Below are 72,089 nucleotides of genomic sequence, written 5' to 3'. Positions count from 1 at the left end.
CGCCGCGTGCGGGGCGTCGTGGGCGCTTTCGTCGGCCGGGCCGCCGTGGCCGACGACCATCACTTCGGTGGTGACAGTATCGCGGCCGTCGGTCCGAGGAAGCGGGTCGTTGTAGATCGTGACGTTGGTGGGGAAGGTGTCGAAGGAGGCCGTGTCGGAGTTGACAGGCATCGGGTCGGTGGAGCCAACCGACTCCAGATCCACAGCGGGCTCGCTGGAGACATGGAGCTGGCCGAGGAGGTTGGCGAGGTGGTCAGTGCCCGCATCGGAGGCGAGCTCGTCGGAGATGAGGGTTTCGTCGAGGAGATTGGCGAGGCTGCTCGCCGCGCAGACGCTGGTGACGCCTTGCAGCGCGTCGTGGCAAGCGCCATCGGGCGTGCCGGGCTGGCTACGCTCGCTGGAGAGGAAGAGGGTTCCCGTCCAGAACAGGTCTCTGGACGACAGTGCACCTGGCCCCATGGTGGGCGCCAAATGTCGGGTGGTAGGTGTGACATATGCCAACGGGTGGCTTATCATTGTGGGAGCCAGTAAGACGTCGCCGGTGCCTAGAAACGGGATGAGGCGAAGACATGCACGCCGGCGAATCTTACCCAGCTTCGGGGCTCTCCGTGGAGATAACACCCCTACTGCTGCTCTGCGGGGTCTCCGCATGATCACTAGATGGACAAGTAACTACACAACGCTCCTTGAGCTGTTCGGTGGGAGGAGGAAGAAGGGCACGGCTAGCCTGCTTCTTCTCCTTGTGTGGTCTCTAAAACTAGCTGGGGGTTCCAACCCTTTGCATGGGTGCCCTGAGGGGTTTATATAGGCCTACCCCCCGGGGGTACAATGGTAATCCGACTGGGCGCGGGGCCCAGCCGTCTGTGACTGTGCTCGCCGGCTTCTGCGCCGGCTGCCGGGGCCCGCCGACTGGTGGGTCCCGTCGGCTGCCGGCCCCTTGGTCGACAGGCAAGCCCCACTGTCCAGGATCTGGTCGGCGGCTGGTTACTGTTGCTCCATCTTGGTGACGTGGGCTTCGTCGTGGTAGGCGTGGCTATAGTGCCGCCGCCCAGCGGGCGATCGCTGTAACCTCACCGCGTCTTGTCTCCTTAATGGGGCGTCTCCTTCGGGGGAGGCGGCAAGCCGGCTGCGAGGAGCCGGCTCTGTCTTGGGCCGACTGGGGGAGGCGTAGCCGCCTTCGGGTGTCTCTCTGCCCGAAGGGGCCCACCGCCCGTGGGCCGCACTGGCAGCCCATCGTGGATGACATCAGGGTCAACATGGCAACAGTGCCGCGCCGGACGGGTCATGGCCACCCCGTACGGCGCCCTGTGCCAGGCGTGCTCCGGGATTCGGGGGCGGCAGGCTTTACTGTAGCTACGCCCCGTCTCATTGCGGCTAGGTGGATGCAAACTTTGAGGGTACGGTCTCGACCGCTTTATGGGAGCCGGCTTCTTGGAGTCGGCCTTCTTGCGGCCGGCTTCTCGAAGTCGGCCCTCCCATGGCTTTCTTCATGAGGGCTAAAGTCGGGCCGCCTCCGAAAGCCGGCCTGGGTGACAGCCAGCAAGGGGAAGGCGGCCCCATGTCTTGGATTCTTGAGAGCCGGACGGGCTCGTAATTTTTTCAGATGGGCCAGGGGAAGCCGGCTAGGCTACCCATGGCTATTTACTCCGACAGTGCCTTTCTCAATTGCAAGATTGAAGAAGAAGTTTATGTTGCACAACCGCCTGGCTTTGAAGATCCAAAACATCCTGACATGGTATACAAGCTCAACAAGGCACTGTATGGCCTCAAACAAGCCCCTCGGGCCTGGTATGACACACTCAAATACTTCCTAAAGAGCAAAGGCTTCATACGTGGTTCCCTAGATCCCACTCTTTTCACGAAGACATATGATGGTGAACTGTTTGTGTGCCAAATATATGTGGATGACATTATCTTCGGCTGCACCAATCAGAAGTACAGTGAAGAGTTTGGATATATGATGCAAGAGCAATATCAGATGTCCATGATGGGGGAGCTGAAGTTCTTCCTCGGTCTTCAAATACGACAACAACACAATGGCATCTTCATATCTCAAGAGAAGTATCTCAAAGATTGCATGAAGAAGTTCGGTATGCAAGACTGCAAAGGCTTCACAACACCAATGCCAGCCAAACATCATCTGGGTCCTGACGACAATGGTAAAGAGTTCGATCAAAAGGTATACCGCTCCATGATTGGTTCTTTACTTTATCTATGTGCATCTAGGCCAGATATTATGCTTAGTGTTTGCATGTGTGCTTGATTTCAAGCGGCACCAAAGGAATCGCATCACTTAGCTGTGAAGCGAATTATTTGATATTTGGCTCACACCCCAACTCTAGGATTATGGTATCCAAAGGGCTCAGAGTTTGATCTGGTTGGATTCTCAGATGTTGATTATGCTGGTGACAAAGTTGATCGCAAGTCTACATCAGGCACATGTCACTTTCTGGGACGATCACTTGTATGTTGGTCTTCAAAGAAGCAGAACTGTGTATCTCTCTCCACTGCTGAATCTGAATACATTGCTGCTGGATCTTGCTGCGCTTAGCTTCTGTGGATGAAGCAAACACTCAAGGACTATGGCATTCATCTGAAGCAAGTGCCACTTTACTGCGACAACGAAAGCGCCATCAAGATTGCTAACAACCCAGTTCAGCACTCGAAGACAAAGCACATTGAAATTCGTCATCACTTTCTCAGAGATCATGTTGTGAAGGAAGACATTGATATCATACACGTCAACACTGAAGAGCAATTGGCAGATATCTTCACCAAGCCCTTGGATGAGAAGAGGTTTTGCAAGTTACGGTGTGAGCTAAATATCCTGGAATCCTCAAATGTCCTGTGATCAGGCACACATCCTAACCCTTATGCATATTGATGACTTAGATGTGCAACACACACAGTAAAGTATATCTTTAATCAATGAAGACATACATTCTAAGTGTGAATACATTAATGTGGAATTTGACTTCGGAGGGCCACGATAATTGTGCGCCGTGTCTGGGTCTAATACTTCCTATACGGCGGGTAACGCCACCACCAAACATTCTATTTTGAAGTATTTCACTCATGGCGTTACCTTGCAATGTCTTCCCATTTGGTTTGGCTTCGATCTCAACATATTTTCATGATTATCTTCACTATGTTGATTATAGATATATATATATACTAGTGTTCTGTCCTCTACAGCATTCACTTATAGCTATGTCTTCGTGTTGAATCTTTTGAACTAAGTGAATGTGATCGGACCCTAACCTCTCTATGCTTTCTATCTCAAACTCTATCTCTCCAAGTCATATGCATTCTATTGAAACTATCGAATGTCTTCTCTGCGTCCTTGTCAGCAGAAGATACAGAGACAACCATTAAGTCCGTTTTCAATGCTCATTCCTCCACATGAAATCCGGAGAAGTAGGAACGACCACCCGACAATCCAGGCGTGCGTGGGACGTGGAACAAACCCCAAAATTCCGCATAATGGCCACGTGTTCCTCAGATGCGAATCGCCAGGGGCACCTGTGTAATAGCACAGTGCCGCCCCTGTGCCTATAAATACACACTCACAGCGGTCATTATCTCTTCTTCCACCCTCGCACGAACCCTAGCGCCACCGCTAGCTCTCGACGACGCCAGCGATGAAGCGCTTCGCTGCCGCAACCTCTCCGACGCCGTCTTCACGCCGACCGCGGACATCGTCCTCTCCGCCGTCGCCGTAGGTGTCCTCCGTCGCCAAGTTAGGGCACGGAAGAGTGAACTGCTCGGCCTCATCTCCCACTCCGTCTAGCAGTTCTCAGTGTGGTAAATAAAACTCCCTTTTTACAGCACCGTTGATCCTATTGATCTGTCACTTTCTACCACAAGCAGTTTCTATTTACACAAGCTAGATCTCTCTCATACTGCATCTCATAACATGCCTAGTATATTCACTTGTGCTTCACAAAGTAGTTAGATTCCTCACTTGTACTGATCTGTGGATTCGTACAAATCTGGAACCAACTTCTTATCTATGAGTGAATGTCTTCGCACGATGAGGTCAATGTCTTCTAAACAGATTTATCTTCAAAATCTTCTGAGAATGCATATGACCTCTTCCCCTTCCCTCGCACCTTAATGTTGTCACAGGTACATGTCCGTGGGAGAATCCTTTGGTTCTCATAGTCTGCATTCATTTGCAGAATTCTTACAGCATCACATAAATTCTCCCGAAGCCAGTTCCTATTGGTCCAGCAAACGAAAACCTTTGAAGCCTTTGAACGTCTTGAAGCCTTTCAAGTTAAAGTTTATGGCTTCAAAGAAAGCAGCAAGGAAGGGTGGCAGAAAGCGTCGTGGTGAGACCTCCAGAGATCTGCCAGATGAACTCTCAGAAATGTACAAGACAGATCCTGAAGAGGATTACAGTCAGCGCAAGACCCGAATCCAATGGATTCGAAGATATTGGGCAGAAAAATGGTTCAAATACAGATTTGTGACCCAGGAGTATGCTGAGAAAAACGCCATTAAGAGACCGTGGGGTGACATCCTATTCAAGAATCTTCTACCCAGGTCCAGAGATGAAGCCATTGCTCAAGGCTTCTATCCATGCATGGTTCGTGGACCATAGCCTGCTGATGCACACTCGTCGTCACTGCTATGGTGTCGTGATGACAATCTGTTCAAGCGCAACTTCCAGTTTGCTCAGAACTCAGCAAAGCAGAACAAGAAGACTTTTGGGTTAGACTTCAACCCTGGTCCCTCATCTCCAAGGGCAGATGGCACACGACATGCAGAACCAAATGTCATCGGTCCTTTCGCCAACCTTGAAGGCCTCATCACCTACATCTTGGTTCAAGGGACTGTAGTGAATGAGCCTGCAGCTGACACTGAGTCTGATGACGCGCCTGCAGTGCTGAAGCCAAAGGAGTTGAAGAAGCCAAAAGCTTCAAAGCCGGCCCCTTCACCAAAAATCTCAAGGGCGAAGCCATTGGCAACTGCACCTCCTGAAGACAGTGTGCAGTCTGAAGACTTATCACGCGTCTCCAAGCCCCAGAAGGCCAAGATGCCTCTGTCTCACATTGGCAAAGAGCTAATAGCTGCTGCCATTTTGCGCAACGACGACATTGATCTGTCAAGTGATGAAGATCTTGCAGATGACGCTCTTGAGCAACTCATCAAGAGCAAAGAAGAAGCAGAAATCTTCAATGATCTGCCTCTCTTTGATGTCACCATCATCCACAACTTCATTGACGAGTGGTTTGACACGCCAAACATCAGCTTTGAAGATCTGCAGCTACCCATTGGCATCAATGTTGCCTTCCAAGGCGCCATTGCTTCAGAACTTGCTATTGCCCAGCGCATTGTTGAACTGAAGCAGAAGATTGACTATGAAAAGGCTCAGTTCAAGAAGCATATGGCCAAGCTCAGCGTGCAAGAAGTGAAGAACTTCAAGACAATGATGCACAAGCTCAAGGAAGCCTTTGTGAAGAAGCGTGCAGAAGCTCAGGGTTCGCATGAGCGCATGAAGACTCTGGCTGACAGATGTGTGCAAGCCTATAATGAGGCTGAGAAGCGCAAGGCACTTGGGCGTCCTGGCATCGACCCCAGGATGGCCGCAAAGAAGAAGAAGAAACCTGCTATGGCTGAACCTGATGCACCAAGGCAAGAAGCAGTTCCGATTGTCTTCCCAACTAGACTGACTGGCTCAAAGCCAAAAAGCTGGTCAACAGCTTCAGAGCTCAAGAAGACAAGAACTGCTGAGGCTGAAGCCAGGAAGAGGAAACACTCTGAATCCTCTCCTACTGCCCCCACCAAGAAAAAGAGAAAGACCAAGAAAGCTCGGGCTGCTCCCACAGAGCCCTTGATAGTTGAACCCATTTCTATGGTTCATCCTGACGCAGAACGTCAACTGACAGTTCATGAGCCTGCTTCCACAGAGGCTCCTGAAGCTGAAGACATTCCAGCAGCTGACCCATCGCTGCTGAAGACATTGGTCATCATGACAATGTAGAAGATGATGCAGTCCTTCCTCAGTTTGACAACAGCGAACTCATCAGCATTGGTCGTCCACTAACGCCAATTGCACAGGATGCTTCATGGGGGGATCGCCCACAAGAGGAAGAAGACTATGAGGCCCAGCCCACTCCAACTCCACAGGCGTCGTCTGCGTTACGCAGGCTTCGCAAAGGTCCAAGGCCTCAAGTCTCTGCTGAAGACATTCCGGCTACATCAGCCGCAGAAGAAGAAGTACCACAAGATCCCACTCCCCTGTTCCACCAAGAAGCAGTTCTCCAGGAGAACGTGCCTGTGACCGACCCTCCAGCTAGTCAAGTGGAGGATGAAAATCTTGAGGCTGCCACAACCAACAATGAAGCTAATGTGGAGCCCTCCCCAGCAAAAGTTTCAGAAGACAGCGAAGCCACTGATCCCGCCACTTCTGTTCCTGAGTCTGCTGCCGGTCCCCAATTCAACTATCATCTTGAGCACAGGCCTCAGGTCCAGAAGACAATTCCAAGACTGCCAAGGTTTCCAGGTCCTGCATCAGCACCTGGCTCCTTCAACATTAATGGCTTCAGGGCAGACAACACGTTCTTCAATAGCTCCAGGAACCCCTACTCAAGGGAAAGGATATCATCTGATCGGTTCTGGAGCTATCCTCAGCGAAGCTATTACTCTTGCATTCTTTACAACCAGGTCGCATCTTCCCACAGAAGCGCCTTAACGTTGAAGCTATAGCTGGTCTGCCCTGTCTAGAAGAAGCGTTGGATTGCCTCAAGCAAGTGGGTCTGCTGCAGTTTGTTACCGATGAAGAGCATTGGAATGAAGAGTTGCTGCTACAATTCTATGCCATACTTCACATCAAAGGGTACAGCAGAGATCCGAAGACTTGGGTCCTGGAGTGGATGACTGGCAACGTTCATCACGAAGCCAATGCATTTGACATCATTGAGCTCACTGGCTTGCCCACTCCTGGCGATCTCTTTGAGCAAGGATGTCAGCTGCATGCTGAAGCTATTGAGAGCATGTTTCAGCGGCCAGAACCTGATATGAGTCAAATGCTCAGCATGATGAAGCCATTGCCCCAAGATGCTGCTTATCCCACAGAGTTCTTCGTTGAAGACCTTGAGTACCTGCCCAGAACCATCTATCACATCATCAGGCAAACTCTCTGGCCTATCAAAGGGCACTCTCCAAATGCCAAGCTTCAGGGTGCAATGAAGACTTTGGTCTTCTATATACTTCATGGCAAATGCTTCAATGCACACGACTTCTTCATACGCCAACTTGCTGCATCAGGCATTGATCTGTTTGGTTTGAAGTTCTACGCCCCTTGGGTCATGCGGCTGATCAAGCTACACTCCGCCATCTCGTATTAGCCCTCAGCCCGCAACCATCGGATCTTCTTGCCTGACGTGGACATGTCTACTGAAGCCATATATTTTGAGCCTGCCAAGCAACCTCTAAGTCTTCAGAATGCAGACCATCAGAGTTTTACTCAGAACGTTGAAGGCGTTGAAGCAGTTTCTCGGGTGTATCCTTTGGGTGGCACTACACGTGCACCACACCCTGCTTCGACTGAAGCCACTGACAGTGCCACTGCTCCAAGACCCAAGAAGCGCACTCGTGTTCTCAACGACCGAGAGCTTCTTGTGGCTCTACATCAGAAACACGATAGGCATCATCACTGGCTGAAGCGTCAGATGAAAAGCCTCTTGGTGGATGTTAATCGCACTCGAAATCTTGCCACCAAGAATGCTTTCGTTGCCCATGAAACCTGTCGCCGCACATGGAAAGGGCTCACGATGATGTGTTCTAAAGCTGATCTTCAAGAGGATGGCTTCTCTGAGAGATTCAAGTTTGACTCCACACCTCCTCGAAGGGCTGTGCTGCTAGGAACTCCATCCCTTGAAGACTCTGAGTTCTCTTCCTCTACTGCCACAGTGACTGCCAGAATTATTGAGGAAGAAGACGATGCTACTTCACCGCCACCTCCTTCAGCACCTCCAAACACTTCTACACCGCCAAACAACACCAACAACCCTGCTACTTCACCTACTCCTCATGGGAACGAGTAGAGACTCTATGTCTTCAAACCTTTTTGGTCATTACCGACAAAAGGGGGAGAAGCATATGATATTGATAGTCTTCAAGCGGGTCCATATGGGCGGGTGCTTTATATTTTGCTTCGTGCTTACAACTCTCGTTTTTGCTACATTTGGTTCTTATGAGTTGTAACACTTAAACTAGATGGTCGTCTGCTACTTATTTGCCACCTTGTTTTGCGAAGATAAATTCCGCGACGATAAATTCCGCACTTAGCTCATTCTGCAGACGTCCATTTTCCATTATGCATGTCATTATCTTCATATACTTTCACGTGCATAGTGGATTGTCATCATAAGTTGAAGTGGATCTCCACAAGTACAACCTGCCATGTGCATTTGCATTCCAAAAGCAAATTAACTTATATGCACATCTTCAGGGGGAGCCCTTGCAACTTATGAAGACAATTCCTTATCCTTTACAATTTCACATATTATATTCCCCGTTGAAAACTTCAACTAGTTTGTCATCAATCACCAAAAAGGGGGAGATTGTAAGTGCATCTAGTGCCACCCCTAGTTGGTTTTGGAGTATTGACGACAAACCTAGTTGAGGGACTAATGTGTTTGTGAGAATTGCAGGGTAACACAGGTAGAAGTCCCTCATTGATTCGGTTTTACTACCAGAGATGACCCCTAAAACTGTATGAAGACATTGAAGTCAAAGGTGGTATATGAAGATATTCACATTGAAGACTATGACAAGAGAAGACACTATATGAAGCCTATGGAGCTCGAAGACTTAGATCTTTCGTAGTTCTTTTTCTTTTGTGTTGATTCATAGGAACCACCGTACTGTTAAGTGGGGTCCAAGAGAACTAGTCAGAATGACTGAAGTGACGCCTAAACCAAAAACCTATGTCTTCGAGTGAAGACTATGAGAGCGAATCTTGTCCAGAGTCGGACAAGTCAGCTTTGCTTGTAGCCCAAGTAAAGTTGCCGTGTGAGTTTGAAATCTGACCGTTGGAACACATGTCAGTTCCTTAGTGACCCAGGGTCATTTCGGACAAATCAGGTCGGGTTCCCAAGTGGCTATAAATAGCCCACCCCCTACAACCATAAACGGTTGGCTGCTCAGATTGAAAGAACGGCTTTTGTCATTTGAGAGCAACCCACCTCGAAGCCTTTGAGAGAGAATTCCTTGCGACGATAAAGCCCTAACCACCAGAGCCAGAGAGAATTGGCATCACTTAAGTCTTCTTGTCTGTGTGATCTGAAGACTTATTACACTTGAGGACTGTGCATCCTCCAGCCGGTTAGGCGTCGCGTTCTGAGCTTCCAAGAGACATTGTGGATTGCCAGTGAACGAAGTCTGTGAAGGTTTGGGAGTCTACCTTGAAGACTTACCAGAGTGATTGGGCGAGGTCTATGTGACCTTAGCTCAAGGAGAATACGGTGAGGACTGGGTGTCCTGAGCTGCGTGTTCAGGACTGGGTGTCCGGGACTTTGTGTCCTAAGGTTTAAATACCTAGCCGCTCCAACCAGACGTACAGTTGTCATAGCAACTGGAACTGGTTCAACAAATCATTGTCTTCAACGAGTCACTGGTTTCATATTCACTTCACTTTACTTACTGTTACTCCTTGTGAAGTCATTGTATGTTTGCTCTATCATTTGTCTTCACTAAGTGACTGCGTGTTCTGTTTGGCTTCACAATATCTTCCTACCTGATCCTTACTACCTAGCTGCTATTAGTCTTTGTGCTTTCACTTCATTGAATACTTGACTATGGTTTGCCTAGTGTAGTCTACCTTCCGCTGCATGGTAATAGGTTTAATTTTATCGTTTGTCTTCAAAACTTCTATGTTCTGAAGACTTTCATAAAAATCGCCTATTCACCCCCCCTCTAGTCGATATAACGCACTTTCATAGACCGATTTTGGTAATAAGCTAACCAGAGAGTTGGTCAGGTAAACTCGGTGGGACTGATCGCTCATTTCGGTGAGACCGAAATGTTGCAAAAGGGAACCAGAGAGTTTACATTGCAGTTTCACTGGGACCGATCGCAAGTTTCGGTGAGACCGAAAGTATTGCAATAGGCAACAGAGAGTTTATATCCCATCTCGGTGAGACCGAGATCCCTATCGGTGAGACCGATTTGCCTACGGTTTGTGGCAGTGGCTATGACATTTGAATCTCGGTGGCGCCGGATAGGAAGAATCGGTGGGGCCGAGTTTGACTTTTGGTTTAGGTCATACGTGGATGTGAGAAAGTAGTTGAGGGTTTTGGAGCATATCACTAAGCATTTTGAGCAAGAACCTCATTAAGCAACACCTCATCCCTCCTTGATAGTATTGACTTTTCCTATAGACTCAATGTGATCTTGGATCACTAAAATGGAAAATGTAGAGTCTTGAGATTTGAGCTTGAGCCAATCCTTTGTCCTTAGCATCTTGAAGGGGTTTCACATCCTCTAGGCCATGCCACATCACTGTTGAACTTATCTGAAACATACTAGTTAAAAATGTTAGTCCAACAAGAGATATGTTGACATTAATTACCAAAACCACCTAGGGAGCACTTGTGCTTTCAATCTCCCCCTTTTTGGTAATTGATGAAAACATACATCAAAGCTTTAGATCAAGATATTAAGAGTAGTAAGTAAAGCTTTGGAAAGACATGTAACTTGCATGGGCTCCCCCTACATGTATGCAATCATGTGATTATGGAATATAGGAGCATGTGAATGCATAAACATGACAGAGTAATCAATGTGTTACATGTATCTTGGCTATATGCATCAGAGAAAACGATGAAAATATGAGAAATGTACCTTCATGCTCATGAGTCCTTCTTGCAAACAGTATGTACATCAGCAAGAAATTCTCATTCACATGACTGTGATGCATATACTTACCTTGTGGTCTTGAGTTGGCTTAGGATGGGATGAACCTGCATAAACAAGGTTAGATAACATAGATACACCTACTGGCCAGAGCAACCAAGAGAAAGCACAAGAGTACCAAGACTGGGATGACTTGTAAAGTGAGTACTAAGTACCACATTGGATAAAGACATGTCCCCAAAGGTAAAGATGTGCAATAAATTCAAGGATTTCCTTCCCTTAGATGTCTTGCTCCCCCTGAATCTAACATGGGATATTGGGAGAAGATAGGGAACAGAAAATCAGAGCAAAAACAGAGCTCAAAGGACATGAACAAAGCTAATGCAATTGAGAAAATATGAACATGTATTTCCCCTCTTGAAGACATGTGACTTCTCTCCTCTTGAACACCAAGCATCTGGGGTCTCTTTCTTCCCTAGAGTATTCTCTCCCCCTATAGATATGATTAAGCTTTGATGTGATGATCTCTCTCTCCCCCTTTGACATCAATTTCCAAGAAGGATTCTTCTGGATTTTTTGTCATGATGGGTTTGGTCCTTGAGTTACAGAACAAAGCAACAATTTGAGTAGGATGCTGGTCGGGGACAAGATTCATTGAGTGAAGCTGGATAAAAAGGAATTCAGAAACAAGTGGCAGGATGTTTTTCCTGTAGTGAAATCGGTAGCACCGAGTTTGATGTTTCGGTGGCACCGAAAGGGTTCGGTTGGACCAAAGTAAATAGCCCGGTGTGACCGAGTTCATCGCAGAGAAAACACTTTTCACCTCAGCTCACTAGACAAGTAAGATCTCACAAGGATTTGCAAGGAATTTAATGCTGAAGATGCAGAACAGAAAATAAAAGAGAAGAAACTAAAAAGAATCTAGATGAAGTTGAATAGGGAAACAAATATGCATGAGACAAATGCAGGAGCACAGAAAATAACACAAGAGAACTTCATCTAGAATTGGGCGGTGACAAAGTCACCTATGTTAGAGTATATTGACTCAGGAGTCAAGTGAGATCACTTGATCTTTGGTCATACTCATCGTTTAAGCTCAAAATGGGGTTACCATTTTTCGTCAAAGCATCTTGATGTATTCACATCTTGTTGAGTTGCTTTATCCCATGATTTGGAGTAAAGCTTCTCTAAGATGGAATAACATACCTTGGGTGGTGGTGTTGATCATGATCATGTAGTTGAACTTGTATGGGTTGCTCAAGGTTGATGTAGTTCATCAAGAGTTAGGAGCACCACTTGGAGTTTGAGTTCGTCTACCTACATGGGTTAGTTTTTGCAAGGAAGAGCACTTGTGTATCCAAAATGACAATCATGATAGAATTTGTCAAAGGATATGTTTGAATGGTTGCGTGCTTCCTTGTCTTCATCCACCATTGTGTAGCGACTTGGTGATATAGAAATTGCTCAAGATGTGAGTGAGTTGCAATCTCATAGATTTCAATTCATCCAAGTACCTACACGGGTTAGATAGCATGCAAGGTGCAAATATATCCAAGACATAAGATAGTCAACATAAGAGAAATATCAAGGATTAGTCATAAGCTCATGCCTTGCATGTATTAAATGGAGTTCCTACTCCAAGTTTGAAGCATCAATGATGTTCAATTCACCTCTTAACCTGCAAAACACTTTCTCATCAAGTGGTTTGGTAAATATATCCGCCAATTGCTTATCGGTGCGAACATGCTTAAGATTAATGTCCCCTTTGGCAACATGATCTTGAATGAAATGATGACGAACTTCAATATGCTTAGTTCGAGAATGTTGCACGGGATTGTGAGCAATATTAATAGCACTTTCATTGCCGTAAAGCAATGGAACATGTTTCACATTGATCCCATAATCTTTAAGAGTTTGGGTCATCCAAAGTAATTGAGTACAACATGATCCAGCGGCAATGTATTCCGCTTCGGTGGTGGATAAGGATACCGAGTTTTGTTTCTTGGCGGACCAAGAGACAATAGATCTACCAAGAAATTGACAAGTACCCGAAGTTGACTTTCTATCAACCTTGTCACCGGCATAGTCCGAACCAGAGTAGCCAACAAGATCAAAGGAAGCCCTCTTTGGATACCAAATGCCAAAATTTGGTGTATGGATTAAGTATCTCACTATCCTTTTCACGGCCTTAAGATGACATTCTTTAGGCGCAGCTTGATATCATGCACACATGCACACACTTAGCATAATATCGGGACGTGAAGCACATAGATATAACAATGAACCAATCATAGAGCGGTAAACCTTTTGATCAACCGGTTCACCATCTTTGGTTAAATCAAGATGTCCACTAGTAGGCATGGGTGTAGTCATACCTTTGCATTCTTGCATATTGAACTTCTTGAATAAGTCCTTGGTGTACTTTGTTTGAGATACAAAGGTGCCTTCCTTAGTTTGCTTGATTTCCAAACCGAGAAAGAATTTGAGTTCACTCATCATCGACATCTCAAACTTCTCCGACATTAGCTTTCCAAACTTTTCACTAAAATGAGGGTTAGTTGATCCAAATATAATATCATCGACATAAATTTGGCATACAAATAGTTCTCCATTATCCCTCTTAGTAAAAAGAGTAGAATCTATTTTTCCAATTTCAAAGCCTTTTTCAATAAGAAACTTGGTCAAGCATTTATACCATGCTCTAGGAGCTTGTTTAAGACCATAAAGAGCTTTGTGAAGTTTGTAAACATGATTAGGTTTCTTAGGATTGACAAATCCAGGAGGTTGCTTAACATAAACTTCCTCCTCTATTTCACCATTCAGAAAAGCACTTTTAATGTCCATTTGGTATAAGGTGATATCATGATGATTAGCATAGGCAAGTAAGATGCGAATGGACTCAAGTCTAGCAACGGGGGCATATGTCTCACCATAGTCCATACCTTCGACTTGAGTGTAGCCTTGGGCGACTAGGGGTGCTTTGTTGCGGACAACTTGACCATCTTCATCTTGCTTGTTGCGAAACACCCATTTGGTACCAATGATGTCGTGGTTGTTGTCGGGCTTTTCAACCAATGTCCACACTTGATTTCTCTCAAAGTTGTGTAGATCTTCATGCATAGCGTTTATCCAATCAGGATCTTCCAATGCTTCTTCAACCTTCATAGGTTCAATGCGAGAGATGAATGAGTAATGTTCACAAAAGTTAGCTAAACAAGTTTTGGAGCGAGTGATTCTCCCAGTTTGGATATCACTATAGATTTGTTCGAAGGTATGATCTTTAGCAATTCTTGCTCGAACTCGTGAAAGCTTTTGCTTGGATCTTGGTTGAACATCTCCTTCATCTTGTTCTTCTTCTTGGCCTTCTTCATTGTTGACATTGTCATTCTCTTGTCGTGGTTGAGAAGGAGGTTGTTGGCGTTCCTCTTGATGCACTTCCTTGTTTTCTTCATCTTGATGTGTCCCACTTGTGGATGCTTCTGTATCAACTCTTGGTTCACCTTGTCGTGATGTAGAAGCTTCCACTTGGACGGACGAGGTAGTCTCCTTCACATGCGTTGGACGAATCTTGCCAATAGACAAGTCTTGGATTGCTTCCGAAGGGTCTTTGTCTCCTACATCAATTGGCAATTGCTCTACTTGCGAGCCGTTAGATTCATCAAACTTCACATCTACCGTCTCTTCAACCTTTCGGGTGAAATTATTGTAGACACGGTATGTGTGAGAGTTTGAGCCATAACCAAGTAGAAAACCTTCATGAGACTTAGGAGCAAATTTAGAACAATGATGCTTATCAAGAATGTAGCACTTTGAGCTGAATACTCGAAAGTATCCTACCTGTGGTTTGTTACCGGTGAGGAGCTCGTATGCCTTCTTGCTGAGTAGCTTGTGAAGATACAACCGATTTGTTGCATGACAAGCTGTCTCAACCGCTTCCGCCCAAAAGTGTTTTGGCGTCTTGTACTCATCAAGCATCGTTCTTGCCATCTCAATAAGAGTCCGGTTCTTCCTCTCAACGACTCCATTTTGTTGAGGTGTGTACGTAGCCGAGAACTCATGTGAAATCCCTTCTTCGTCAAGAAATGTATCCACATTTGCGTTATTGAACTCCGTTCCATTGTCGCTTCGAACCTTCTTGATCTTCACGTCAAATTGATTTTGGGCCTTCCTAGCGAAGTTTTTGAAGATCTTTTGGACCTGCAATTTGTCATCAAGAAAGAACACCCATGTAAATCTTGAAAAATCATCAACTATGACTAGTCCAAATGAGTTACCACCGAGACTCTTGTAGGCATTTGGACCAAAGAGATCCATGTGAAGTAGCTCGAGTGGTCTTCTCGTGGTCATGATGTTCTTTGCGCGATGACTTCCTCCGACTTGTTTCCCTACCTGACAAGCACTACAAAGTCCATCCTTGTCAAATATAACATCTTTTACTCCAAGGATATGATCACCTTTAATAAGCTTGTCAAGGTTTCGCATACCAACATGACCTAATCGTCTATGCCATAACCAACCTTTAGAAGATTTAGCAATTAAGCAAGTTCTAGGTTGAGCCTTTTTAGTGAAATTAACAATGTAAAGATCACCTCTACGTATTCCGATAAAGACCATTTTACGATTGTCTCTACGAAACACTTGGCAATCTACTTCAGTGAATAAAACATTGAAACTGAAATCAGCAAGTCTAGATACTGAAAGTAAGTTGTACCCAAGAGATTCAACGAGCATGACATTTTGTATGGAGCTATCATGTGAGATGGCCACCTTACCGAGGCTAACCACCTTACCCTTTGAGTTATCACCAAAGGTGACATATTTTCGAGGGTCGTCGTTTTCAGCAAGCTCACGGAACATATCTTTATCTCCGGTCATATGATCAGTACATCCACTATCGAGAACCCATTCCTTTCCTCCGGCCATGTAGCCGCGAAGATTTGCCATAAGACCAAAGAGTCTCATCGCATCATCAAGGTCATAGTCACTATCATCCTCATCCTCATCAGAGTATCCATGTTCAACATCATCTTGTGATTGATCAATTCCTAGAGAGGGTAATTCATTAGATAAATGATCATTTCTATATTTATCTTTATGAATTCTAGTAGCTCTGGAAATGATATTGCTAATGATTCCAACATCTCCTTTGGCACTCGTAAGATTAGTGAGCTCAAATAAGCAGTCACCAAAATTGGGATCATTCGAATTCATCTTAATCAAGGCAATGGATTCATGGAGAATTTCATCTAGATCTTTCAAGGAATAATTTGGAAAGAGTTCCTCAAGAAATTTACATATGGTGTAGGCACACTTAAGAGTAGGCAAACATCCAATCAAGTTTCTAGGCAAGCCTCTTTCTAGGCAAGCCTCTAGAAATAAGATTAACAGTTCTAAGGTTGCGGATCATGTCAATAGATTCATCAAGGGTAGGATGCAAAGGATCAACATGAGGTGCACAAGGGCTAGCAATGTACTTGTTCAAACGATATTCATTGAAAATCTCAAGCATTTCATTTTTCCACTCATGAAAATATTCTCCATCAAGAATAGGCACTCTACGTCTAAGACTCCCCAAAGTAGACTCATCCATCTTCCTCCAATGGTGTTTAAACCAAGGCAATGGAGACCAAGGCTCTGATACCAATTGAAAGGATCGAGAAGAGGTGTCTAGAGGGGGGGGGGGTGATTAGACACTAGGTGCTAAAAGTTGCAGTTTTTAAATTCTTTAGGTTGAAGTGGATTTTTGGCACAAGTTTAACAAACACAATACATATCCAGCAAGCATGCAAAGAGTATATGAGCAGCGGAAAGTAAAGCATGCAACTTGCAAGAATGTAAAGAGAAGGGTTTGGAAGATTCAAACGCAATTGGAGACAAGGATGTTTTTGTCGTGGTTCCGATAGGTGGTGCTATCGTACATCCACGTTGATGGAGACTTCAACCCACGAAGGGTAAGGTTGCACGAGTCCACGGAGGGCTCCACCCACGAAGGGTCCACGAAGAAGCAACCTTGTCTATCCCACCATGGCGATCGCCCACGAAGGACTTGCCCCACTAGCGGTAGATCTTCACGAAGTAGTGATACGTCCATTTTGCATCATGCTTTTATATCAATATTTATTGCATTATGGGCTGTTATTACACATTATGTCACAATACTTATGCCTATTCTCTCTTATTTTACAAGGTTTACATAAAGAGGGAGAATGCCGGCAGCTGGGATTCTGGCTGGAAAAGGAGCAAATATTAGAGACCTATTCTGCACAGCTCCAAAGTCCTGAAACTTCACGGATGATGTTTTCCAAATATATAAAAAAACATTGAGCGCAAGGACTTCACCAGGGGGGCCACACCCTGCCCACGAGGGTGGGGGGCGCGCCCTACCCCCCTGGGCGCCCCCTACCTCGTGGGCCCCCTGGTGGCCCTCCGGTGACCATCTTCTGCTATATGGACTCTTTCGATGGGAAAATAATCATAAGCCATCTTTTCGGACGAAACTCCGCCGCCACGAGGCGGAACCTTGGCGGAGCCAATCTAGGGTTCTGGCGGGGCTGTTCTGCCGGGGAAACTTCCCTCCCGAAGGGGGAAATCATCGCCATCGTCATTACCAACGCTCCTCTCATCGGGAGAGGGCAATCTCCATCAACATCTTCATCAGCACCATCTCATCTCAAAACCCTAGTTCATCTCTTGTGTCCAATTCTTGTCTCCAAGTCCGGGATTGGTGCTAGTAGGTTGCTAGTAGTGTTAATTACTCCTTGTAGTTGATGCTAGTTGGTTTAATTAGTGGAAGATCATATGTTCAGATCCTATATGCACATTAATACCCCTCTGATTATGAACATGTTTATGCTTTGTGAGTAGTTACTTTTGTTCCCGAGGACATGGGAGAAGTCTTGCTATTAGTAGTCATGTGAATTTGGTATTCGTTCGATATTTTGATGAGATGTATGTTGTCTCTCCTCTAGTGGTGTTATGTGAACGTCGACTACATGACACTTCCATTGTTTGGGCCTAGAGGAAGGCATTGGGAAGTAATAAGTAGATGATGGGTTGCTAGAGTGACAGAAGCTTAAACCCTAGTTTATGCGTTGCTTCGTAAGGGGCTGATTTGGATCCATATGTTTCATGCTATGGTTAGGTTTACCTTAATACTTTTGTTGTATTTGCGGATGCTTGCAATAGAGGTTAATCATAAGTGGGATGTTTGTCCAAGTAAGGGCAGCACCCAAGCACCGGTCCACCCACATACCAAATTATCAAAGTACCGAACGCGAATCATATGAGCGTGATGAAAACTAGCTTGACGATGTTCCCATGTGTCCTCAGGAGCGCTTTACATCATATTAGAGTTTGTCCAGGCTTGTCCTTTGCTACAAAAGGATTGGGCCACCTTGCTGCACTTTATTTACTTTTGTTACTTGTTGCTCGTTACAAATTATCCTATCACAAAACTATCTGTTACCACTTATTTCAGTACTTGCAGAGAATACCTTGCTGGAAACCGCTTATCATTTCCTTCTGCTCCTCATTGGGTTCGACACTCTTACTTATCGAAAGGACTACGATAGATCCCCTATACTTGTGGGTCTTCAAGACTCTTTTCTGGTGCCATTGCCGGGGAGTGAAGCGCCTTTGGTAGGTGGAATTTGGTAAGGAAACAAATTTATATAGTGTGCTGAAATTTACTGTCACTTGTTACTATGGAAAGTAATCCTCTGAGGGGCTTGTTCGGGGTATCTTCACCCCGACCAGTAGAGCAAAGAGTTGCTCCTCAACCTACTGAACCTACTAAAAATGAAAATGCTTGCTTTCAAATTCCTTTGGGTATGGTAGAAAAACTGCTAGCTAATCCTTTTTTAGGAGATGGAACAAAACATCCCGATGAGCATCTAATATATGTGGATGAAGTTTGTGGATTATTTAAGCTTGCAGGTGTACCTGGAGATGTTTTTAGGAATAAGGTCTTCCCTTTATCTTTGAGGGGAGATGCATCAACATGGTATAGGCTATGTGATGATATGGAGTCTTGGAATTACAAACGATTGAAATTGGAATTTCATCAAAAGTTTTATCCTATGCATCTTGTTCATCGTGATCGCAATTATATATATAATTTTTGGCATCGCAAAGGAGAAAGCATCGCTCAAGCTTGGGGGAGGCTTAAATCAATGTTATATTCATGCCCCAATCATGAGCTCTCAAGAGAAATGATTATTCAAAATTTTTATGCTCGGTTTTCTGATAACAATCGCACCATGCTTGATACTTCTTGTGCTGGCTCTTTTATGATGAAGACTATTGAATTCAAATGAGATTTATTGGAAAGAATTAAACGCAACTCCAAAGATTGGGACCTGGACAATGGTAAGGAGTCAGGTATGACACTTAGTTTTGATTGTGTTAAATCTTTTATGGATACCGATATTTTCCGTAAATTTAGCACTAAATATGGACTCGACTCTGAGATAGTAGCTTATTTCTGTGAATCTTTTGCTTCTTATGTTGATATCCCCAAGGAGAAGTGGTTTAAATATCATCCTCCCATAGAAGTAAAAGTAGCTGCACCTATTAAAGTTGAAGAAAAGACTATTACTTATAATGATCCTATTGTTCTTACTTCTTATGTTGAGAAACCACCTTTCCCTGTTAGGATCAAGGATCATGCTAAAGCTTCAACTGTGGTTCGTAAAAGCAATATTAAAACATATACATCTCCTAAGCAAGTTAAAGTTGAACCTAATATTGCTATTGTTAAAGATCTCTTGTCTGATAATATAAATGGGCATGTTATTTATTTCTGTGATGAAACTGCTAGAATTGCTAAACCCCGTGATACAGATAAACCTAGACCTGTGGTAGGTATGCCTGTTATTTCTGTTAAAATAGGAGATCATTGTTATCATGGCTTATGTGATATGGGTGCTAGTGCTAGTGCAATACCTATTGACTTATACAACGAAATTATGCATGACATTGCACCTGTTGAGTTAGAAGATATTGATGTCACAATTAAACTTGCTAATAGAGATACTATTTCACCAATGGGAATTGCTAGAGATGTTGAAGTATTGTGTGGGAAAACTAAATATCCTGCTGATTTTCTTGTTCTTGGTTCCCCACAAGATAACTTCTGTCCCATTATATTTGGTAGACCCTTCTTAAATACTGTTAATGCTACCATAGATTGCAAAAGAGATGTTGTTACTGTCGGTTTAGATGATATGACTCATGAATTTAATTTTTCTAAATTTAGTAGACAACACCGTGAAGAAGAATTACCTAGTAAAGATGAAATTATTGGTCTTGCTTCTATTGCCGTACCTCCTAGTGACCCTTCAGAACAATATTTGCTAGACCATGAAAATGATATGTTTATGAATGAAAGAAGGGAATTAGATGAAGTATTCTTTAAACAGGAACCTATTCTGAAACACAATTTACCTATTGAAATCCTAGGAGATCCTCCTCCACCCAAGGGTGATCCCGAGTTTGAGCTTAAACCGTTACCTGATACTCTTAAATATGCTTATCTTGATGAGAAAAAGATATATCCTGTTATTATTAGTGCTAACCTTTCAGAACATGAAGAAGAGAGATTATTGAAAACTCTGAAGAAGCACCGTGCTGCTATTGGGTATACTCTTGATGATCTTAAGGGCATTAGTCCCACTCTATGTCAGCATAAAATTAATTTGGAAGAAGATGCTAAACCAGTTCATGATCATCAACGCCGACTGAATCCTAAAATGAAAGAAGTGGTAAGAAAGGAGATACTAAAGCTCCTTGAGGCAGGTATAATTTACCCCATTGCTGATAGTTAGTTGGTATGCCCTGTCCATTGTGTTCCTAAGAAGGGAGGTATTACTGTTGTTCCTAATGACAAAGATGAATTGATTCATCAAAGAATTATTACTGGTCATAGGATGGTAATTGATTTCCGCAAATTAAATAAGGCTACTAAAAAGGATCATTACCCCTTACCTTTTATTGATTAAATGCTAGAAAGATTATCCAAACATACACATTTTTGCTTTCTAGATGGTTTTTCTGGTTTCTCTCAAATACCTGTGTTTACCAAAGATCAATCAAAGACTACTTTTACATGCCCTTTTGGTACTTTTGCTTATAGACGTATGCTTTTGGTTTATGTAATGCACCTGCTACCTTTCAAAGATGCATGATGGCTATATTCTCTAACTTTTGTGAAAAGATTTGTGAGGTTTTCATGGATGACTTTTCCGTCTATGGATCTTCTTTTGATGATTGCTTAAGCAACCTTGATCGAGTTTTGCAGAGATGTGAAGAAACTAATCTTGTCTTGAATTGGGAAAAGTGCCACTTTATGGTTAATGAAGGTATTGTCTTGGGGCATAAAGTTTCTGAAAGAGGTATTGAAGTTGATAAAGCCAAGGTTGATGCTATTGAAAAGATGCCATGTCCCAAGGACATCAAAGGTATAAGAAGTTTCCTTGGTCATGCCGGTTTTTATAGGAGATTCATTAAGGACTTCTCAAAAATCTCTCGGCCTCTGACTAATTTATTACAAAAAGATATACCATTTGTCTTTGATGATGATTGTGTAGAAGCATTTGAAATACTTAAGAAAGCATTGATCTCTGCACCTATTGTTCAGCCACCTAATTGGAATTTACCCTTTGAAATTATGTGCGATGCTAGTGATTATGCTGTAGGTGTTGTTCTAGGACAAAGAGTTGATAAGAAACTAAATGTTATTCAATATGCTAGTAAAACTCTAGACAATGCTCAAAGAAATTATGCTACTACTGAAAAAGAATTCTTAGCAGTTGTATTTGCTTGTGATAAGTTTAGACCTTATACTGTTGATTCTAAAATAACTATTCACACTGATCATGCTGCTATTAAATATCTTATGGAAAAGAAAGATGCTAAACCTAGACTTATTAGATGGGTTCTCTTGCTACAAGAATTTGATTTACATATTGTTGATAGAAAAGGAGTTGAGAACCCTGTTGCAGACAACTTGTCTAGGCTAGAAAATGTGCTTGATGACCCACTACCTATTGATGATAGCTTTCCCGATGAGCAATTAAATGTCATAAATACTTCTCATACTGCTCCATGGTATGCTGACTATGCTAATTATATTGTTGCTAAGTTTATACCACCTAGTTTCACATACCAGCAAAAGAAAAAGTTCTTTTATGATTTGAGGCATTACTTTTGGGATGACCCACATCTTTATAAAGAAGGAGTTGATGGTGTTATTAGACGTTGTGTACCTGAGCATGAACAAGAATATATCCTACGCAAGTGTCACTCCGAAGCTTATGGAGGACACCATGCTGGAGATAGGACTGCACATAAGGTACTGCAATCTGGTTTTTATTGGCCTACTCTCTTCAAGGATGCCCATAAGTTTGTCTTATCTTGTGATGAATGTCAAAGAATTGGTAATATTAGTAGACGTCAAGAAATGCCTATGAATTATTCACTTGTTATTGAACCATTTGATGTTTGGGGCTTTGACTATATGGGACCTTTTCCTTCCTCTAATGGTTATACACATATTTTAGTTGCTGTTGATTACGTTACTAAGTGGGTAGAAGCTATTCCAACTAGTAGTGCTGATCATAACACTTCTATTAAAATGCTTAAAGAAGTTATTTTTCCAAGGTTTGGAGTCCCTAGATATTTAATGACTGATGGTGGCTCACATTTTATTCATCGCTCTTTCCGTAAAATGCTTGCTAAATATGATGTTAATCATAGAATTGCATCTCCTTATCACCCTCAGTCTAGTGGTCAAGTAGAATTGAGTAATAGAGAACTCAAATTAATTTTGCAAAAGACTGTTAATAGGTCCAGAAAGAATTGGTCCAAGAAACTTGATGATGCATTATGGGCCTATAGAACTGCATATAAAAATCCTATGGGTATGTCTCCGTATAAAATGGTCTATGGAAAAGCATGTCACTTACCTCTCGAACTAGAACACAAGGCTTATTGGGCTATTAAAGAGCTCAACTATGATTTTAAACTTGCCGGTGAAAAGAGATTATTTGATATTAGCTCACTTGATGAATGGAGAACCCAAGCCTACGAAAATGCCAGGTTGTTTAAAGAAAAAGTTAAAAGATGGCATGACAAAAGGATACAAAAGCGTGAGTTTAACGTAGGTGATTATGTACTGCTATACAACTCTCGTTTAAGATTTTTTGCAGGAAAACTTCTCTCTAAATGGGAGTGTCCTTACGTTATCGAGGAGGTCTACCGTTCCGGTGCCATAAAAATCAACAACTTCGAAGGCACAAATCCGAAGGTGGTGAACGGTCAAAGAATCAAAAACTATATCTCGGGTAATCCTATAAATGTTGAAACCAATGTTATTGAAACCGTAACCCCGGAGGAGTACATAAAGGACACTTTCCGGAACGTTTCAGACTCCGAAAAGGAATAGGTATGTGGTACGGTAAGTAAACCGACTCCAAAACAGTTTTTAAGGCAATATTTCTCTGTACTGGAATATTTAGAAAAATAGAAAAATAAGCAGTAGTCCGGAAAGGACACGAGGGCTCCACGAGGGTGGAGGGTGCGCCCTACCCTACTGGGTGCCCCCTACCTCATGGGCATCTCATGTGCTCTCTGGACTCCGTTTTCTTATAGGACACGTATTTTGGTCGGTAAAAATTCATTATATAATCTCCCAGGGGTTTTTACTCCCGTATCACGCAAAAATCTCCTGTCTTTGTTTCGAGCTGTTTTCTGTCAGGGTTCTCAAGGCCAGACACTATGTCGTCTCCCTCCTCCTCCAACCATGAGGGCAATGATGCTTGGCTAATGAAGATAGAGCTGAAGAGAGAAGAACCTATGGAGATCAACAAGGATGAAGGGATCAAGAAGGCCATGGAGGACCAAGTTCCAGCAACAGAGAACACCCTTCAACTGGATCACAATCCTCTTACTCCAACAGAAATCGAAGCTTTCAAGATGATTGAGTTGGCTCGTATACAAAATAAGTATCTCACACGTGAAAATATTTTGTTGAAGGAGCATATCATCGCACTCAAGGGCATTATCCGCAAGCTAGAAGACCTCCTACGCTCGATGTGCGACTATCCATCATCAACAACACCACCGTCTCCTCCAACAAAGAAGAATTGAGTATCTGGTATGGGCACTCCACTTGGCAACTGCCAAGCTTGGGGGAGTGCCCCGGTATCGTATCACCATCACTTTTATCTTTATCGTTTTTCTTAGTTCGATCCTTTTGGTAATATCTTGATCTAGTAGAATAAAAATTCTTAGTATGATCTAGTCGTGAGTTTTGCTTTATTATCCTTCTATGTAATCGAGTCCGTGAGCTATATGATAAAGATTAGTGTTGAGTCAAGGGCTTGATTATTTTGCCATGATCCTAAGTGAATAAAAGAAAAGAGGAAGAAATAAAAAGAAATAAAGAGATCGTATGAGTCTTATGGAGAGTGATGAGCTCACATAGAAAGAGTATGATGAATAAAAGTTGTTGAGAGTTGACAAACACAGTTTTGGTCATCGTTGCAATTAATAGGAAGTAATAAAGAAAGAGAGGTCTTCACATATAAATATACTATCTTGGACATCTTTTATGATTGTGAGCACTCATTAAAACATGACATGCTAAAGAGTTGACATTGGACAAGGAAGACAACGTAATGGGTTATGTTTTCTTACATCTGAGATAAAATATATTGTCTTGGATCCTCCAACATGTTGAGCTTGCCTTTCTCCCTCATGCTAGCCAAATTCATTGCACCAAGTAGAGATACTACTTGTGCTTCCAAATACCCTTAAACCAGTTTTGCCATGAGAGTCCACCATACCTACATATGGATTGAGTAAGATCCATCAAGTAAGTTGTCATCGGTGCAAGCAATAAAAATTGCTCTCTAAATATGTATGATTGATTGGTGTGATTGAAATAAGCTTTATACAATCATGTGATATGGAAGTAATAAAAGCGACGGACTGCATAATAAAGGTCCATATCACAAGTGGCAATATAAAGTGATCTTCTTTCACATTAGGATTTTTTGCATCCAACCATAAAAGCGCATGACAACCTCTGCTTCCCTCTGCGAAGGGCCTATCTTTTACTTTTATCTCCTACACTACAAAAGAGTCATGGTGATCCTCACCCTTCCTTTTTACATTTTATCCTTTGGCAAGCACAATATGTTGGAAAGATCCTGGTATATATGGCTAATTGGATGTGAGTTTTGCATGAACTATTACTGTTGACATTACCCTTGAGGTAAAACGTTGGGAGACAAAACTATAAGCCCCTATGTTTCTTTGTGTCCGATTAAAACCCCATACCCATAAGTATTGCGTGAGTGTTAGCAATTGTGAACGATTATATGATAGTTGAGTATGTGGACTTGCTGAAAAGCTCTTATACATTGACTCTTTCCTATGTTATGATAAATTGCAATTGCTTCAATGACTGAGATTATAGTTTGTTAGTTTTCAATGAAGTTTACGATTCGTACTTGATATTGTGATTGAATTATTAGTCTAGCATAAGATATCATATGACAAGAATTATATAAGTTGCTTCTCTAAGAATGATCATGATGCCCTCATGTCCATATTTTATTTTTATCGACACCTTCATCTCTAAACATGTGGACATATTTTTCGATTTTGGCTTTTTTCTTGAGGACAAGCGAGGTCTAAGCTTGGGGGAGTTGATACGTCCATTTTGCATCATGCTTTTATATCAATATTAATTGCATTATGGGTTGTTATTACACATTATGTCACAATACTTATGCCTATTCTATCTTATTTTACAAGGTTTACATAAAGAGGGAGAATGCCGGCAGCTGGGATTCTGGCTGGAAAAGGAGGAAATATTAGAGACCTATTCTGCACAGCTCCAAAAGTCCTGAAACTTCACGGATGATGTTTTCCAAATATATAAAAACATTGAGCACAAGAACTTCACCAGGGGGGCCACACCCTGCCCACGAGGGTGGGGGGCGTGCCCTACCCCCTGGGCGCGCCCCCTACCTCGTGGCCCCCTTGGTGGCCCTCCGGTGACCATCTTCTGCTATATGGACTCTTTCGACGGGAAAATAATCATAAGCCATCTTCTCGGACGAAACTCCGCCGCCACGAGGCGGAACCTTGGCGGAGCCAATCTAGGGTTCTGGCGGGGCTGTTCTACCGGGGAAACTTCCCTCCCGGAGGGGGAAATCATCTCCATCGTCATCACCAATGCTCCTCTCATCGGGAGAGGGCAATCTCCATCAACATCTTCATCAACACCATCTCATCTCAAAACCCTAGTTCATCTCTTGTATCCAATTCTTGTCTCCAAGTCCGGGATTGGTGCTAGTAGGTTGCTAGTAGATTTAATTACTGCTTGTAGTAGATGCTAGTTGGTTTAATTGGTGGAAGATCATATGTTCAGATCCTATATGCACATTAATACCCCTCTGATTATGAACATGTTTATGCTTTGTGAGTAGTTACTTTTGTTCCTGAGGACATGGGAGAAGTCTTGCTATTAGTAGTCATGTGAATTTGGTATTCGTTCGATATTTTTATGAGATGTATGTTGTCTCTCCTCTAGTGGTGTTATGTGAACGTCGACTACATGACACTTCACCATTGTTTGGGCCTAGAGGAAGGCATTGGGAAGTAATAAGTAGATGATGGGTTGCTAGAGTGACAGAAGCTTAAACCCTAGTTTATGTGTTGCTTCGTAAGGGGCTGATTTGGATCCATATGTTTCATGCTATGGTTAGGTTTACCTTAATACTTTTGTTGTATTTGCGGATGCTTGCAATTGAGGTTAATCATAAGTGGGATGTTGGTCCAAGTAAGGGTAGCACCCAAGCACCGGTCCACCCACATACCAAATTATCAAAGTACCGAACGTGAATCATATGAGCGTGATGAAAACTAGATTGACGATATTCCCATGTGTCCTCGGGAGCGCTTTACATCATATTAGAGTTTGTCCAGGCTTGTCCTTTGCTACAAAAGGATTGGGCCACCTTGCTGCACTTTATTTACTTTTGTTACTTGTTGCTTGTTACAAATTATCCTATCACAAAACTATCTGTTACCACTTATTTCAGTACTTGCAGAGAATACCTTGCTGGAAACCGCTTATCATTTCCTTCTGCTCCTCATTGGGTTCGACACACTTACTTATCGAAAGGACTACGATAGATCCCCTATACTTGTGGGTCATCAAGTAGGCAATCCCCTTGCCCTTACAAACTCCTTGGTTCAACTCCACAATCTTGTCGGAGGCTCCCAAGTGACACCTAGCCAATCTAGGAGACACCACTCTCCAAGAAGTAACAAATGGTGTGTTGATGATGAACTCCTTGCTCTTGTGCTTCAAATGATAGTCTCCCCAACACTCAACTCTCTCTCACAGGATATGGATTTGGTGGAAAGAAGATTGAGTGGAAACTAACTTGGGAAGGCTAGAGATCAAGATTCATATGGTAGGAATGGAATATCTTGGTCTCAACACAAGTGTAGGTGGTTCTCTCTCAGAAAATATATGTTGGAAGTGTAGGTTTGTTCTGATGGCTCTCTCCATGAATGAAGAGGAGGTGGAGGGGTATATATAGCCTCCACACAAAATCTAACCGTTACACATAACTTTCCAAACTCGGTGGGACCAAATGATTAAACTCGGTCGGACCGATTCAGCAAAGCTAGTGACCGTTAGGGTTTTCGGTGGGACCGACATGCAACTCGGTAGGACCGATATGATTAGGGTTAGGGCATAACGTAATCTCGGTGAGATCGATTACACAAACCCGGTGAGACTGTAAGTGCATCTAGTTCCACCCCTAGTTGGTTTTGGAGTATTGACGACAAACCTAGTTGAGGGACTAATGTGTTTGTGAGAATTGCAGAGTTGGTCAGCTAAACTCGGTGGGACCGATCGCTCATTTCGGTGAGACCAAAATGTTACAAAAGGGAACCATAGATTTTACATTGCAGTTTCGGTGGGACCGATCATAAGTTTCGGTGAGACCGAAAGTATTGCAATAGGCAATAGAGAGTTTGCAATCCCATCTCGGTGAGACCGAGATCCCTATCGGTGAGACCGATTTTCCTAGGGTTTGTGGCAGTGGCTATGAAATTTGAAACTCGATGGCGCTGGATAGGAAGAATTGGTGGGGCCGAGTTTGACTTTTGGTTTAGGTCATATGTGTATGTGATAAAGTAGTTGAGTGTTTTGGAGCATATCACTAAGCATTTTGAGCAAGAACCTCATTAAGCAACGCCTCATCCCTCCTTGATAGTGTTGGCTTTTACTATAGACTCAATGCGATCTTGGATCACTAAAATGGAAAATGTAGAGTCTTGAGCTTTGAGCTTGAGCCAATCCTTTGTCCTTAGCATCTTGAAGGGGTTTCACATCCTCTAGTCCATGCCACTTCACTGTTGAACTTATCTGAAACATACTAGATAAAAATGTTAGTCCAACAAGAGATATGTTGACATTAATTACCAAAACCACCTAGGGAGCACTTGTGCTTTCAATAATCTCCGGTAAGTGATGACCCACAAGTATAGGGGGTCAATTGTAGCTTTTTCGATAAGTAAGAGTGTTGTACCCAACGAGGAGCAGAAGGAAATGACAAGTAGTTTTCAGTAAGGTAATGTCTGCAATTGCTGAAATTATAAGTTGCGAGTAGTTTGATAGCAAGATAATTTGTAACGAGAAAGTAACAATATTAGTAACAAGTATACAGCAAGGTAGCCCAATGCTTTTGAGGCAAAGGACAGACCAAAACAGTCTCTTATAATAAGCAAAACATTCTTGAGGGTACACGGGAATTTCATCTAGTTACTTTCATCATGTTGGTTTGATTTATGTTCGCTACTTTGGTAATTTGATATGTGGGTGGACCGGTGCTTAGGTGTTGTTCTTACTTGAACAAACCTCCTACTTATGATTAACCCTCCCACAAGCATCCGCTACTACAAGAAAAGTATTAAGAATAAATTCTAACCATAGCATTAAACTATAGGATCCAATCGGTGCCTTACGGAATAGTGCATAAACTGGGTTTAAGTTTCTGTCACTCTCACAATCCACCATCTATTTACTACTCCATAATGCATTCCCTTAGGCCCAAGTATGGTGAAGTGTCATGTAGTCGACGTTCACATGACACCACTAAGGAATCACAACATACATACTATCAAAATATCAAACACATATCAAATTCACATGATTACTTGCAACATGATTTGTCCCGTGACCTCAAGAGCAAAAGTAACTACTCACAAATAATAATCATGCTCAAGATTAGAGGGGTATTAAATAGCATATTGGATCTAAACATATAATCTTCCACCAAATAAACCATATAGTAATCAACTACACGATGTAATCAACACTACTAGTCACCCCCTAGCAACAATCTATAGTTCCGGTAACAAGATTGCATACAAGAGATGAACTAGGGTTTGAGATGAGATGGTCCAGAAAGTCCTCCCCTTATTTTTTATAGGTCAAAATGAATTATATACCAGAAGATGGGCACCGGGGGTGGGCGGAGGAGGCCACCACCCACCAGGGCGCCCCCGGGGGGGCTGGCGCGCCCAGGTGGGTTGTGCCCACCTGGTGGCCCCCTCTGGTGTTTATTGGCTCCAGTATTTCTGAAATAATCCATAAAAATATCCATAAAGTTTCAGCTCATTTGGAGTTGTGCAGAATAGGTGGCCTGACATAGCTTTTCCAGGTCCAGATTTCCAGTTGCCGGAGTACTCCCTCTTGGTGTGTTCCTTGCAAATTATGAGAGAAAAGGCATTAGAATTACTCCAAAAAACATTATTATGGATAAAAAATTATAAATAACAGTAAGAAAACGTGATGCAAAATGCACGTATCAACTCCCCCAATCTTAGACCTTTGTTGTCCTCAAGCAAAAACCAAAATCGAAAAACATGTCCACATGCTTTGAGAGAGAGGTGTCGATAAAAACAAAATACAGACATAGAAGCATCATGTTGACTATTATAACAACAACAAAATTTAACAGAGGTCTTTTATCATGGAACTTGCATCATATACTTCCTATGAATAAGTAACAATTCATCACATAATCGAAGTATAAAGCAAACACTCTATTAGAAACCAACAAACTATGTTCTCAGTAAACTTTGCAACTACAATTCATCATCTTTTCAGGAAGGGTCACATGTCGGAGCCTTTAGGCAAGTCCACATACTCAACCATCATATAGTCTTCTATGATTGCTAACACTCACCTTGTACCTACGAGAAAAACATTTCAATCGGGCACATAGAAAGATAGGGGCTTATCGTTTCGCCTCCCAACATACTCACCTCAAGGGTGATGTCAACAATAATAACTCATGCTATCTATATTCAACTTGACATATGTGCCTAGATCTTTCCTCACCACATGATGCTTTCTGTTGGTGAGAACGACACATATGGGATCACAGGGAATCCCTTCTATGGTTGGCAGGCGCGGGGCTATGGAAAGAGCGGGTTTAGAAGATCAACACGGGAGATTTATCCAGGTTCGGGCCACAAGTGATGCATAATACCCTACTCCTGCTAGTTTGTATTTATCTGGTGTTCTTGGACTAGCTATAGAGCGTGCAGGGTCCAAAAAGTCCGAATCCTCCTCCAGTATGCCTCGGGCCTCCTTTTATAGCCAAAGGGGTCGCCACAGTGGCACATAGGAGGTGGAAAGTTGTACTGTATACAAGTCTATCGCCTGGCACCATATGACAAACACATTTAATGCGCCGCCGACGTGCCCTCTCACTTTATCGGGGACGACAAGGGAGCTCTTCTCATCCGTCGCCGCCTCACCTCGCACTGACGTGCGTCCAAACTGACTAGGCGTGCAGCGCCACGCTGGGTAGCTGGCTGCTGAGTTGGTGCGGTGGCAGAGTCTTCACGAAGATCTCCATGCCACCACGCAGGTGCTTGCTGAGTTGGCCTGGAAGCTGCACATCGCCACACAGGTGCCTGCCTTGTTGGCGGGTTGACTGCTGTGTTGGAATAGCGGTGGAGCCTTGGTAGGTTGGGGCTTGGCTGCGGCACCGCAGATGTCCCCGACAAGGGTCTTGCCGGGGGTCTCGTGAGCGTCCCCGGCAAGGATCTTGCCGGGGGGTTTCCGTCTTCTAGTCCTCATCTAGTCTTGTAAGTTCTTGGTCTCCACAAAGATCTGCATGCCACCATGCAGGTGCCTCCCGAGCCTTGGTTCCAATGTTGTCGACGGTGTTGGAACTCTTAGGCTCAAGGTTGGCGGCTCTGCTGGTGTTGGGAAAGTTGCCCCGGCAAGACTCTTGCCGGGGCTATGTAAGCTCCCCCGGCAAGGCTCTTGCCGGGGAAAGCCCACCTTGTCTCTCTGCTTCTCGCACCTTCGGCTTGGCGCTGCTCTGGTAGTCTTGTGTCTTTGCTTCCTCTGCTCCGCCAAGCATGGCCGCAGGCGTGTGGCTGCGACTGCCCGCGCACAAGTAAAGGGGTACAAAAAGGACCCCTACTTTTGTACACCGACAGGAGCCCCTGGGCCTGGGCCACATATAAGCATGGAGCGTTATTGGGCCAAGCCCAGAACGATGCGCGGGTACGCGTGGCAGAGTTTTACCGCAGTAACTCCCTCGCCAGTTGCGCTCCCGCATGACCCGCGTTGAATGCGTGACGTGGGGGTCGTGCGTGGGGCGGTTGCAGCACGCTTGCGTCACATCGTGGTAAATGGTAAAGAGGCAGCCCGCGTCTTCCCCATAAAAAGAGGTAAACGTAGGGGCGCAGATCATTTACTAAGTGGACTCGGGTCATGGCCTTCAAGGCGCCCGCGCCCTATGATCACGGGGTGGAACACTGTCACTTCACTTGTCTTCTTGATTCTGGCCTGCTCGCCACATGTCCCCATGCCCCAAGGAGGGTAGGCGGCGGACACGGAGGGCATGGGCCTTAAGGGCGAGGCAGGAAACCGGGTCGCCGCTGATTGGAGCAGCGGGCGGTCCCGATTCCCTGCGCCCCTGGCGGCCGGATTGGTTAAGTGGGGCGGCCGAGCCCTAGCCCCGCCCCTTTATAAGAAGGGGAGGGGGATGGCACCCTTCAATCCTCCAACATCCACCTCCTTCCATCTTGACTCCTTCCTTCCCTTCGCTATGGAAAGAGGGCGAGCCGGCGCTTCGATGGCAGCGACGAGAGTCTCTGCTCGACAGCATGCCCCCCTCCCCAAGAGCTCGTGGCGGTGGAGCCGGTCGCGAGAGGAAGAGGGAGGGGGCGAGGCTAAGGCCGCCGTGGCGCTCGAGGGAGTGGAGGACGGGGCGGCGCACCAGCCGCACCTCCGCCAGCGGCTCTTCCCCCAATGGAGGGCCATGTCGGAGATCAGCCCTGTGAATTCTTCATCGGGCTGCACAAGCCAGTGCGCGGTCACCTTCGTCTCCCCACTCCGTTTGCTCGGGAGATGGAGCTCGACCCACCACAAGCCTTGAGGATGCATATGAGGGGCTACGGGAATGGCGGCATGCGGGTCGATGTCGACTTCCCCGACCCTCATGTCATGTATCTTCGCCGCGGGTGGAAAGCCTTCGCCCATGCCCATAGCCTGTTGGAGGGGCTCGTCCTCCACTTCAAATTGATGGAGAACAGCCTGCTCTCCGTCAAGGTTTTTGGGCACTTGGGAACTCGCCTAAGGTGCTGCGTGGAGAGATCCACTAATGACGAAACCTCCTCCTCGAGCGAGAGTGACGAGGAGGACAGCGACAGTGATGACGAGGGTGTCAGGCGGGAGGACGCTGACTCCGACTGACCACGCCACCCTCCTCCCTTGGCCATGCGCCCTGGCGAGGGTATTCCTCATCAAGCTCTCCATCGGCGCGTTCCCTGCCGCTTCCTTTTTGGCCTTCACCTGCCGCACCTGGGAGGAAAGGGGCAAGAACGGGGATTATAGGGCACTTATCTTCCTTTTAAATTGTAGGCACTTGCCAAATCTTAATTTCTAGATAATGTAATCTATCGAGCCCATTATTGTGTCCTGTAACCTCTGTACTCGTATCATCATGCTAATGAAAAAGTCTAGCCTTACCGGGAACTCGTGCACGCGTGCATTCTTGAAGAGGCGAAATGCCTCCTTAATGTAAATAAACGAGTCCTCCCAGCAAGCTGTCCTGCCGGTGAACTCTGTGCCTGCCGGAGAATCACATCTGCTGGGTCACAGACAAAGGGCCCAGCCCCCCGTCCACCCCCTTCTAACAAGGGCTACTATGACCACTCCGATCGAAGCAGCATTCGGGCTGGGAATGGGAGCACCTGAGTTTTTTAAAGAAGGGTGGCGAGGTTTTCTAATGCACAAGTCATAGGTTACGAACACGAATGGGCAAGAGGTAAACTTTATCTGCTTAGTTTGCCGGGGATCGCCATGACGGGCGGTCTTCTCAACTTCTTGCCGGAGCCGGGTCCTTAGCGGGATCACGCGTCCTTGCCGTGACTGGAAAGGAGAGAGGGCAAGAGCATGGAACCTTGGCAGTCCACTAATATTTGTTGGAATCAAAAAGTAGTACAATATCCTGGATAAGCATGCATATACGTATACACATAAACATGGAAATCGACAGGAAACTATACATACTAAGGGATTTCTTTCCCTGACTGCGCACATGGTCTGCACCTGGCTCTGTACATAGGGTTACATGCCTTGCCGGCAACGCTAGTACAAAATGGGGGTTGCCGCGCCTTAGGGGTAAAACTTGCGAAGATGTTCGATATTCCAGGAATTGCTTACCGGAATGCCATCTTGAGTCTCCAAGTGGACTGTGCCGGGCCTGGTGACTCGTCTTACTCGATAAGGGCCTTCCCACTTCGGTGTCAACTTGTTTGAATTATTGGCGGATTGGATCCGCCGAAGAACAAGGTCGCCTTCCTCAAGGCTTCGGGCGTGAACCTTGCGGCTATGGTAGTGGCGCAAGGCTTGCTGGTAGCGAGCGGCTCGCACAGCAGCCCGAAGACGATCTTCCTCAAGGAGCGTCGCATCATCTTGGTGCAACTCCTCTTGCTCAAGCTCATCATAAGCAAGCACTCGAGGTGACCCGTATATGAGTTCCGTGGGAAGAACTGCTTCTGCCCCGTGTACCAGAGCAAAGGGTGTCTGGCCAGTGGCTCGATTTGGTGTCGTCCTGATTAACCAAAGAACCGTTGGCAATTCATCAATCCAGCGCCTTTCACACTTGTGCAGCTTGTCAAAAGTTCTGGTCTTGAGGCCTCGCAGCACTTCTGCATTCGCCCTCTCAGCCTGTTGATGTCTACTACACAACCTTCTTCTTGTAGACGTTGTTGGGCCTCCAAGTGCAGAGGTTTGTAGGACAGTAGCAAATTTCCCTCAAGTGGATGACCTAAGGTTTATCAATCCGTGGGAGGCGTAGGGTGAAGATGGTCTCTCTCAAACAACCCTGCAACCAAATAACAAAGAGTCTCTTGTGTCCCCAACACACCCAATACAATGGTAAATTGTATAGGTGCACTAGTTCGGCGAAGAGATGTGATACAACTGCAATATGGATGGTAGATATAGGTTTTTGTAATCTGAAAATATAAAAACAGCAAGGTAACTTATGATAAAAGTGAGCGAAAACGGTATTGCAATGCGTTGAAACAAGGCCTAGGGTTCATACTTTCACTAGTGCAAGTTCTCTCAACAATGATAACATAATTGGATCATATAACTATCCCTCAACATGCAACAAAGAGTCACTCCAAAGTCACTAATAGCGGAGAACAAACGAAGATATTATTGTAGGGTATGAAATCACCTCAAAGTTATTATTTCCGATCGATTCATTGGGCTATTCCTATAAGTGTCACAAACAGCCCTAGAGCTCGTAGTAAAATAACACTTAAGACACAAATCAACCAAAACCCTAATGTCACCTAGATACTCCAATGTCACCTCAAGTATCCGTGGGTATGATTATACGATATGCATCACACAATCTCAGATTCATCTATTCAACCAACACAAAGAACTTCAAAGAGTGCACCAAAGTTTCTACCGGAGAGTCAAGACGAAAACGTGTGCCAACCCCTATGCATAAGTTCACAAGGTCACGAAACTCGCAAGTTGATCACCAAAACATACATCAAGTGGATCACGTGAATATCCCATTGTCACCACAGATAAGCACATGCAAGACATACATCAAGTGTTCTCAAATGCTTAAAGACTCAATTCGATAAGATAACTTCAAAGGGAAAACTCAATCCATTACAAGAGAGTAGAGGGGGAGAAACATCATAAGATCCAACTATAGTAGCAAAGCTCGCGATACATCAAGATCGTGCCAAATCAAGAACACGAGAGAGAGAGAGAGATCAAACACATAGCTACCGGTACATACCCTCAGTCCCGAGGGTGAACTACTCCCTCCTCGTCATGGAGAGCGTCGGGATGATGAAGATGGCCACCGGTGAGGGATCCCCCCCTCTGGCAGGGTGCCGGAATAGGGCCCCGATTGGTTTTTGGTGGCTACAAAGGCTTGTGGCGGCGGAACTCCCGATCTAGGTTATTTTCTAGAGGTTTCGGTATTTATAGGAATTTTTTGGCGTCAGGAACAAGTCAGGGGGGGTCTACGAGTCGTCCACGAGATTGGAGGCGCGCCCCCACCCTCATGGACGGCCCGGGACTCTTCTGGCCCAACTCTTTTACTCCGGGGGCTTCTTTTGGTCCATAAAAAGTCATGAAAAATTGGCACGTCAATTGGACTCCGTTTGGTATTCCTTTTCTGTAAAACTCAAAAACAAGGAAAAAACAGAAACTGGCACTGGGCTCTAGGTTAATAGGTTAGTCCCAAAAATCATATAAAATAGCATATAAATGCATATAAAACATCCTAGATGGATAATATAATAGCATGGAACAATAAAAAATTATAGATACGTTGGAGACGTATCAAGCATCCCCAAGCTTAATTCCTGCTCGTCCTCTAGTAGGTAAATGATAGAAACCGATTTTTTCATGTGGAATGCTACCTAACATAATTTCAAAGTATTTTTCTTTATTGTGGCATGAATGTTCAGATCCGAAAGATTCAAGACAAAAGTTTAATATTGAAATTAAAATAATAATACTTCAAGCATACTAACAAAGTAATCATGTCTTCTCAAAATAACATGGACAAAGAAAGCTTATCCCTACAAAATCATATAGTCTGGCTATGCTCCATCTTCCTCACACAAAATACTCAAATCATGCACAACCCCGATGACAAGCCAAGCAATTGTTTCATACTTTTGATGTTCTCAATTTTTTTCAATCTTCGAGCAATACATGAGCGTGAGCCATGGACATAGCACTATTGGTGGAATAGAATGGTGGATGTGGAGAAGACAAAAAGGAGAAGATAGTCTCATATCAACTAGGCGTATCAACGGGCTATGGAGATGCCCATCAATAGATATCAATGTGAGTGAGTAGGGATTGCCATGCAACGGATGCACTAGAGCTATAAGTGTATGAAAGCTCAAAAGGAAACTAAGTGGGTGTGCATCCAACTTGTTTGCTCACGAAGACCTAGGGCACTTTGAGGAAGCGCATCATTGGAATATACAAGCCAAGTTCTATAATGAAAGATTCCCACTAGTATATGAAAGTGACAACATAGGAGACTCTGTATCATGAAGATCATGGTGCTACTTTGAAGCACAAGTGTGGTAAAAGGATAGTAGCATTGCCCCTTCTCTCTTTTTCTCATTTTTTGGTGGGCTTCTTTGGCCTCTTTTATTTTTTTTCCGTCCGGAGTCTCATCCCGACTTATGGGGGAATCATAGTCTCCATCATCCTTTCCTCACATGCGACAATGCTCTAATAATGAAGATCATCACACTTTTATTTACTTACAACTCAAGAATTACAACTCGATACTTAGAACAAATATGACTCTATGTGAATGCCTCCGGCGGTGTACTAGGATATGCAATAAATCAAGAGTGACATGTATGAAAGAATTATGAATGGTGGCTTTGCCACAAATATGATGTCAACTACATGATCATGCAAAGCAATATGACAATGATGGAGCGTGTCATAATAAACGGAACGGTGGAAAGTTGCATGGCAATATATCTCGGAATGGCTATGGAAATGCCATAAGAGGTAGGTATGGTGGCTGTTTTGAGGAAGGTAATGGTGGGTGTTATGGTACCGGCGAAAGTTGCGCGGCACAAGAGAGGCTAGCAATGGTGGAAGGGTGAGAGTGCGTATAATCCATGGACTCAACATTAGTCATAAAGAACTCACATACTTATTGCAAAAATCTATTAGTGATCGAAACGAAGTACTACGCGCATGCTCCTAGGGGGATAGATTGGTAGGAAAAGACCATCGCTCGTCCCCGACCGCCACTCATAAGGAAGACAATCAAAAAATAAGTCATGCTCCGACTTCATCACATAACGGTTCACCATACGTGCATGCTACGGGAATCACAAACTTTAACACAAGTATATCTCAAATTCACAACTACTCAACTAGCATGACTCTAATATCACCATCTTCATATCTCAAAACAATCATAAAGAATCAAACTTCTCATAGTATTCAATGCACTTTATATGGAAGTTTTTATTATACCCATCTTAGATTCCCATCATATTAGGACTAGTTTTATAGCCAAAGCAAATTACCATGCTGTTCTAAAAGACTCTCAAAATAATATAAGTGAAGCATGAGAGATCAATAATTTCTATAAAATAAGACCACCACCGTGCTCTAAAAGATATAAGTGAAGCACTAGAGCAAACGACAAACTACTCCGAAAGATATAAGTGAAGATTAATGAGTAGTTGAATAATTATGCAACTACTGAAGACTCTCTAACATTTAAGAATTTCAGATCTTGGTATATTACTCAAACAGCAAGCAAAACAAAATAAAATAAAATGGCGCTCCAAGAAAAACACATATCATGTGGTGAATAAAAATATAGCTCCAAGTAAAGTTACCGATGAATGAAGATGAAAGAGGGGATGCCATCCGGGGCATCCCCAAGCTTAGGCTCTTGGTTGTCCTTGAATATTACCTTGGGGTGCCTTGGGCATCCCCAAGCTTAGGCTCTTGCCACTCCTTATTCCATAGTCCATCGAATCTTTACCCAAAACTTGAAAACTTCACAACACAATGAAAACATAATCTACTGTATTCCAACTTCTCTATGGTTCATACCCTCCGATACTACTCATACATTCATCGAAATAAGCAAACAACACAATGAAAACAAAATCTGTCAAAAACAGAACAGTCTGTAGCAATCTGGAGGTTTCAGATACTTTTGTAGCTCCAAAAATTCTGAAAAATTAGGACGACCTAAATAATTTGTATATTGATATACTGCAGTTTGAATAGGTATTTTATCGCTCTCTGGTAAACAATGAAAATTATTTTCGTGAGCGCATACTTTCTGTTTTTATCAGGAAGATCAAACAACAATCACCCAAGAAGATCCTAAAGGCTTTACTTGGCAAAAACACTAATTAAAACATAAAACCACATCTAACCAGATGCTAGATAGATTATTTATTACCAAACAGGAGCAAAAGGCAAAGAACAAAAATAAAATTGGTTTGCCTCCCAACAAGCGCTATCATTTAACGCCCCTAGCTAGGCATGATGATTTCAATGATGCTCACATAAAAGAATTGAAACATAAAGAGAGCCTCATGAAGAATATGACTAGCACATTTAAGTCTAACCCACTTCCTAAACATAGGGATTTTGTGAGCAAACAACTTGTTGGAACAAGAATCATCTTGCATAAGAAGGTAAAACAAGGATAACTTCAAGATTTCCAACACATAGAGAGGAAACTTGATATTCTTACAATTCCTACAAGCACATATGCCTCCCTCATAAAATTTTTCAGTAGCATCATGAATTAATTCAACAATAAAACTATCACATAAAGCATTCTTTTCATGATCTACAAGCATAAAATTTTTACTACTCTCCACATAAGTAAACTTCTTCTCATTCATAATAGTGGGAGCAAACTCAACAAAATAACTATCATGTGAGGCATAATCCAATTGAAAGTTAAAATCATGATGACAAGTTTCATGGATATCATTATTCTTTATAGCATGCATGTCATCACAATAATCATCATAGATAGCAACTTTGTTCTCATAATCAATTGGAACCTCTTCCGAAATAGTGGATTCATCAATAAATAAAGTCATGACCTCTCCAAATCCACTTTCACAATTATCACAATAAGATTCAACACCATCCAAAATAGTGGGATCATTACTTACTAAAGTTGACACTCTTTCAAACCCACTTTCATCAATATAATCATCATAAATAGGAGGCATGCTATCATCATAATAAATATTCCCATCAAAACTTGGGGGACAAAAAATATCATCTTCATCAAACTTAGCATCCCCAAGATTGTGGCTTTGCATATCATTAGCATCATGGGTATTCAAAGAATTCATACTAACAACATTACAATCATGTTCATCATCCAAAGATCTAGTGCCAAGTATTTTAATACATTCTTCTTCTAACACTTTGGCACAATTATCAGAATCCTTATTTTCACGAAAGACATTAAAAAGATGAAGCATATGAGGCAACCTTAATTCCAATTTTTGGTAGTTTTCTTTTATAGACTAAACTAGTGATAAAAAAAGAAACTCAAAGATTCGATTGCAAGATCTAAAGATATACCTTCAAGCGCCAACCTCCCCGGCAACGGTGCCAGAAAAGAGCTTGATGTCTACTACACAACCTTCTTCTTGTAGACGTTGTTGGGCCTCCAAGTGCAGAGGTTTGTAGGACAGTAGCAAATTTCCCTCAAGTGGATGACCTAAGGTTTATCAATCCGTGGGAGGCGTAGGGTGAAGATGGTCTCTCTCAAACAACCCTGCAACCAAATAACAAAGAGTCTCTTGTGTCCCCAACACACCCAATACAATGGTAAATTGTATAGGTGCACTAGTTCGGCGAAGAGATGGTGATACAAGTGCAATATGGATGGAAGATATAGGTTTTGTAATCTGAAAATATAAAAACAGCAAGGTAACTAATGATAAAAGTGAGCGAAAACGGTATTGAAATGCGTTGAAATAAGGCCTAGGGTTCATACTTTCACTAGTGCAAGTTCTCTCAACAATAATAACACAATTGGATCATATAACTATCCCTCAACATGAAACAAAGAGTCACTCCAAAGTCACTAATAGCGGAGAACAAACGAAGAGATTATTGTAGGGTACGAAACCACCTCAAAGTTATTCTTTCCGATCGATCCATTGGGCTATTCCTATAAGTGTCACAAACAGCCCTAGAGCTTGTAGTAAAATAACACCTTAAGACACAAATCAACCAAAACCCTAAGGTCACCTAGATACTCCAATGTCACCCCAAGTATCCGTGGGGTATGATTATACGATATGCATCACACAATCTCAGATTCATCTATTCAACCAACACAAAGAACTCCAAAGAGTGCCCCAAAGTTTCTACCGGAGAGTCAAGACGAAAACGTGTGCCAACCCCTATGCATAAGTTCGCAAGGTCACGGAACTCGCAAGTTGATCACCAAAACATACGTCAAGTGGATCACGTGAATATCCCATTGTCACCATAGATAAGCACATGCAAGACATACATCAAGTGTTCGCAAATCCTTAAAGACTCAATCCAATAAGATAACTTCAAAGGGAAAACTCAATCCATTACAAGAGAGTAGAGGGGGAGAAACATCATAAGATCCAACTATAGTAGCAAAGCTCACGATGCATCAAGATCATGGCGAATCAAGAACACGAGAGAGAGAGAGATCAAACACATAGCTACTGGTACATACCCTCAGCCCCGAGGGTGAACTACTCCCTCCTCGTCATGGAGAGCGCCGAGATGATAAAGATGGCCACCAGTGAGGGATCCCCCCTCCGGCAGGGTGCCGTAACAGGGTCCCGATTGGTTTTTGGTGGCTACAAAGGCTTGTGGCGGCGGAACTCCCGATCTAGGTTATTTTCTAGAGGTTTCGGTATTTATAGGAATTTTTTGGCGTCAGGAACAAGTCAGGGGGGGTCTACGAGTCGTCCACGAGATTGGAGGCGCGCCCCCACCCTCATGGACGGCCCGAGACTCTTCTGGCCCAACTCTTTTACTCCCGGGGCTTCTTTTGGTCCATAAAAAATCATCAAAAATTGGCACGTCAATTGGACTCTGTTTGGTATTTCTTTTCTGTAAAACTCAAAAACAAGGAAAAAACAGAAACTAGCACTAGGCTCTAGGTTAATAGGTTAGTCCCAAAAATCATATAAAATAGCATATAAATGCATATAAAACATCCTAGATTGATAATATAATAGCATGGAATAATAAAAAATTATAGATACGTTGGAGACGTATCACTTGGCCATTACTTCTGGGATGAGCGACATAAGCAAAACAGACCTTGCTGCCGAGGTGCTGAATGTACTGCATGAAGGTGCAGCTTGTGAACTGCGTGCCGTTGTTGGTGATGACTCTGTTGGGCACACCAAAATGACAGACTAGCCCCTTGAAGGACTTGACGGCTGACTGTGCTGTCACCTTTCTCACTGGTTCCACTTCTGGCCACTTTGTGAACTTGTCGATCGCGACGTATAAGTACTCAAAGCCCCCGACAGCGCGGGGAAAGGGGCCTAGTATGTTGAGCCCCTAGGCCGAAAATGGCCAGGAAAGAGGGATTGTCTGAAGATCTCGGGCTGGTTGATGAAGCTTCTTTGAATGGAACTGGCATGCTTCACACTTGGTTACTAGGGCAGTTGCATCCTGGAGGGCAGTGGGCCAGAAGAAGCCTTGCCGGAATGCTTTGCCGGCAAGGGCTCTCGACCCTATGTGGGAGTCACACAGGCCTCCATGTATCTCCACCAACAGCCTCAGTCCATCTTCCCAAGGAATGCACTTCAACTTCACGCCGTTCAGTCTCCTTCTGTATAGGGCATCATCCACAAACTGGTACATGCTGGACCGACGGGCTACTTTCTCTGCTTCTGCTTGTTCCTCAAGAAGCTCCCCTGTTTGGAGGAAATGGATGGTGTGTTGTGCCCATGCCGGAGCCTGAGGCTCGACGGCAAGGACTAAAGGTACATATTTGGCCGCAAGGGCAGCTGCCTCTACGATCAGAGCTTGAGGCTCCGCCGACGGTTGCTGCTCTCCGGCAAGCTTGGGGCACCCGGCAACGTCCTTGTCGGCGGCTCCTGGGAGCTCAGTAGGAAAGTACTTGCCAGGGCCTGCCTTCCTTCGCTTGTTCTATCCTGGTGATGGCTCAAAGGATGGTTGAGTTAATTGAAGCATAAAGGTACCTGGTTCCACAGGCAACTTCAGGGCAGCGTGCTTCGACAGGTTATCTGCAATGCCGTTCTCCGCTCGGGGAACATGCTCCACTTGTAATCCGTCAAAATGCTCTTCCAACTTCCTCACTTCATCCACGTAGGCCTCCATCAACAGGCTCTGGTAATCCTTGTTGACTTGCTTAACGACGAGCTGTGAGTCACCTCTGATGATGAGCTTCTTGATTCCGAGGTCTGCCGCGATCCTGAGACCGGCAAGCAATCCCTCGTACTCCGCCATGTTGTTTGTTGATTTTTCCCGGGGAAAGTGCATCTGGACTACATACTTGAGGTGCTCTCCGGTGGGCGCGACGAGTAGCACGCCAGCACCAGCACCTTGCAGTGAGAAAGCACCATCAAAGTACATAACCCAATCGCGGCAGGTCTCCTTGCCGGGAAGGGTGGTTTCTTGAACCTCTTCGTCGGGCGTTGCAGTCCATTCCACTATGAATTCTTCCAAGGCTCGGCTCTTGATCGTTGAAGTACTTTCAAACTTGAGGCCAAAGCTCGACAGCTCCAATGCCCACTCCACAATCCTCCCTATCGCATCTGGGTTGTGCAAAATAAGTTGCAAAGGGAGGCGGGTGACGACGGTGATCTCATGCACTTGGAAATAGTGACGCAGCTTTCTCGAGGCAATGAGGAGGCCGAAAAGTAGCTTCTTCATACCAGAATGTCTTGATCTAGCCCCCTTCAAGAGGGAACTGACAAAATAAATGGGGTGCTGCACCACCTTCTTCTTCTGTCCCACTTCACCCATCTGCTCAGACTCTGCCTTGCCGGGATCGGGCCTTGCCAGCATCAGGCTCTGCCGGGAAGGGCCCCTGCCCGCCATCCGATAGATCTGCTGCTACCGCTGCTTCTTCCTCAAGTTCCCTCTGTGCCACCAGCGCAACACTGACCACTTGATTCGTTGCTGCTAAGTACAGCAACAACGGCTCTTGTGGTTTAGGCGCGACTAGTATTGGCGTGGAGGAGAGGTACCACTTCAAATCTTGCAGCGCTGCCTCTGCCACCAGAGTCCACTTTACTAGACCCGCCTTTTTAAAAACTTTTGAAAAAGGGGAGGGCGCACTCAACAGTTTTGGAGATGAACCTACTCAGGGCAGCAACGCAGCCGACGAGCCTACGGACGTCTCTGGCTCGTTTCGGCACCTCAATCTGCTCGATTGCCTTGATATTCTCGGGATTTGCTTCGATTCTGTGTTGAGACACAAAGAACCCAAGAAGTTTGCTAGAGGGGACACCGAGCATGCACTTCTCTGGGTTGAGCTTGAGGTTGATCTTGAGCAGATTTGCAAATGTTTCTTCTAAATCTTGCACGAGCGTGGCCCTGTCCTTGGTTTTGACCACTATGTCATCCATATAAGCTTCCATACTTCTATGTAGCTAGGGCTCAAAACCAATCTGGACTGCTCGGGCAAACGTTGAACCAGCGCTCTTCAACCCGAAAGGAATTCGTACAAAACAGTACGTACCACATGGGGTGATGAATGTGGTTTTTTCTTCATCTTCCTTCATCATGAAGATCTGGTGGTATCCAGAATAAGCATCGAGGAATGACAGCAGGTCACACCCGGCAGTGGAGTCGACAATCTGGTCAATGCGCGGTAGAGGGAAAGGGTCCTTTGGATAGGCTTTATTGACATCTGTGTAGTCAATACACAACCTCCATTTCCCATTTTCCTTACGCACCACCACCGGATTGGCCAACCACATAAGGTGGAGCACTCCTCTAACCAGGCCTGCCACCTCCAACTTCCTGATCTCCTCGATGATGAACTCTTGGCGCTCCAAATCTTGCTTCCTGACCTTCTGCTTGACGGGCCGCGCATGAGGACAGACAGCAAGATGGTGCGCAATCACCTCCCTGGGAATGCAGGGGATGTCAGATGCTTGCCATGCAAACACATCGACATTCGCCAGCAGGAAGGCGATGAGCGTGCTTTCCTATTTGCTGTCGAGGGTGGAGCTTATAGTGAAAGCCCTGCCCATGCCGTCCTCCTTGACGACCACCTTCTTGGTTTCTGGTGGTGCAACCTTGGACTTCTTGCTATTGCCGGCGGAGCTCTCTGGCACGTCCTCAACGGGAGCGCAGCACTCTAAAGAGGCGCGCTTTTCAGAGTGGGTGCAAGAGGTCTTGCCGGAAGAGGTCTCTACGGAAGGGGTCTTGTCAGCAGAGGTCTTACCGGCCTTCTTCCTTCCCAGGGCTTGAGCGGCAGGAGCAAGTGCCTTGGCGGCAGTTGCTGCAACTACCTCTCGGTAGAGTTGGTCGGCGCAGATGAGCGCGTCTTTCTTGTCACAGGGGACGGTGATGATGGTCAGTGGCCCCGGCATCTTCAATGTGTTGTAGGCGTAGTGTGACGCCGCCATGAATTTGGCCAGCGATGGGCGACCAAGGATCCTATTGTATGGCAAGGGGATCTCGGCGACATCGAAAACGATATTCTCCGTCCTATAGTTTAGCTCGCCCCCAAACGTAACGGGCAGCGTGATTTTGCCTTTTGGCTGGCTCCTTCCCGGGTTGACCCCTTGAAACGTGCCCGTCTCCTCGAGATCTCCATCAAGAATCTGCAGCCTCTTGATCACAGCGGGCGATATCAAGTTCAAAGAGGCCCCACCGTCGACCAACACTTTTGTCACCTTCAGGTTGCGTATTGTTTGTGAAACCAACAACGACAAACACCCGACCATAGTTGTGCGATCAGGGTGATCTTCGGTGTCAAAAATGATGGGCGTGCGGGACCACTTCAGTGGCTTCTAGGCATCGAACGATGGCTCCGCCACAGTGACCTCTCGTGCCCACTGTTTTAGTTGGTGGTGAGAGGTGTGCAACGAGGCGCCACCATCGACGCACATGCCCTCTATAGCTTTCTGGAACTCGTGCTCGCTGGACACATCATCCTCGTCGTGATCATCAGCTTCGTACTTCTTATTGCGGCCCCGAGCGGGCCTCTCTTGTTGATTATCTTTTCCACGGCGACCTCCTTGGCCGCCACGCTTCTTGCCGGACCCCTCAGCACCATCCTGACCCTTCTCCTTGTCCCGCCTTTCATATTTAGCCTTATGCTTTTCTCCAAGTAGCTCAACTTGTCGGCAGTTCCGGAGGTCATGGCCCTTGGTGCGGTGGATCTTGAAGTACTGCTTGTCGGAGCCTCCTGGCTTGTCGGCGGCCGCCAAGGCCCGACAGGCGGCTCACCCGGCAACCTCCTTGCTGGGTCGTCAGCCTTGCCCTTCTTGGTGGCGACGGGGTCGCCGCATCCCTCAACGGCAAGCACAGACTTGCCCTTACGCTTCCTGTTGCGGCGCCGGCCCTTCTTTGCCGGGGCGGCGGCGTCTTCGTCCGTGGAGTCGGTTTCCGCACCGGCGTGCTTGCCGGGGTACTTCCTTCCTTCCTCAGCCCGAGCACATCTATCTGCCAGAACATAAAGTTCGGCTACATCCTTGACCATGCTCATTGCCAGCTCTTCACGCATCTTACGGTTGCGTACATTCTGATGGAACACACTGATGACAGCGGCGGGATGAACATCTGGGTTGGTGTACTGCACACGACTGAATCTTTGTATATACTTATGCAGGGACTCGCCATCCTTCTTGGGGATGACATGCAAGTCACTCGCCTGGCCACGAGCTTGGTGGCCTCCAGTAAAGGCACCAACAGACTCGTGGCATAGATCCGACCAGGAAGAGATGGAATCCATTGACAGGTGCATCAACCACGATATGACGTTGGGCTTAAGCGCCAACGGGAAGTAGTTGGCGAGCACCTTGTCGTCGCGAGCCCCGGCGGCTTGCATCGCGATGGTGTAGATGCTAAGGAACTCCAACGGGTGGGTCTTGCCGTTGTACTTTTCCCCAACATCAGGTTTGAATGTGCGGTGGGAGGGCCACTGGAACTACCACAGCTCTCGGGTAAAGGCCGGACAACCCACCTCGTAAGGCAGGTCGCCAGAGCCACCCATGCACTGGGTGGTTCATAGCAGGCCCTACACGCCGATCCGACTGATGGCTCGCCTCCTGCCGTCACTCGCTAGTAGTCCGAGCGTCTTCCTGAGCTCTCTCTCTCAAAGAACTCAGCGTTGGTCGCAGCGGGTTCCCGGGTCGGACGACACTGTGGAAACATTGTCACAAGCGTCGGCCCGACGAGCCGGTGGCTGCTGCCGCAGCCATGAGGGACTAGAGTGCACCGTGGTCGCAGCGTCTCCAGTCCTCCCACCGTCGGCATGCACCGGCTCGACAGAATGCCGGCGTGAGGGTCCCGCTGGGAGCGGCTCGTCTTTGTTGGCGAAGCTGGCAAGGCTTCGGATGGTGGCCCTCCACTTGTCGAGCTTCTCCGCAGCAGGGGGAAAGTCGAGGAGCAGTTGCACGCGCGCCAGCGCTTCTGCTGGCGTGGGCGGCGGCGAGAGCTACGTGGACTGTGATGCGCTCTGACTTATAACCAAATTAGAAGGAGATCTGTCATGGTCCCGCGGTAGCACGCCGCTTCCGCCGGCGTCCGGGTGCACATGCCGGCCTCGCACGTCCTGAGGGTGGCGCACAGGGCTCTTCCCGCGGCGGTGCCCAGGAGCTCCGGCGCCGCGGTGTTGCTCATCGCGCGCGGCCTGGGAAGGCACCGGCACAGGTGCCATCTGGGGATCCATAGAGGGTGCCGCGCCGCCCGTGGGCAGCACGGCCCCAGCCCCGGACCCAGCGGCGCGCGGCTCGTCGTCTCGGACCCGAACGATGCCGCTTGCCTGGCTCTGATTCCCAGAATGTCGTGGATGCTCGTGGGCCACATCTCCGGCACCATCCCTGGCCACCCGGTCACCTACTCGCACTGGCACGGATGGGCCGGACCCGGACGGCCCGATCGCTGTGATCCCCTTTTTCTTGGGGGCAATGGTGATGATGAAGTTGATGCACTAACTTCCAAACTGGATTTTCACAGCTTGCAGCCTCTACCTAGCGCGCCAAAGATGTCGGTGAGAACGACACCTATGGGATCACAGGGAATCCCTTCTACGGTTGGCGGGCGCGGGGCTGTGGAAAGAGCGGGTTTAGAAGATCAACATGGGAGATTTATCCAGGTTCGGGCCGCAAGTGATACGTAATACCGTACTCCTGCTCGTTTGTGTTTATGTGGTGTTCTTGGACTAGCTACAAAGCGTGCAAGGTCCAAAAAGTCCAAATCCTCTAGTGTGCCTCGGGCCTCTTTTTATAGCCAAAGGGGTCCCCACAGTGGCACACAGGAGGTGGAAAGTTGTACTGTATACAAGTCTATCGCCTGGCACCGTAGGACAAACGCATTTAATGCGCTGCTGACGTGCCCTCTCACTTTAGCGGGGACGACAAGGAAGCTCGTCTCGTCTGTCGCCACCTCGCCTTATACTAACGTGTGTCTAAGCTGACTAGGCGTGCAGCGCCACGCTGGCTAGTTGGCTGCTGAGTTGGTGCGGTGGCAGAGTCTTCACGAAGATCTGCATGCCACCACGCAGGTGCTTGCTGAGTTGGACTGGAAGGTGCACATCGCCATGTAGGTTCCTGCCATGTTGGCGGGTTGACTCCTGTGTTGGAACGACGATGGAGCCTTGGCAGGTGGGGGCCTGGCTGCGGCCCTATAGATGTCCCCGGCAAGGGCCTTGCCGGGGTCTTGCAGGTGTCCCCGGCAAGGGTCTTGCCGGTGGTCTCGTGAGCTCCCCCGGCAAGGATCTTGCCGGGGGGTTTCCGTCTTCTAGTCCTCATCTAGTCTTGTATGTTCTTGGTCTCCACAAAGATCTGCATGCCACCATGCAGGCGCCTCCCGAGCCTTGGTTCCAATGTTGTCGACGGTGTCAGGACTCTTAGGCTCAAGGGTGGCGGCTCTGCTGGTGTTGGGCAAGTTGCCCCGGCAAGACTCTTGTCGGGGCTACGTAAGCTCCCCCGGAAAGGCTCTTGCCGGGAAAGCCCACCTTGTCCATCTGCTTCTCATGCCTTTGGCTTGGCGTTGCTCTAGTAGTCTTGTGTCTTTGCTTCCACTGCTCCGCCAAGTGTGGCCGCAGGCGTGTGGCTGCGACTGCCCGCACACAAGTAAAGGGGTACAAAAAGGACCCCTACTTTTGTACACCGACACTTGCCAAATGGGAAAAATAAAAGGAATAGAGGGAAAAACTTTGACTCTTTGCATAAAAGTAAATGATAGGCCATTCGCAGAGGGAAGCAGAGGTTGCCATGCACTTATTTTTTTATATGCTCAATCCCTTAGTGCAAGAGAACGTCATGTTGTATTGCCCCTTAAGATGAAAACCTTTATTATGCAGTTTGTCACTTTTATTCTTTGTCATCCAAGTTCATACAACGCTCAATTTTCTCTTATACTAAATGATCTCACACTTTTAGAAGCAATTTTTATTGCCTTTTTGCACCGATGACAACTTACTTGAGGGATCTTGCTCAATCCCTAGGTAGGTATGGTGGACTCTTGAAAAAAATTTGGGTTCAAGGGTTTTTGAATGCACAAGTAGTATCTCTACTTAGTACAAATTTTTTTGGCTAGCAAAGATAGGGGGCAAGCATCACATGTTAAAGGATCTATGGCAATATGACTTCTATGTGAATATAAACAAACATAAACCATTAAGTTTTCTTCCTTGTCCAACGTCAACAATTTTGGCATATAATATTTTGATGAGGGCTCACAATCACAAAAGATTTCTAGGATAGTATATCTATATGTGAATCTTCTCTTCCCTTATTAATTCTTTCATGAGTTGCATCATTGACTAATGCTATGTTTGTCAATCTCTAATAAAATATTCTACCCATACCTTTCCTTATGTGGTTCCATCACCTACCATAGGATTAGTATATAATCTTTTCATTATTTATTTCCTTTCTTCATTTATTTCCTTTCTCTTTCTCTTTTTCTTTCTTCCTTATTTCTTTTCTTCATTTGCAACATGAAAGTAAATAAAGAAAAAACTAAAACTAACTTCATTTTATAACTTGCACACGATTACAAGGATATATCACTAAGCAAACTCTCAAAAGAAGAAAGGATCGAACTAAACTTTATTTCATCTGGAAGCAAAAGATTGAACCAAGATAAATAAAAGCAAAAAGGTAGTGGAATGATACGATACCGGGGCACCTCCCCCAAGCTTGGCGGAAGCCAAGGGGAGTGCCCATACCCGATACTCAATTCTCCTTTTGGTGGTGAAGGAAATGATGCTGGTGATGAAGGAGAGATCTTGTCCTTGGAGGAGTTTGAAGAGGCCATGGTAGATGGAATCTGACAGAAAACAACAAGGAAAAAGAGAACAGGGGATTTCTCCGTGATACGGTGATCAACAGGTTCGGGAAGTATATATAGATTTTTTTTATCTTGCAGGACAAGTATGGTAGAAAAACGGAGTATGGGAGGTGTCCCAGGTGGGCACAGCCCACCTAGGCGCGCCACGCTGCCTGGCGCGCCCTGGAGTCTGTGCCCACCAGGGTACGCTTCCTGGAAGTTTCTTTATTTCCAAAATTTTAAAATATTCCAAAACTGATAAAAAATATTTTTGCAAATTTTTCAGAGTCCATTTACTTACCGCATTACGTACCTCCTTATTTTCATGATTCTGGAGTGTTGCGGAAGGACTCTTTTATGTGCTCTTCAGGTGTCAAAGTTTGGATAATATTACTTTCAACATTAACAGGCGTACCTGAGATATAATGCTTTATTCGTTTCCCATTGACAACCTTCGGGTAAGTGCCTTCAAAATTATTTATTTTGATGGCTCCAGACCGGTAAAGCTCCTCTATGACATAAGGGCCTTCCCATTTCGAGAGGATCTTTCCCTGCAAAAAAAATCTAAAACAAGAGTTGTACAAAAGAACATATTCTCCAACTTTAAACTCATGCTTTTGGATTCTTTTGTCATGCCATCTTTTAACTTTTTCTTTGAATAACTGTTCATTTTCATAATCTTGGGCTCTCCATTCATCTAATGAGCTTATACCAAATAACCTCTTTTCACCCGCAAGATTGAAATCATAATTGAGTTCTTTAACTGCCCAATAAGCTTTATGTTCTAACTCAAGAGATAAATGACAAGCTTTTCCATAAACCATTTTATAAGGAGACATACCTATAAGATTTTTATAAGATGTTCTATAGGCCCAAAGTGCATCATCTAATTTCTTAGACCAATTCTTCCTGAATCTATTGACAGTCTTTTGCAAAATTAATTTTATTTCTCTATTGCTAAGTTCAACTTGACCACTAGACTGATGATGATAGGGTGATGCAATTCTATGGTTAACATCATACTTGGCAAGCATTTCATGAAAAGCGCCATGAATAAAGTGTGAACCACCATCAATCATTAAATATCTAGGGACTCCAAACCTTGGGAAAACAACTTCCTTAAGCATTTTAATAGAGGTGTTGTGATCAGCACTACTAGTTGGAATAGTTTCTACCCATTTAGTAACATAATCAACAGCAACCAAAATATGTGTATACCCATTAGAGGAAGGAGAAGGTCCCATGTAATCAAATCCCCAAACATCAAAAGGTTCAACCACAAGTGAATAATTCATAGGAATTTCTTGATGCTTACCGATATTACCTATTCTTTGACATCCATCACAAGAAGAGACAAAGTTATGGGCATCCTTGAAGAGAGTAGGCCAATAAAATCTAGATTGCAATACCTTGTGAGCAGTTCTATCTCCAGCATCCATAAGCCTTGGAGTGACATTTCCGTAGGATTTGTCCATGTTCATGCTGAGGTACACAACGTCTAATAATACCATCTACTCCTTCTTTATAAAGATGTGGGTCATCCCAAAAGTAATGTCTTAAATCATGGAAGAACTTTTTCTTTTGTTGGTATGTAAAGTCAGGTGGCAAATATTTAGCAACAATGTAATTAGCATAGTCACCATACCAAGGAGTACTATTAGCAACATTTATTGCAGCTAACTTCTCATTAGGAAAACTATCATCAATAGGAAGTGGGTCATGAAGCACATTTTCAAGCCTAGACAAATTATCAGCTACGGGGTTCTCAACTCCTTTTCTATCAATGATATGTAAATCAAATTCTTGTAACAAGAGAACCCAATGAATAAGTCTAGGTTTAGCATCTTTCTTTTCCATAAGATATTTAATAGCAGCATGGTCTGTGTGAACAGTTACTTTGGAATCAAAAAATACAAGGTCTAAATTTATCACAAGCAAACACCACTGCTAAGAATTCTTCTTCAGCAGTAGCATAATTTCTTTGAGCACTGTCTAGAGTTTTACTAGCATAATGGATAACATTCAATTTCTTATCAACTCTTTGTCCTAGAATAGCACCAACAGCATAATCACTAGCATCACACATAATTTCAAGAGGCAAGTTCCAATCAGGTGGTTGAACAATAGGTGCAGATATTAAGGCTTTCTTGAGTCTTTCAAAGGCTTCTAAACAATCATCATCAAAAAAAAGGATCATCCTTTTGCAAAAGACTAGTGAGAGGCCTAGAAATTTTAGAGAAGTCTTTAATAAACCTCCTATAGAAACCAGCATGACCTAGGAAACTACGAATACCTTTGATGTCCTTAGGACATGGCATTTTCTCAATTGCATCAACCTTAGCTTGGTCCACTTCAATACCTCTTTCAGAAATTTTATGGCCCAAGAAAATGCCTTCATTAACCATAAAGTGGCACTTCTCCCAATTCAAGACAAGATTTGTTTGTTCACATCTCTGCAAAACTCGCTCAAGGATGCTTAAACAATCATCAAAACACTTCCCATAAACAGAAAAGTCATCCATGAAAACCTCAACAATCTTTCCACAAAAGTCAGAGAATATAGCCATCATGCATCGTTGAAAGGTAGCGGTGCATTACATAAACCAAAAGGCATACGTCTATAAGCATAGGTTACAAATGGACAAGTAAAAGTGGTATTTTCTCGATCAGGTTGAGAAACAGGTATTTGTGAAAAGCTAGAATATGCATCAAGGAAGCAAAAGTGTGTGTGCTTAGATAATCTTTCAAGCATTTGATCAATAAAAGGCAAAGGGTAATGATCTTTTCTTGTTGCTTTATTTAATTTTCTAAAATCAATTACCATTCTATAGCCTGTAACAATTCTTTGTGGAATGAGTTCATTCTTATCATTAGGAACAACAATAATACCTCCTTTCTTAGGAACACAATGAACAAGACTTACCCATCTACTATCAGCTATAGGATAAATTATACCTGCTTCCAGAAGTTTTAATATGTCCATTCTTACCACCTCTTTCATCTTCGGATTCAACCGACATTGGTGATCAACAACTGGTTTAGCATCAGGTTCCATATTAATTTTGTGCTGACATAGAGTGGGACTAATGCCCTTTAAATCATCAAGAGTATATCCAATAGCAGCCCGGTGCTTCCTTAGAACTTTCAATAATCTTTCTTCTTCATGTTCTGAAAGGTTAGCACTAATAATAATAGGATATATCTTCTTTTCATCAAGATAAGCATATTTCAAAGTGTCTGGCAATTGTTTTAATTCAAACACAGGATCACCTTTAGGTGGAGAAGGACCTCCCAGAGTTTCAATAGGCAAGTTGTGTTTAAGCAGAGGACGTTGTTCAAAGAAAATCTTATCTATTTCATTTCATTTCTTTCTTGCGTATGTAAATCATTCTCATGGTCTAGCAAGTATTGTTCTAAAGGATTAGTAGGTGGCGCAACAATAGAAGCAAGACCAATTAATTCATCCTTACTAGGCAATTCTTTTTCATGATGATTTCTACTAAACTTGGAAAAATTAAACTCATGAGACTCATCACCAAAGCTAACACCCACAATTTGTTTCTTACAATCTATCTTAGCATTAACTGTGTTCAAGAAAGGTCTACCAAAGATAATGGGACAAACGTCATCTTGCGGGGTACCAAGAACAAGAAAATCAGTAGGATATTTTATTTTCCCACACAAGACTTCAACATCTCTAATAATCCCACAAGGTGATATGGTGTCTCTATTAGCGAGTTTAATAGTAACATCTATGTCTTCTAACTCAGCAGGTGCTATGTCCTTTATAATTTCTTGATACAAAGTGTAAGGGATAGCACTCACACTAGGACCCATGTCACATAAACCATGATAACAGTGATCTCCTATTTTAACTAAAATGACAAGCAGGCCAACAACTGGTCTATTTTTATCCCTTTCTCGGGTTTAGCAATTCTAGCAGCTTCTGCACATAAGTAAATAACATGCCCATCTATATTTTCCGCCAAGAGATCTTTAACCATAGCAACATTAGGTTCTACCCAAATTTGTTCATCGGGTTTAGGTGTTCTAACATAGCTTTTGTTAACCACAGTTGAAACTTTAGCATGTTCCTTTATCCTAATAGGAAAAGGTGGTTTCTCTATATAAGCAGAAGGAGCAACTGGATCAATATTATAAAGTATAATTTCTTATTTAACTGGTACTGGTTCTTTAATTTCTTCTTTAATGGGTGGGTGATATTTAAACCACTTCTCTTTAGGGAGTTCAACATGAGTAGCAAATGATTCACAAAATAAGGCTACTATCTCAGAGTCAAGTCCATATTTAGTGCTAAACTTTTGAAAAGCATCGGTATCCATAAAAGATTTAACACAATCATACTTAAGCTTAATACCTGACTCTTTACCTTAGTCGAGTTCCCAATCTTCAGAGTTGCTTTTAATTCTTTCCAAAACATCCCATCGGAATTCAATAGTCTTCTTCATAAAAGAACCAGCACAAGAATGGTTTTATCATTATGAGAAAGCCGAGCATAAAAGTTCTGAATAATAATTTCTCTCGAGAGCTCATCATTGGGGCATGAATATAACATTAAATTAAGCCTCCCCAAGCTAGAGCGATACTTTCTCCTTCACGAGGCCAAAAATTGTATATATAATTCCAATCATGATGAACTAGATGCATATGATAATTTTTTTGGTGGAACTCCAATTTCAAACGATTCCAATTCCATGATCCAATATCATCACATAGACTATACCATGCCAATGCTTTTCCCTTCAAATATAAATGGAAAACCTTTCTCATCACCTCATCTCCAGGTAAACCTGCAAGCTTAAACAATCCACAAATTTGTTCCACATATATCAAGTGCATATTAGGATGTTCAGTTCCATCTCCTGCATAAGGATTAGCTAGCAATTATTCTATCATACCCAAAGGAATTTCATATTCAATATTTTCAGTAGGTGCAGTAGGTTTAGGGGTAGCTATTTCTGGTTCCAGACGAGGTGAAGATACCCCGAACAAACCCCTCAAAGGATTGTTTTCCATAGTAACAAGTGACAATAAATTTCAGCACACTATATAAATGTTTCCTTACCGAATTCCACTTACCAAAGGTGCTTCACTCCCCGGCAATGGCGCCAGAAAATAGCCTTGATGACCCACAAGTATAGGGGATCAATTTTAGCTCTTCTCGATAAGTAAGAGTGTCGAACCCAACGAGGAGCAGAAGGAAATGACAAGCAGTTTTCAGCAAGGTAATGTCTGCAAGTGCTGAAATTGTAAGCAGCGAGTAGTTTGATAGCAAGATAATCTGTAACGAGCATGTAACGACAATAGTAACAAGTATGCAGCAAGGTAGCCCAATTCTTTTGAGGCGAAGGACAGGCCAAAACGGTCTCTTATAATAAGCAAATCATTCTTGAGGGTACACGGGAATTTCATCTTGTTACTTTCATCATGTTGGTTTGATTTGTGTTCGCTACTTTGATAATTTGATATGTGGGTGGACCGGTGCTTAGGTGCTGTTCTTACTTGAGCAAACCTCCTACTTATGACTAACCCTCCTGCAAGCATCTGCAACTACGAGAAAAGTATTAAGAATAAATTCTAACCATAGCATTAAACTCTAGGATCCAATCGGTCCCTTACGGAATAGTGCATAAACTGGGGTTTAAGTTTCTGTCACTCTCGCAACCCACCATCTATTTACTACTCCACAATGCATTCCCTTAGGCCCAAGTATGGTGAAGGGTCATGTAGTCGATGTTCACATGACACCACTAAGGGAATCACAACATACATACTATCAAAATATCAAACACATATCAAATTCACATGATTACTTGCAACATGATTTCTCCCGTGACCTCAAGAACAAAAGTAACTACTCACAAATAATAATCATGCTCAAGATCAGAGGGTATTAAATAGAATATTGGATCTGAACATATAATCTTCCACCAAATAAACCATATAGTAATCAACTACAAGATGTAATTAACACTACTAGTCACACCTAGCAACAATCTATAGTTCCGGTAACAAGATTGCATACAAGAGATGAACTAGGGTTTGAGATGAGATGGTGTTGGTGAAGATGTTGATGGATATTGCCCTCCCCAAGATGGGAGAGTTGTTAGTGATGATGGTGACAGTGATTTCCCCCTCCGGGAGAGAAGTTCCCCCGGCAGAATCCCTCCGCCGGAGGGCAAAAGTGCTCCTGCCCAAGTTCCATCTCGAGGCGACGAAGCTTCGTCCCGAAAGTCCCCCCTTATTTTTTCTAGGTAAAAATGACTTATATACCAAAAGATAGGCACCGGAGGTGGGTCGAGGAGGCCACAACCCAACAGGGCACGCCTGGTGCGCCCATGTGGGTTGTGCCCACCTGGTGGCCCCCTCTGGTGTTTATTGGCTCCAGTATTTCTTAAATAATCCATAAAAAATCTCCATAAAGTTTCAACTCATTTGGATTTGTGCAGAATAGGTGGCCCGACGTAGCTTTTCTAGGTCCAGATTTCCAGTTGCCGGAATTCTCCCTCTTGGTGCGTTCCTTGCAAATTACGAGAGAAAAGGCATTAGAATTACTCCAAAAAGCATTATTATGGATAAAACCATTGTAAATAACAGTAAGAAAACATGATGCAAAATGGACGTATCAGTAAGGTCCTTCAGTAGGAGTTCAAAGTAATTTCCGAGAGATGCAGATCTAGGAATTCGATGTGATTGTTATATTGTATCACATTATCCACCACCGGGCCTAATCTTATCCGCAAAAGAAGAAGACGTGTTAGTGCGTACATGCAGTTTTGAACATTACTACATGCCTATTGTGTTTGCAAGATTTGGAAAATGCACTAACTTGCCATCTTCGATTTGACATGATTAGCATGGGCATTTGATTACATTCTAGAAAAATGTAGCCTTCTACGTAAGAGGTTGGAGTGTATGAAAATTTCCCTAAGAAAACTAGTACAGATGAATCCAAAGGAGAGCTGCTTATTGATGGTAACCATATGGATCAAGCAACCAATATGGGGGGGCATGTATGTACTGAAATCCTCCAAAAGAATCCTTCAGAAATCGTAGTACATTGTCATTGTAAACTTGGAAAAAGGTGTCACAAATTGAACTCCCTTATGGTTAACACCTAACATGAAAGGAACATCACCTCGATATATAGCTTCTCCATGCACGGAAAGCATCTCAGGAAACTGACAACTTGCTCTAGGTTGGGGCTGATAGATTCTAGTGCCAAGACCTTCATTGTGCGCAATTTCGGGGTCAAGCTTGTCGGAATCATTTTCCGAATGACAGACGAACAAACATCTTCAAAATTAGAAATAATGTTAATTTGTAGAAGGAGAGGTAGAAGGTGGCTGTTGTACCTGAACGGGTGTGGATCCAATAACAAGTTCAGAGTATTTGTCAGACGAGTAGCCCACCACTGTCAATTTCAGCACAGAAATGACATTGATTCTTATTGGACCTTCTTGATCAACTACAAGTAATCTCTCAAGTGCTGGTGTGTCCTCAATGACCGTACCATGGTACACATCTTGTGATGTCTTCCTGCCGCACCAGCTACACGCATAAATATTCCGGAGAGTCATGGAGGTGATGTGGAAGGCACTCAACCCATTGATCGCCTGAAGACGAAGGTACTCGAGTGCAGTACAACCATGGAGCAAGCGCTCCATGTCACCGTTTGAGAGGCAGGCAACGATGAGCTTGAAGTGCTTCAGTCGTGGTAGAATAAGAGCAGGCGCGTCATTAAGGGGGGGGGTGGCAGTTCTTGAACTTGGTGACGCGCATCATGGGCGCGACGTGGAGTTCGGACATTGGCATCGACCTCATATACCCATCATCAAAAGTGAGCTCCATGAGCTGATCTAGGGCGGGGGATCGGAACCAGTCGTCAAGCTTGGCTCGGTCCTTGCCGTTGGAACGGAACCTGCCCATTCTAACGCCTCTGGTTGGGCCAAGGTGACTGTCGATGTCAAAACCGGCGGATCTCGGGTAGGGGGTCCCGAACTGTGCGTCTAAGGTCGATGGTAACATGAGACAAGGGACACGATGTTTACCCAGGTTCGGGCCCTCTCTATGGAGGTAATACCCGATGTCCTGCTTGATTGATATTGATGAATATGAGTATATTACAAGAGTTGATCTACCTCGAGATCGTAATGGCTAAACCCTAGAGGTCTAGCTGGTATGGTGATGATAATGAATCTCCCCTATCCGAACTAAGTCCTCTGGTTTATATAGACACCGGAAGGATCTAGGGTTACACAAGGTCGGTTACAAAGAAGGGAATGTACATATCCGGTCGCCAAGCTTGCCTTCCACGCCAAGGAGAGTCCTATCCGGACACGAGTGCAGTCTTCGGTCTTCGTATCTTCACAGCCCATCAGTCCGGCCCATGGCCAACAGGCCGGATTCCCGAGGACCCCTTAGTCCGAGACTCCCTCAGTAGCCCCTGAACAAGTCTTCAATGACGAGGTGTTCGTCACATAGATTATCTTCGGCATTGCAAGGCGGGTTCCTCCATCGATGACCTCTGAGTAGTGTGTTCGGCTTTCCATTTAATGTTGTATTCCTCGGCTTCTGTGCGCCAACAACTTCAGTCTCCACGTGTCGAGCGAATGCGAGAGGTCAGGGTATTTTTACATATACCACCCCGACCATATCACAAAGGTGCATATTTAAAGAGAATAGATCTCAGATCCATTCCACACCCCGCGAAAAATCCTCAGAGCTTGCTAAGAAAAACCACCCCAACATGGCTAGCGCTCCCGACTCTTCCTCTCGTCCCCACGGCTCCAAGAAGGGTGGTTGGGAGAGATGTTTCGTATCCCATAGTCATCTTGTGAAGTTGCAAACACAGGGCTTTCTTCCCCCCGCGGACCTAGTTCCCATTCGAGCAGGATTGGCCTCCTTCAATGGAAAAACTCATGCGGAGGATTTCCCCAACCTGTCCACGGGAGAACGAGTGTGTTTCGTCCCTTTCTTATTAAGAGGTGTCGGATTTCCAATTCATCCCTTCCTCCGAGGTCTGCTAGAGTATTATGGCCTCCAACTGCACAGTCTCACTCCCGCCTCTATCCTTCATATTGCGGGTTACGTCGGTCTATGCGAGCTATTCCTGGGCTGCGAGGCCCATTTTGATTTATGGAGAAGACTGTTCTGCCTCGTCCCTCGTAATCAAGGCGGTTCAATTTTTGAAGTAGGAGGCGCTGAAGTGTGGCGCATTGCTGGGAACAGATACCTGTCCGGCACGCCGAAGAAAGCTTCCGAAGAGTGGCCTTCTGAATGGTTCTATATCAATGCCGTCGCTCTACCTGACCCCGTCCGTATGGGCCTTCCCGAGTTTTCAAGTTCTCCGCTGAAGAAACGCCATAGCTGGCGTCCTCAAAGCCTCGAGGAAGAGGATAGTGCAGAGATCAGCCTACTGTTGGGCAAGATTAAGACACTTGCCTAGTCCGGATTGTCAATAGTCGAGGTAATGGCAACCTCTATGGTGCGGGGGGTCCAGCCACTCCAATACAGAGGGCTGCCCATGTGGCATTATAACGGGGAAGACGACGCCTCACGCTATGGTCGGAAGGGCCCGAAGACCCCCAATGCCCTGGCGAAAATACTGGCCGAGCTGTATAAAGGGGAGAAAGAGGAGTTCACCCGTCTCCAACATCGAGACAGATTTTCCATGTACAATCCTCCCAGCTGGGTAAGCTTCAGCTCCACTATTTTACTCCAGTCCCTGAATCATTCTTGACGGGCAGTATATTATCTGCTTATAACAGGAATGGCGAAAGGCTATCGAGGGGATCCATGACCCTATCCCTCAGCCGGAGAATTGCAACCGAGATCTTGACCCCGGATATGAGGAAGACCCGGACATATTTGTGGAGCTTGAGGAGGGTATATTCTATCAGATGAGCTATGACGATACATATGTACCCATCATCGCTGATTACCCCGGCCTTCTTCCTGCTTCACATGTAAGTAATCCGGAGATACCTTGTCCAAGAGAGTTTTCTTATTCCTCCTTACCCACCGCACTGTCCTGTGCTCAAAAGGGGAGGCACTCGGCGCGCTGTGCTGCCCCGGGTCATCTCCGAAGAGAACGTCCCCCACACCAGGCAAGCCCTCGAAGAGGAAGGCAAACAAAGATACGGCTGAGCCTTCATCAAAGAGGTATGAATTCACAAATATGCACTTTGGCAGTCACATCCAACTGTGACCTTTCCGTTTATCCTGTATCAGGAAAAAGGTGTGCCGGACTATATCCAGAGGTCCGGCCGGCCATACTTCCCGCAGCTAGGATCCAGATCCTACCGTGAAGACGGGGGCTGATGCGGGGGTGACGCCGGACTGTCCTCCAGCCGAGGATTCGGATGACGTATCCGTCACCAACTCGGAAGTGGAGAGCGGCATGAATCATCGGCGCCGCAGGGCCGTTTTACAAGACCCTGGCTTTTCAGAGGAGGCATTTAACGCCTTCCCCTCGGATGATGCATATATCCGAGCTGCTCGAGATGGGCTTAACAGAGCCACAAAGCAGCATTTAAAAGATGTACAGGTAAGTTTACTTCGTCTGACTATGATAACCATATGCCAGTAGCCCCCGAGACTTAAAGTAGTTGGGACAACTGATTTGAGGATCGCTGTATGACCAGGTTCTGTCGAAGAAGAACAACGTGCTAGCCTAAGAGCTAGAAAAGTGTCGGACGCAGTTGAACACAGTGACCGCCGAACTGGAAAAATCCAAAGCGGCGTCCTCCGGTGATATTTCCCTCCATCAAGAAACAATTATTGCATAGCGGCCGCATTAACACTACGACTTTATCACCTAACAGGATCATCAGATCAATTGTAGGAAAAGAGTCGAAAAGACTGCAGGCCGCAGGCAAGCGGGTTTTGACCCGTGTCAGACAGGAGAAAAACAAACTCCAAGATGCAAACACCCAGCTGGGCGAAGAGCTTAAGGATGTGTGGGCCCAACTGGCAGACTTCGTGAAGGAGAACAAAAAACTACGAGGTGACATATTCAGTATGTGGCCGTATTTACCATAGAACAGTTTGGAAGTAAAAGTAGCTAATATAGCTGTGATTGCAGGTATATTAACGGGCCATCCTGAAGAGGAGGTATCCGAATCATCAAGTGATCTTTTGCAAGGGCTGTCGTAGTTGCACGAGCAAGATCGGCAGGCAATGCGGAGCGTAGCCAAGGCCTTATGGCCATCCGACTCCCCTCCAGGGAGTATGGAGAAGCTTATAGAGCTGTTTAAGGGAGCGCGACGGCGTATCCGACTGTGGAAGATATCGGCCTGCCGAGAGGGTGCACGAGAAGCCTGGGCCATAGTAAAAACATGATATACCAAGCTAGATCCGAATCACATGGCCCGGGTCGGACCGCTAGGGTCAAATGGGGAAGAAATTCCCGATAGTTAAGTATATGTCCAAGTAGAGGTGGCTGCTAGATACTCCCAACAGGATTGTAAGTTAGATTGCTTGTAGGATGGTATAGAGGAGGAAGTTTTTGAGTCCTAAATGACTATGTACTTTCCTTATAGCTGGATAATAAAAACAATTGTCATGGCCGACCTTTTCGATTCGACCTCTGGACCCGAAGGTGCAGAGTGTTTCCGAATACCCTAATGGTAGAATATACCGGGGTATGCATGGGAACCAGGCGTAGGGGTCATAGTTGCTTGAATAGACAATGTGTATCCGGCTAGTTATGTTATATTACATTATGTAAGAAACATCTTCCAAAGAGAATAGTTTGGTTAAGGGTTCCTTTCCCTGGGTGTGCATGCGTTTAATGTGCATGTCCGAACTGTGATTGAAAAAATCACAGAGTAAGTAACTTCCGAGGTTTCATAATGGAATGAATGCGGGAACATATTTAATTCGCCAACCGAATATTCCCTTAAGAACGCTAGCTTTCGGCTTCACCCAGTCTGAGTTACACATCCGGATGACCCGGCAGTAACAATCACAGAGGTGCTCCCTTTATGCCCCAGCCGAACTAACGGGAACGTAGGGCATAAGCACAGGAGCCAAGCAACCCAGCTTGGGCAAAACTTAAGTCATATCGATGCATATAATGGCGAAGAAAAGGTACACATGGAAAAATGCATATGTGGTGAGCTTGATGCTCAAAGGATAATAGCAAGCTTCTGTACGAGAAGCCCCTAGGTATAATGAACACACATATGTGGAGATGTACGCATCTGGGGAGGACGGTCTAGCTGTACCAAAGTCGTAGGGCTAAAGAGAAAAACAAAAAAAAGATACAAATGAAAAGAGATAGAAAAAATAATGTTAATAACAGGAGGATGGAGACGAACATAGAGTTTGGAACTAGGCATAAAATCGTCGGAGTCTGGCTGTGTTCCAGGGGTTCGGCTCCAGGTGATTGTCTGACGCATCACGCAGGCGGTACGCTCCTCCAGTGAGGACTTTGTCAATGATGAAGGGACCCTCCCACATGGGCTTGAGTTTGTCCTTTTTCTTCTCCGGCAGGCGTAGAATGAGTTCACCAACGTTATAAGTCTTGGCCCGTACTTCTCTGCTTTGATACCTGCGAGCCTGCTATTGATAAAATGCGAAACGGGCTTTTGCGACGTCGCGCTCCTCCTCCAGGGAATCTAAGCTGTCCTGCCGATCAAGCTCGGCTTCTCTCTCTTTGTACATGCGCACTCGAGGTGAGTCATGAATAATATCGCAGGGTAACACTGCTTCTACACCGTACACCATGAAGAAAGGTGTATATCCGGTCGTGCGGTTGGGTGTGGTCCGCAGCCCCCAGAGTATGGAGTCAAGTTCCTCCAGCTAGTGCTTGTCTGATTCTTTCAAAGACCGCACTAGTCTAGGTTTGATGCCGCTCATAATAAGACCATTAGCCCGTTCGACTTGATCGTTTGTCTGCGGGTGATAGACAGAGGTGTAATCAAGCTTAATGCCCAGATTAGCGCACCAGGTTTTCACTTCATCGACTGTGAAATTAGAGCCATTATCGGTGATTATGTTGTGTGGGACACCATAACGGTGTACCACGCCAGATATGAAATCTATTACCGGCCTCGCTTCGGCCGTTTTGACTGGTTTGGCCTCTATCCATTTAGTGAATTTATCCACCATGACCAGCATATACTTTCTCTTATGGCTTCCTCCTTTAAGGGGTCTGACCATATCGAGTCCCAAGACCGCAAAAGGCCAAGTGATGGGGATTGTTTGTAAGGCGGTTGGGGGCATATGGCTTTGGTTGGTGAAGAGTTGGCATCCGATGCAACGTTGGACAAGGTCCTGTGCATCTGCTCGGGCCGTCGGCCAATAAAACCCTGTACAGAAGGCCTTGCTAACAAGGGCCCGAGCTGCAGCATGGTGACCGCCAAGTCCGGCGTGAATCTTAGCCAAGAGCTGCCGCCCCTCTTCCTCGGAGATACATCTTTGAAGAACTCCGGTAGCGCTTTTCTTATAGAGCTCTCCGTCATGAACCTTGTAGGCCTTCGAACGCCGGATGATGCAGCGGGCCTCATTCTAGTCCTCAGGAAGTTCCTTCTTGTTAAGGTAGGCCAGGAAGGGTACGGTCCATGGGGCAATGACTGCCATGATAAGATGCGCTGATGGTGTTATTTTGGTGGCTGAGCCTTCGATGATGTCGGTGTTTTCGGAATCTAGGGTTATGTTTGGATCTGGACTAGTGTTGTCGTTTTCCCCCTGCCACACCATGGATGGCTAAGCCTTTCCAGAAAGATATTGGGTGGGCCGGGGTCGCGCTTAGCGCTAATACGAGCAAGGACGTCCGCCGCCTGATTACTTTCTCGAGCCACATGGTGGAACTCGAGCCCCTCGAACCGGGCTGACATTTTTATGATGGCATTATGGTAAGCTGCCATCTTTGGATCTTTGGCGTCAAAGTCTCCATTTATTTGAGATATTGCAAGGTTTGAGTCCCCGTGCACTTCTAGGCGCTGTATGCCCATGGAGGCAGCCATCCGGAGACCATGCAATAAGGCCTCGTATTCGACTGCATTGTTGGAGTCTGTGTATAGTATTTGGAGTACGTACTGAATGACGTCTCCAGTTGGTGACGTTAAGAAGACGCCCGCCCCTAGCCCTGCTAGCATTTTGGAGTCATCAAAATACATAACCCAATTGGAATATGTGCCGTACTCTTTAGGGAGTTCGGCCTCTGTCCATTCGGCGACGAAGTCATCCAATACTTGGGATTTAATAGCTCGACGTGGTTTGTATGTAATATCAAATGGAAGGAGCTCAATGGCCCATTTGGCAATCCGGCCCGTGGCATCACAGTTGTTTATAATGTCGTTGAGTGGTACTTCGGAAGCCACCGTGATCGAACACTCCTGGAAGTAGTGACAGAGCTTTCGGGATGCCATGAAGACCGTGTATGCTATCTTTTGATAATGGGGGTATCGGGATTTGCATGGTGTAAGGACAGTGGATACGTAGTATACTGGCTTCTGAAGCGGGAATTTGTGTTCGTCCTGTTCTCGTTCGACGATGAGGATGGCGCTCACCACCTGATGTGTTGCCGATATGTATAACAATATCGGTTCGCCGGCATTTGGCGCGGCCAGATTGGGTTGCTCGCAAGAAGGGTTTTTATTTCCTCCAGTCCGGCTGTTGCCGCGTCCGTCCACTCGAAGTGATCGGTTCGCTTTAGAAGGCGACAGAGTGGCAGTGCCTTTTCTCCCAATCTGGAGATAAAGCGGCTTAGAGCTGCCATGCAACCCGCGAGATTTTGGACTTGCTTAAGGTTTGTTAGCGTAGCCAATTGTGACAGATCTCGGATATTGGCTGGATTTGCTTCAATTCCTCTGTTGGAAACGATGAAGCCCAGCAGTTTTCCGGCGGGGACGCCAAAAAACACACTTTTCAGGATTGAGCTTAATGTCATACGCGTGGATGTTATCGAATGTGAGACGTAAATCATCTATTAATGATTCGACGCGCCTAGTTTTTATGACGACGTCGTCCACATAAGGTTCAACTGTCTTGCCGATTTGTTTCTCCAGGCATGTTTGAATCATGTGTTGGTATGTGGCGCCGGCGTTCTTGAGCCCGAAGGGCATGGCGTTGAAGCAGAATGGCCCATATGGGGTAATGAATGCTGTTGCAGCTTGATCGGACTCCTTCATTTTGATTTGATGGTATCCGGAATATTCATCAAGGAAACACAGTGAGTCGTGTCCTGCGGTAGCATCAATGATCTGATCAATGCGGGGAGGGGGAAGAGATCCTTAGGGAAAGCCTTATTGAGGTCTTTAAAATCTACGCACAACCGCCAGGATTTGTCCTTCTTTGGTACCATCACCAGGTTTGCCAGCCAGACCAGATGTTTTATTTCTCCGATGAATCCGGCCTCAATTAGCTTGGCTAGCTCCTCCCCCATAACTTGGTGTTTGGTTTCGGAAAAGCGCCGCAGTGTTTGCTTGACCGGTTTGTATCCCTTTAATATATTGAGGCTGTGCTCGGCCAACTCACGTGGGATTCCTGGCATATCAGAAGGGTGCCAGGCGAATATATCCCAATACTCGCGCAGGAACTCTCGTAGCGCGGCGTCGACCGTTGGGTCTAACTATGCTCCGATGGATGCTGTCTTCTTGGGGTCCGTTGGATGGACTTGGAATTTGACTATTTCTTCTGCTGGTTTGAAGGAGGTGGATTTGGGTCGTTTGTCTAGGACCACATCATCCCTATCCACCATGGAGCGCAACGTGGTTAATTCTTCGGCCGCGAGGGCTTCAGATAATGCCTCAAGGGCCAAGGATGCGGTTTTATTCTCAGCGCTGAGTGCTATGTCCGGATCACTAGCTAGAGTGATTATACCGTTGGGCCTAGGCATCTTAAGCTTCATGTATCCATAATGGGGTACCACTTGGAAGCGCGTAAATGCATCTCGCCCTAAGAGGGCGTGATATCCGCTGTTGAAAGGGGCCACTTGGAAGGTTATTTCTTCAGACCGATAATTCTCCGACGTGCCGAATACCACGTCTAGTGTTATTTTTCCTGCACGGCGCGCCTCCCGACTGGGAGTAATTCCTCGGAAGGTCATGCTGCTTTGCTCAATGCGGCTCCTGTCTATTTCCATTTTGTGGAGTGTATCTTCGTAGATGAGGTTTAGTCCGCTGCCGCCGTCCATGAGGACCTTGGTGAGCCGAAAGCCGTCCACGATTGGACTGAGGACCAAGGCGGCTGGTGCTCGGACTATCCTGTATTTTGGTTCGTCGCCGACATTAAAGGTTATAGCCGTGTCGTTCCAAGGGATTATCGTGCTATTTGATAGACTTCGGCGAGTCCGCGTAGTGCTCTTTTGCGCCTATTGTTTGAGGCGAATGTATTGAAGACCGCCAGTACTTTGGGGTCGACGTCCTCTTGGGGGTGTTGTTCTGGGTTATTCTTGGTGAGGATATCCTTGCCGCTCTTGGCCACTTGCCGTTGTATCCAACATGCTCTAAGGATATGTGTTGGTATGTTGTCCGGTGTTGCGTGTATTTTGCATGGCCCATCGAGCCATCCTTCCAGAACGGTTCCGCGCACCATACTGGACTTGTATTTCTTTACTATTGAACCGGCGTGCTGCTCGAGTGCGCCCTTTTTGCCTGAATAAGGGGCTGAGTGGGGACTGATGATTCCCAACGAGCTGTTTGAGTTTTCCAGGCGCTTTCCATTGCATTGTACTTCTGTACATTAGTTTCCAAGTCAGCAAAGTGTAGGATGCAACGGCTGTTGATGGCGTTGAGGATTTCTTCGTCCCTACAATTGTTGCGGAATGCTGAGATAGCTTCCTCGTCGCGGCAATCTTTAATCTTGTTTTTGACAAGAAGAAATCTAGCCCAGAAGTGGTGGACCGTTTCCTAAGACTGTTGTTTTATGCTTATGAAAGCGCTTGTGTCTGGGTGGGTCGGTGGAATTGGATCTGAACCCTGACCCCGATTGATGATCCGGAGTCTGAGGTTTTTCCAGACTGAACAGTCTGGGCTATGGAGTATCTTCTGATTTTTGAAGCTTATCGTCCGACTCTATGTTCGAAGGACACGGTGTGTCTTTCTACCGGTAGGTGTCTGGCTTCTCGAGGTCGAAGATCCGAACATAGTTCGTCCTCAATATAGAGGAAGGGTTATCTTCCTCCTCGACTACCGCTATTTGGTGGGTGATCGATGGAGAGTTAATCTCTCTGTGGTCGGGTTTAAGCCCAATCCGATCTTAGTCTGTAGCGACCCCCAAGGCATCAATGTGATCTAGGAGTTCGTTCAAAGACGACAACTCCGTCGGATCCATCCGTTTGGCATATTCAGAATCAACGCAGAGGCAATTTTTGATGACTCGAGAGGCCATCATCGTCGGCTCAAAGGCCGAGCGGGCGATCATGGTAAAACCGCCCAGCCGAAGGGTTTGGCCTGAGGCCAGATCTTGTCCGGAGGTGATATTTTCCTTGACGATAAGTCGAGCCATCAACCCTTCCGACGATGGCACAGTGGAACTCTCAATGAAAGCACCAATGTCGGTGTCAAAACCGACGGATCTTGGGTAGGGGGTCCCGAACTGTGTGTCTAAGGTCGATGGTAACAGGAGACAAGGGACACGATGTTTACCCAGGTTCGGGCCCTCTCTATGGAGGTAATACCCTACATCCTGCTTGATTGATATTGATGAATATGAGTATTACAAGAGTTGATCTACCTTGAGATCGTAATGGCTAAACCCTAGAGGTCTAGCTGGTATGGCTATGATAATGAATCTCCCCTATCCGAACTAAGTCCTCCGGTTTATATAGACACCGGAAGGATCTAGGGTTACACAAGGTCGGTTACAAAGAAGGGAATCCACATATTCGGTCGCCAAGCTTGCCTTCCACGCCAAGGAGAGTCCTATCCGGACAAAGGTGCAGTCTTTGGTCTTCGTATCTTCACAGCCCATCAGTCCGGCCCATGGCCAACAAGCCACACACCCGAGGACCCCTTTGTCCAGGACTCCCTTAGTGACTACCGAGGATCTTGGAGAACACATCCAAGCTTTTGCGATAGCCATGGCAGAGCTCGTGGGTGTCGATGAGGTCGAGAGGGCTGGACTTCCATAGGGGGCGCCACCACCGGGAAAGGACGGTTGTCCGCACCCCATATGTGATTGGGAGGAGGGGCATGATGACTATCAACATATCATCGGGGAGGCCGCTGATGAATTCTAGGCATGCTGGAGTCGCTTGCGGTTCTAGCTCGCCCCACCTCTGCTTGTTGGCAACCCCATTCTCCACCTCCAAAGTCTCCTTGTCAGCGACGCTTTATGATAGAAATGGGAGTATAGGGAATATTTAGTTAAAACAGGGCAATAGAAAAGTGTATTGGTAACTAGAAGTTATTAGGTAGGAATATAGTAAGAAAAGAGAATAACAGTTGGTTGCTTAAATACTACACAATTCATTTGATATTGCTGGGTAAGTCAACATGCAGATAGTTGAAAATAAAACTTACTTCAAACAACGCCTGGACGGATGATATTGTCGGGGAAGTTACCATATATCTCATGACCAGGCCCTTTTATGTGCAGTGCAATTCCAGTGCCAGCTTGTAGTTCATAAAACTTAGCAATTTCTCTCCAAAAGCCAGTGCCAAAATAGCGGTCACCACGTTCATCAAGTCTTACAGTAGCAACGATTGTAAACCCATGGTTTGTGTGCATTATGACATCCCTGCAGTCTTGATTTATGTAAGGGAAAGATTGTGCACTACAGATTCTTTTGCATAGCAAGGAACGCGCTGCAGAAAATGGTAGGATTATTATAGAAAATATGGTAACATGCAAATGTGGGTCCAAATTGAAAGAACTATACAACAGTCGAAATCGAAGGACACAAATTTATAATTAAATAGATAGGGTAAACATGCTATCATGGAAATATGAGAGTAATCGAAAGAACAATACATCATTAATTTGCCTAACAAAGAAAGAAGAGGGAAAAAAAATCCCCTTTGACGTATATGGTGCATGTGGCACCTTTTATCCAAAATGTTGTAATATTTAGAATATGTTCAGGAAAGTAGGCCATGCCAGCCGATTTAGGGTGAGATTGAACATACCGCGCGCATCCTCAAGTCATCTGGTACGGTGAGATGGAATGTCTGGCGGAGGCCGCAAGGTCCTGATGTGTCCGCGCACTGTACACTCTATGGACGGAAGAAAACCCTCAAATCAGTTCGAATAAAAATGAATTCACGGCGATTTCGGTCGGGTGATTAAAGGCGGCAGATGAACTGGGATAAGAGATGAGATAATATCTCATTAAATTAGTTACCTTGTTGTCCATGAGAAAGAGCGCTTACTACGGCAGACTCCCTAACTGAGCGGAGCTAGGTCGACCGCGAGCAGCGTCGAGAAAGTCGATGGCGATAGGCGGCGGCAAGCGAAAGTGGCGAAATGCAGTGGGCTTTGCCGGTAGCCTGGCGGCGGCGGCAGGCGTCGAGCTAAGTGTTTACAGCCGCGATAGGAGGTGCCATGCATAGATGCGGAGGAGCTTGTGCAGGTGTGAATGGGGACCGGAGGGGATGGCAGGCGGGGTGAGGGTTTTTGTGATGTGGGGATGGTGAGGGTTTTCCTTTTTCTTTTTTGAATTGGGTGGTGAGGGTTTTCTGTCCCACAAAGAATTTTGGAGGCGACTGTTTGCTAGAGCCAACCGTGTGTGGTTGACGCAATAGGTAAAATGAAAGTCATTGCACACGGTTCCAATTTTGGGAACCGTGTGTGATTGACGTACTACCTCGTCCTGGTTTATTGGTCCCCTTTGTAATTTTTACCAAATTTTGACCAGATATTTAACTAAGAAATGTTTATGCATGCCACCAAAAATTATATCATTGAACACTATGCTCAAATACCCATCCAATGATATAATTTTTGCTGACCCGCATAACATTTTGTCAGTTAAACCTTTGGTCAAAATTTAACACAAATTACAAAGGGGGGCAATAAACCAAGATGGAGGTAGATTCCATCAACCGAACTGATTGCATCCATATCCCACGGTTATACATAAGTAAACATAGATTAAACATACTCAGACATAGATAAGAAGCGTACACATACACAAGCATAATTCAACCATAAGTACAGTTCAACCGTCATTAAGCATATACTCAAGCATACATAGTTCGATCCCACATCTCATCTCACATGCCGGCACGATCCTGAAGCTTCTCCAGGTACTCGGCGTATGCGTACACTACAAAAAAATACACTTCCGTGATGATACGTGTTTGTCGCAGTAGGTCGCATTTTTTGTCATGCATGTATATGCATGACAAATTTATGACAGAATCAAGATAGTCATACCTGTGCTGTCGTAGAAGTGTTCCATGACATTACCAAAATTATCATACGGAAGTGTCCACTTCCATGATGATAGATCGCGTGTCACACAAGTGCTTTCGTCAAGGGTGACCGGCACGTGGCATCCACCGTAACGGAACGCCGTTAAGCTATCGGGTCGGGTTTTGGATCTGATAACCCATTAACAACCCCGACCAATTGGAAATTTCCACATGTAAAATTCTTATTGGCCGGACGAAACACATGTCAGCTCGTCAGTGGGTCAGATAGGCGCCTATGATACATGGACACGTGGCACGGCCCAACAGAGGCCCATTCCTGTGAAAAGGCCGGACCGTTTGACTAGGTCAAAAGGTGGCGGGCCGGCCCATGGAAAGCCTGTTAACGGCATGTTCTCATATAGCCCATTTACAGCCTGCTAACCCAAGGCCTGTTACGCCCTATCCGAATTAGGCCCAGTAGCGTCATCTAGGCCATCCAATATGATTCCAGCCCGTTTTCACTTCTGGCCCATGTATGGCCCGTGACGTCTTTCGGCCCATATGAGGCCCTATGTAACTCTTGGCCTATTAACGGCCCATGGTGAAACTGGCCCGTAATGAACTATGTATCACTTTACACCCATTAATGGCCCGTGGTGAAACTGGCCTGTAATGAACAGTGTATCACTTTATACCCATTAACGACCCGTTATTCCGTTGGGCCGTTTCTAGCCCATGTTATCTTTTGGCCTTCTCAGAGCCCATTTATTCTTGGGCTCATTTCTAGCATTCGTTTACTTACAGCCCGTTACTGTCATTTTCTGCTTGTGGGACAAATTCAACTCATGGTTACAGTCGGCCCATTTGTGGTCCGTTAATACGTTGGGTCATTTTCATAGCGTCATCAAATACGACCTATTAACGATGGCCCGTTATAGTCGGCCCATGAATGGACGATTCCAACTCTAGCCTGTTTACGGCCATAATGCGGCCTGTTATTGGCCCATGTTTGGCCAATCGATCATACGGCCCGTATAAGGCCCATTGATGATACGACCCGTAGAAGGCCCATTGTTTCTGCGGCCCGTAGAAGGCCTACTATTTCTATGGCCCGTAGAAGGCCCACTATTTCTACGGCTCGTAGGAGGCCCAGTGTCACTACAGTAAATATTAGCCCATGGTTATTGTGGCCTAGTTTTAAAAAATAGGTTATTGCAGCCACTAGTTAACCGCGGAAAAAGAACTGCAATGACTACAAGCAAACAAATAAACAAGACAACAAGGAAATAAATAAGCAAGAAACTAACGCTAGGCTATCATGGCTATTACACATATTACATCCACTGGGCATCAGAGTTCGCCACTAGTTTAAATATAGGGAACAAAGCAGCATATCATATACACTGGCCGTCAAAATTTGCCACCAGTGCAAATAAACGTGGCAGCAAAACAAGAGCATAACTGAAACAACTTCAGAAGAGCTCAAGAAACGTTATCCTGGGTATCCAACATGCTGGCAATAAGATTAGCAAGCTGATTAGCTTTGTCCTGTTTGGCCCTAAAATCGTCCAACGCTTGCTGTTGCACCAGAAAGTATGCATCTGAATGCTCCAGGGACTTCTGCAGTGCTTCTGCTTCTTGTCGCAGCACAGCTGATCGATGTCTTTCAGCTTGTAGTTGCGACTCAAGAAACCGAACTGATTCAGACAGTGAGTCTGAATAGCTTGTGCAAGCGGTAGTGGCCAGTAACTCCAACACTAAACTAAGACAGGATGTGTCACTATCCTGAACCTTATCTGCATTACTTCCTTTACCGTTGCTTAATAAGGCACTCTTCCCCAATATTCTGTCAGCATTCTAAAAGAAGAAACAAGCAGACACATAACAAGTTTAGCATGTACTAGTATATGAAACTCATCTCAGTGAACCAGTTCATTAGTAAGGTGGACAGGATTAAACTACCAAGTCTTCTATTGCCAAGTACTAGTACATAATAAAAGCATCAAACAAACATATATCTATGTCCTATGGTAGCAATGGAATCTTAAATTAGAACAATTGTTCTTCAGGTTTAGGCACTTGTTCTACATGAACAGAGTACAGTAAGACGCAAGAATATAATAATTAAAAATAGAAAATGAGCTCATAGACCTTACCACATTCTTGGTTCGGGACCAGTACAGAACAAAGCGTTCCTAGTCATCGTCCAGTAAATGTGTCTCAGGAGAACATAAGGGAATTTGATGAGTTTCTTTGCCGGTGAAGTA

Source organism: Triticum urartu, chromosome 2 (genome assembly GCF_003073215.2).
Source record: "Triticum urartu cultivar G1812 chromosome 2, Tu2.1, whole genome shotgun sequence".
In the NCBI taxonomy this organism is placed as follows: Eukaryota; Viridiplantae; Streptophyta; class Magnoliopsida; order Poales; family Poaceae; genus Triticum; species Triticum urartu.
Note: the sequence above shows the minus strand (reverse complement) of the source record.